The sequence below is a fragment of the Hevea brasiliensis genome, chromosome 8 (genome assembly GCF_030052815.1).
Source record: "Hevea brasiliensis isolate MT/VB/25A 57/8 chromosome 8, ASM3005281v1, whole genome shotgun sequence".
In the NCBI taxonomy this organism is placed as follows: Eukaryota; Viridiplantae; Streptophyta; class Magnoliopsida; order Malpighiales; family Euphorbiaceae; genus Hevea; species Hevea brasiliensis.
Genome location: NC_079500.1, coordinates 26,046,751 through 26,118,839, shown reverse-complemented (window position 1 = coordinate 26,118,839; position 72,089 = coordinate 26,046,751). Strand labels below are relative to the sequence as shown.

The following is a 72,089-nucleotide window of genomic DNA, read 5'->3' as shown; positions in this document are numbered from 1 at the left end:
TTTTATATGTTTTCATTATTATTTTAGAAAGCATGTTAATCTGACTCAATTCATTGATTTTATATTTTATCAGGTGTTTGTATATGGTTCTAGAATTAAAGACGAGTTTGGAAGAGATTTGGAGGTCAAAACATGAAGAATACAGAAAAATGCCTCAAAACCTTAGCAAACAATCGAATTTGGCCTCAAAAGGGTGGGGCCAATAAATCTTACAGATTAATTGGTCTTGATCAGAGCATCGTTTCCTTCAGAATAGGTGTTTGGGTAAAGCCCCACAGTATAGGAGTGCAAAAGGGAGCTTGAAGAGGTCAAGGGACTGAGTATTGTTGTTGATACAAAGTACACGGGTTGTGTAAATCAAGCCCCAGACCTGTGTAACTTTTTGCCAGAAGAAAGCCGGATAGCCAATGGAGAAACATAAGTACATGGGCCATGTAACTTGCCCCGAGTAACTTCCTGGACCCCGTGTAACTCTCTAGACTAAAGAAAACGTGAAAAATGAAGTGGCAGAAAGTTGCATAGGGCAGGGCCGTGTAACACTACACGGGCCGTGTAAAGTCCCCTGACAGCAATTCTGATGCGACTTTTCTTCGCTCTAACCCGACCTGGATGGACTCCGAATGCTTCTAGGACTCTGAAATTAGGGTTTTTACACCAGATATAAATAGAACAAGTCAGGAATTAAGAAAAGGAGAGAATTTACATCGAAGAATAGAATTTACATTCAAGAGGAGCCGATTTACATTTAAGGATGCACACCAACTTCAAGGGAGGCAAGGGAGAAAACAAGATCTGCAAGATTTTGCTAAGGGATTTTCAGCTGAAGTTTCAAAAGTCCAAGGCTGCAACTCTCTTTCTGGGTTCTTTCACTCTATTTTCTTCTCATGTCTTCTCTTTATCATTTTATAAACTTGATTGTAAAGCTCGCCATGGGTAAGTAGGTTCTTTATTCTAGGGTTAGGGTGTAGCACTCAATTTCATTATGGATCTGATTTGATTTTATTTAATACATTGGGTATTTTATTCTTTGATTCAATCTCTTGTGATCTTAATGCTTGCTATGTGTTGGCGCCCACTTAGTATTGATTATAGATACTAATTGAAGGACTGAAAGGTGAAGATTAATATTAGAAAATCAGGATTTTGAACCTAGGAAATCTGACCTAGAGATAGGCTGATGATGACCTTTATGGAGTTTCAAAATTAATCAAAGATCTTAAAGAGTTTTAATTAATTTAATCACCATGAAAGTAGGGTTTATGTTAATTAAAATACACATTGAGTGCCTTGAGAGAGGACTTTAGATAACTGAGGATTAATTTCCATCAAAGTAGTAATCTCCCATTTATTAAATGAGTCAGATTGATTCTATAATTGATTGAAGTGTGAACCCCTAGCTCTAGAATGTTCCTGTCCATTTGTATTTTGGTTTAGTTAATTATTTATATTTTATTTCTTTTAATTTAGATATAATTATTAATTCTCTACAATTCAATCGTCTAGATAATTAAAATCACTATAGTTTAGTACTCAACACGGTCCTCGTGGGAACGATACTCTACTCATCACTTTATTACTTATTAGCGATTCGTGCACTTGCGGTGGTTGCAAAACTAGCAAACAAGTTTTTGGCGCCGTTGCCTATCTTACTTCCTTTCCTTTCAAAATTAAGCTCATTCTTTTCTTTTGGCTCTCCTTTTGCCCCGAGCCCTCACTCTTTTTCTTTTCTGTTACTTCTTTTGCTTTCACACTCCTCTCATTTTTCCCCTTACCAAGCTCGGCCTCTCTTGATTTTTCTCTCATACTCTTTTTTTTTTTTTTCTTCCATCGATTTCATAATACTCATTTGGTCTTCATGAATTTAAGAAGGCACCAATGGAGTCAAATGATATCGGCATCCATCTTTCACCAAGGTGTTTTTATTCTTCCTCCCATTATGCATAACACTTCTATCATACAGCCAAGGGTATAAATTTTAATAACTGTCTCTAAACTTATCTAGTTGTAACATTACAGTCCTTAACTTAAAAATGTAATATAAAACCCCATCAACTTTCAAATTTTACACATAAAACCCCTCTAATCTCTAATTATCAGTTTTTTAGTTAGACGTTGACCTGGACAGTTCCAGCATGGAGTTTAGTCAATATTTCTTTTTTCTTTCTCAAACCATGTATAAATTGAATCATTTTTTTCTCTATAGATAGAATAATTTTTTATGCGTAAAGAGAATAATTTTACACTTTTCATAAGAGAGGAGAGAGAAATATTGACTAAGTCTCATGCGGGAGCCATTCACATCATTTTCTAACTGAAAAATCACTAATTGAAAGTCAGAAGGATTTTACTATACGAAATTATGCTCTGATACCAAGATGATAAGCACTCATAAATAGAACCCAAGTTCATCCATCCAATAAGGTAGACTTTGCATCCACTCAACACAATATCAACCAATATGATAAGGCACTAAGAAGAAATGCAAAAGAAAATGTATTAATCAAGTGTCAAGATACAATTAAAACTTATCTAAAGAGCTGAAGGCAGGGAAGCATGGATTTAGGGCCTTAGAAGGATGGTATTCAAAATTTTATCTAGGGATACATGCTTGCATACAAAATTAATTATGCACCTAACCAACCTCTAGTGCCCATGGGCATGCTAAAACACACTTTTAGCATACATTAGGAATTCATTTGCCATTATATATTGGTATTTAGCATTTAATCTCATCAAATCCTAACTAAAGAAAGGATTGAAGTCAACTAACCTCCAAGGCGCTAAATCAATCTTTCTTACTCCCTTTGGGTGCTCCAAGGGCTCCAAGTGTTGTCCCTCTAGCTTGTCCATCGCAAGCTTCACCAAGGATCACCAATGGTTGCACCAAATCCTCTCTTTGAAGCCTACCAACCACTAATACTTTAGGGTTTATGCTTTGGTGAAGGTATATGGATGTATTAAGCACTAGAAACAATTTCTAGTGTTTTGATTCAAAGAGAAATAAAGTTTTTTCTTACTTATCAATTGAAGAAAAATAGAAGAGAGAGAGAGAGCTAGTGTGCTGGCCAATAAGAAGAGGAAGAAGAAGATTGCTTCTTTCTTTTGTCTTGCATTTATATACAAGAGACAAAACTAATTAATTGGTGCCACATGTTAATTTCTCATTTAATCTTGCTTTCTTATTGTCTTAATCACATTAAGACTAGTGTCAAGCCAAGAATAAATCATCATAAGGTGGTCTTCCATCATGGGAAAATAAGCGGCTCAATCATATGGGTGCCATGTGTCATCATCTTATGGTGCCACGTGTCACTATGTGAAATTACCATTTTACTCTTGTATGTAATTTTGAGTTCTCAACTCAAAATTATATTTTATTTTTTTCAAATTAATTTATATCATATATAAATTAATTAATTAATTAATCTTCATTAATTAATCTCACAATTAAATTCATATTCAAACTATTTAAATATAAATTTAATTTACATTATACATCCAATAACCTAGATTTGGCTTCAAGTCATGCTAGGAACTTTGCAATCTTATTGCAAATCAAACCTAATTAATTAATTAATTGAACTCTTAAATTAATTAATTAAATCACAATTTACTTGGTGATTAACTTGTGTATATGTGTGACTTACTAGGCTCATTACTAATTAGCAATGAGAAATGATATCAACTCTTAATATCATTAGAATTCTTTCTTACGGTAAATGATTTCTCAAAATCATTTTAGGCATCTCATAGACCATGGTTAACACCTAGCATAGCGTGCCATGGCCACCCAATCAATAATAAGGAATACCTTAAATGAACCTTTAATCATATGTTACCATGCACTAAAATCTTTCTGTTACAAAATCCCAATTATAGCTGGAGTCATGGTTAATGTCAAACTCCATTTGCTATGAATCTTATGTTCTCTTTTAATTCTAATTCTTGATTAATTAGACTTTCCTATCAGAAACACCTTTCTAGCTAAGTCTATCTGTCCTGGCCAGGAACTTGAATTATCAAGAATAATTAAATGAATACAGGATTTTATCCCTATTTACTTAGGGTAATGGATCCCATCTTGATCAATACCTATCTCCATATATAACTAGTAGGAGCCAACACATGCTCGTATACCCATACACTGTATGAGTATAAAAGTAGTATCAAACTCAAACCACATATATACAAGATAACTGTGTTATCTTAGGTCTAAAGATTATATGCATTGATATGATATGTAACAATGCATTGACAAGAGTAAACTCCACATGCTTGTCATAAGCGTCACTGGTTCGGCCTACTTATCATCTATAAGTGCCTATCATGTTTGTTATGTGGCATGAGACTCACCACTCCAACTTATTTATATCTCATATTAATACTTTAGGAACAAACATGATTATAATCTTTCTGGATAAGTCATGTCCTTTGTGAAGTATCCTGGATTGTGAACCAATTTATAATACTTTGTACTAGAAATACTGTCACTCATATTTTTAACAACTTAAGAATAGAATTTTTAACAAAATATTAATGGACCTTTTCAATTACACATAAACAGGTTTTGTAAACAGAAAAGTGTAATTGCCTTTTTATTAATGAAATATATACAAGATACATACAAAATGATATGCTCTAGGGCGTACTACTAACAATCTCCCACTAGCACTAGAGCCATTCATTACAGTATCTTAGATCCATCTTCTCAAGATGTTGGTCTAACTGAGTTTGTGACATAGCCTTCATGAACAGATCGGCTGGATTTTCGACTGATGTTATTTTCTACATGGCTATATCTCCTCGCCCAACTATCTCTCTGATAATGTGATAGTGCCTTTCTATGTTTTTTGGATTTCTGGTGAGACCATGGTTCCTTCACCTGAATGACCGCTCCATTGTTGTCATAGTAGAGAGGAACTGTTGACTCAATGGAAGGAACTACTGCAAGTTCTGTCACGAATTTCTTTATCCAAAAAGCCTCTTTTGCAGCATCTGATGCAGCAACATACTCGGCCTCTGTAGTGGAGTCGGCAGTTGTACTATGTTTGGAACTCTTCCAACTAACTGCACCTTCATTACAAATAAACACAAAGCCAGAGATAGACTTTCTATCATCAATATCTGATTGAAAATCAGGATCAATATAACCATCCAATTGTAGGTCGCCTCCTCCATAGATCAAGAATAAATCCCATCCAACTATAGGTTGCCTCCTCCATAGATCAAGAATAAATCATCAGTTCTTCTCAAGTACTTAAGGATATTCTTGATAGCTATCCAATATTCCAAACCTCAGCTGGATTGAAACCTACTAGTCAAACTAACAGCATATGAGATATCCGGCTTAGTACACAACATTACATACATTAAACTTCCAATAGCCAAAGCATATGGAATCCTGACCATTTTTTCTCTTTCTTCAAGTGTCTTTAGAGACATCTCCTTAGAAAGATGGATACCATGTCTTACTAACAACAATCCTCTCTTGGAATCAAGCATGTTAAACTTTTTTAACACCTTTTCCAAATATAGACTTTGGGATAAACCAATTATTCTTTTTACTCTATCTCTATAGATGCGAATTCTAAGAATATAGGTTGTTTCTCCTAAGTCTTTCATGAAGAATGTATTTGACAACCATACCTTGACAGTTGTTAACATACCTATGTCATTGCCTATCAACAAAATGTCATCTACCTATAAGAAAAGGAAAGTGATAGCACCCGCACTAACTTTCTTATATACACATGGCTCATCCACATTTTTTATAAAACCAAATGATTTAATGGATTCCTCAAAATGGATGTTCCAACTCCTCAAAGCTTGTTTTAACCCATAAATAGATTATTTTAGCTTGCACACTTTGAAATGATCTTGGGATTCAAAACCCCTAGGTTTTTCCACGAAAATGTTTTCCTTAATGTTTCCATTGAGATAAGCTGTTTTGACATCCATCTGCCAAATTTCATAATCATAGTATGTAGCTATTACTAATAAAATCCTAATAGATTTAAGCATGGCAACAGGCGAGAAAGTCTCCTCATAGTCGATTCCTTGCCTTTGTCGAAACCCATTCCCAACTAACCTTGCTTTATAGGTCTCTACCTTTCCATCAGAACCAATTTTCTTCTTGAAAATCCATTTATTACCTATAGGTACAATACCTTCAGGTGGATCAATAAGATCCCAAACTTGATTCTTATACATGGAATCCATTTCAAATCTCATAGCTTCAATCCATTTAGAAGGATCTATATACGATATAGCTTCTTTATAGGTTAAAGAATCATCTTCATGATCTGTTTCTTCATGATCAAACAACTCTTGTTCATCTTCATGAAGAAGAACATATCTCTCTGGTGGGTGAGATATTGTGGTTGATATGCGAGGAATTATTGTAGATGTTTCATCAACAGGCACAAGTTGGCTAGATGGATCTATATCCATCTGATTTGTTGGTTGGTCAGAATTCTCTAATTCTAACTCTATTTGCCTTCCGTTGCCACTTTCTTGAATAAACTACTGTTCAATAAATATGGCATCTCTGCTTACCATAACCTTTTGTGATGAAGGCAAAAAAAAAATAATATCCAAACTTTCTTTTGGATATCCAACAAATCGACCTTTTTCTGATTTGGTTTTCAATTTGTCAATTTTTAGCTTTTTAATATAACCTGGACAATCCCAAATCTTAACATGCTTAAGAATTAGTTTTCTTCCAAGCCATATCTCATAAGGTGTGAAAGAGACTGACTTCGATGGAATCCTATTCAAAATATGCAAAGCCAATTCTAATGCAAATCCCCGAAAGGAGATTGGCATGTCAGTATAACTCATCATGCTACATACCATATCTAATAAGGTGTGGTTTCTCCTTTCAAATACACTATTTAATTGTGGCGTTCCTAGAGGAGTCAACTGGGAAATAATGCCATGCTCTTTCAAGTATTCATCAAATTCAGTACTTAAGTATTCACCTCCACGATCTGATCGAAGAATTTTAATACTTTTTCCCATTTGATTTTCTACTTCAGATTTAAATTCTTTGAACTTTTCAAAGGACTTATGTTTGTATTTCATCGAATACAAATACGCAAACCTTGATTTATCATCAGTAAAGGTAATAAAGTAATAAAAACTGTCTCTAGCCATTTCCTTAAATGGACCACATACATCACTATGTATCAATTCCAAAATATTTTCAGCTCTTAATCCTTGTCCAACAAAAGGTGATCTAGTCATTTTGCCTTAAAGGCAAGATTAACAAGTTGGAGTAGGTTCAGAACCCAATGAAGATAAAATTTCCATTTTCTCCAACTTTGCAATCCTATCTTCTACAATGTGACCTAATCTTAAGTGCCAAAGATGGTTTGGACTGGAGTTGATTTTCATTATGGCATTATATTCATTCAGATTGCTTGCATTCAATTTGTATTTATCATTATTATCCAAATAATAAAGTCCATCATGCATATAACCCAAGCCAACATATTCATTTCCAAAATAAATATTACAAACATTATTTGTGAACTGAAATTCATAACCATTTCTTGTCAAACTAGATACAGAAATGATATTTTTAAAAGCATCAGGTATATACAAAATGTTATTTAAATACAATACATGTCCATACATGTACAAAGATTTAGATTCTATAGCTAAAGCTTCAACAGTTGAGCCATTGCCAATTCGGAGTCTAACATCTCATGCTTGCAAGCTACTACTGCTTGCTAGTTCCTACATATCAAAAGAAATGTGAGAACTGGCACCAATATCTAAAACCCAAGCTATAGATGAATTATAAGAATCATCAGAATTTCAATAACAAGATATAAACATACCTTCTGAAGCTTTATCTTTCTTGTCCTTCAAAGATGCAAGATACTCTGGGTAGTTCCTCTTCTAGTGCCCATCCTTCTGGCAGTGGAAACACTTTCCTTTGCCATTGTTAGCTTTGGTCTTGCCTTTCTGTTTGGCTATTTTCTTAGAAGGTCCAAGAACTTGAGGTTTCTTTTTCTTATTGCTCTTCTTTTTCTTGGACTTTTTAACAGAAGAAGAAGATGCAACCAAAGCTACCTCTTTTCCTTTATTGCCCAGTATATTCTTTTGGGCAATAACCAGCATGTTAAGCAAGCCAGCTAGAGTGCATTCTTGCTTAGTCTTATGGAAATTTGTCACAAAATTCTCAAATGACTCTAGTAGGGACTGAAGGATCAAATTCGTTTGCAGTTGGAAATCCATGTGAAAATCAAGATGTTCCAGCTGCTCTATAAGCCGAATCATCTTGTTGACATGATCTCCTACATTCTGTCCCTCTAACATCCTCATTCAGAATAGCTATCTAGATATCTCATACCTAGCATTCCTACTATGTTCACCATATAACTCTTGCAGGTGAAGAAGGATCTCATTTGCACTTTGCATGTTTTCATGTTGCTTCTGTAACTCATTAGTCATAGAAGCAAGCATATAATATCTGGCTCTCATATCATGCTCCTTCCACTTGTTCAAAGTCTCTAATTCCTCTGGAGTGGCCCCTGAAGGTAAGGGACCAGGAATCTTTGAATGTAGAACATATCCAATATGCTCTAAATTCAAGATAAGTTTCAAATTTCTAAGCCAATTAGAAAGATTAGATCCTGTCAACCTATTATGATCAAGTATGCCCGTAAGGACATTGGATGGTGGTGGTTGTTGTGTGCTCATTATTATCAGAATATAAACTACAGAAAATAACAAGATCAATTAGTATATGTATCAAGTAATTAGCCAAAATGATTATGGGCTTTTAATCAATTTGGTCCTCCCACTAACTTGGCGAATCCTACACTTCCATAGTAGGAAACATAAATCCTAGTTGGATAAATTTCTAGTGGGTGATTGAATTCTTATAGTCTTATTGATCATCCTCAGGCACATCTATTATTGGAATATTTTGCATTAGTTAAGCTGATCCCATTGAGCCAACAAGCATGCAAATTAACTCAATGACCTCAGGCACATCCATTATTGGCCATTAAGCGTTCACGAACTTACAACATCTCATGTTTAACAATTACTCTTAAGAAAATCTCTTAAACAAATGCATCATTCCCATGTTTCCATAGCTAATAATGCAAGGGTTTAAAATTTCTTAAAATAATTATCTTAATGGAGGGCTATGATATAATTACCATAATTATACCATTATCATTAGTTTGGAAGATTTTGTGGTCGGCTTAATTACTATTATGGTCTCAATTTGCACATTATCCAGTTGGTATGCATATATCATATATTTGCATACATTCATACACATCTCATGCATAAATGGGTAAACAAATAACATGGTATCATCATGGACTTTCGAAGGGATTCAATTATGAGCCACCAAGAATTGAATTAGGGCATTCCTAGGTGTATTTCATTCATTCATTTTACAAGATTTGCTAAAGGAGTACATAATCAACATCTTGATCTTGATCTCCTCCCACTAGTCCCACCAATGCTCTTGACCTCCTTGTTCTTCTTGCTATTCAATTACATTATAACCCTTGGCATACCTTGTAAAATGCATATACAAGAATTTGGACTTTAAAGTCCTTAAATAAATGAAAATACATCCTAAGTTATCACAACATTTATGATACATGCCACTAAAATAAAATTAATTATTTTACATCCAAAAGAAAAATAAGAGAAATAAATCCAATCATATTGGTATTTTATTGTCCATAATCATCCATCATGCATATTGACATTTAACAATTAAATATAAATATACATGTTAAACCAATTTGAATATCACATACTTAATTGGTTTTCAATTTGAATCTCATTCAAATCATTTTTTAATTTAGGAACTTTTCCCAAATTTAATTTCATGAAAACAATTTTCAAAAATTATTTGTATGATTGGAAATCCTAATTAAACTATTTAATTAGGTCTAGGCTTAATTTTGGGTCCTTAATTATACAAAAATTACACAAAAAGCCCAAAATTTAGCCAAAACAAGCCCCATTATGAAAAACACACCCCTGCATGAACACATGGCCCATGTAACACCTTACAGGCCTAAGGCACGAAGCAACACGGCCTGGACCGTGTTAACGTGAAACCACATGAGCTGGGGGGCGAAGTTCACACGAGCCGTGTTTTGCTTTTCTGCCAGGCAGAGAGAAACATAGGTCGAGGCACGAAAAAGTACAAGTCGTGTACCACTACACGCTCGTGCCTTGCCAGTAATCTTAGAAAAACATGGCCCATGGCCTAGGACACACCCAGGCTGTGTTTCTTGCAGCAATAATTTTTCAATCTAAACCAAATTCAAATTGCACCCAAACCTTATCCAACCATAAAATTGAGTCCCAAATCAATCTAAATGGCAAATATAGTGGTTCTGATACCAATTGAAGGCAGGGAAGCGTGGATTAAGGGCCTTAGAAGGTTGGTATTCAAAATTTTATCTAGGGTTACATACTTGCATACAAAATTAATTATGCACCTAGCCAACCTCTAGTGTCCATGGGCATGCTAAAACACACTTTTAGCATACATTAGAAATTCATTTGCCATTATAGATTGGTATTTAGCATTTAATCTCATCAAATCCTAACCAAAGAAAGGATTGAAGTCAACTAACCTCTAAGGCACTGAATCAATCTTTCTTACTCCCTTTTGGTGCTCCTAGGGCTCTAAGTGTTGCCCCTCTAGCTTGTCCACCACAAGCTTCACCAAGGATCACCAATGGTTACCCCAAATCCTCTCTTTGAAGCCTACCAACCACTAATACTTTAGGGTTTATGCTTTGGTGAAGGTATATGGATGTATTAAGAACTAGAAACAATTTCTAGAGTTTTGATTCAAAGAGAAACAAAGCTTTCTCTTACTTATCAATTGAAGAAAAATAGAAGAAAGAGAAAAAGCTAGTGTGCGTGCCAACAAAAAGAGGAAAAAGAAGATTGCTTCTTCCTTTTGTCTTGCATTTATATATAAGAGACAAAACTAATTAATTGGTGCCACATGTCAATTTCAAATTTAATCTTGCTTTCTTATTGTCTTAATCATATTAAGACAGGTGTCAAGCCAAGAATAAATCATCAAAAGGTGGTCTTCCATCATGGACAGACAAGTGGCTCAATCATATGGGTGCCACATGTCATCATTTTATGGTGCCACGTGTCACCATGTGAAATTACCATTTTGCCCTTTTATGTAATTTTAAGTTCTCAACTCAAAATTATATTTTCTCTTTTTCAAATTAATTTATGTCTTATATAAATTAATTAATTAATTAATCTCCTTTAATTAATCTCATAATTAAATTCATATTCAAACTCTTTAAATATAAATTTAATTTATATTATACATTTAATAACCTAGATTTGGTTTCAAGTTATGCTAGGAACTTTGCAATCTTATTGCAAACCAAACCTAATTAATTAATTAATTGAACTCTTTAATTAATCAATTAAATGACATTTTACTTGGTGATTAACTTGTGTATGTGTGTGACTTACTAGGCTCATTACTAATTGGCAATGAGAAATGATATCAACTCTTAATATCATTAGAATTCTTTCTTACCATAAATGATTTCTCAAAATCATTTTAGGCATCTCATAGACCACGATTAACACCTAGCATAGCGTGCCATGGCCACCCAATCAATAATAAGAAATACCTTAAATGAACTTTTAATTATATGTTACCATGCACTAAAATCTTTTCCTTACAAAATCTCAATTATAGCTGGAGTCATGGTTAATGCCAAACTCCATTTGCTATGAATCTTATGTTCTCTTTTAATTCTAATTCTTTATTAATTAGACTTTCCTATCAGAAACACCTTTCTGGCTAAGTTTATCTATCCTGGACAGGAACTTGAATTATCAAAAATAATTAAATGAACATAGGATTTTAACCCTATTTACTTAGGGTAACGGATCCTATCTTGATCAACACCTATCTCCATATATAACTAGTAGGAGCCAACACATGCCCGTATACCCATACACGGTACGAGTATGAAAGCAGTATCAAACTCAAACCATCTATATACAAGATAACTGTGTTATCTCAGATCTAAAGATTATATGCACCGATATGATATATGACAATGCATTGATAAGAGTAAACTCCATATGCTTATTATAAGCGTTACTGGTTCGGCCTACTTATCATCTATAAGTGCCTATCATGTTTGTTATGTGGCATGAGACTCACCACTCCAACTTATTTATATCTAATATTAATACTTTGGGAACAAACATGATTACAATGTTTTTGGATAAATCAAGTCCTTTTGTGAAGTATCCTCGATTGTGAACCAATTTATAATACTTTGTGCTAGAAATACTATCACTCATATTCTTAATAACTTAAGAATAGAATTTCTAACAAAATATTAATGGACCTTTTCAATTACATATAAATAAACTCTGTAAACAGAAAAGTGTAATTGCCTTTTATTAATGAAATATATACAAGATACATATAAAATGATATGCTCTAGGGCATACTACTAACAAGAGCACCTTGATCATCAAAATAAGATAAGTAATGTGATCAAATTGCTTGAATCCAAGTTCTTACAAGAAACAAAGAAGAAAATACAAGCTCACTCATTCAATAATGGTGGCTAAAATAGTCTGAAGTTTTCTCCACTCAAAATGACTCTTCAAGTTACCCTAAAAAATGAAGAAGATAAGTATAAATAAATGGGGCACAACAGAATACTGCCTACATGGAACTACAAGACAGAAAAAAATGCAAATATTTCTCCTTAAAAGGTGGCCGTTGGTATGGGGGGGGGGGGGGGGGGGTGACCATCCAGATTTGGGACCACAAGGAAAAGCCTCAATCTCCATGGGACAAATGGCGCATTTTGCTCCTTCAATTCAAGTGGCCAAATCACCTAAAGCCATGTGTACTGGTGAGACGGCAGCTAAGTAACTTCCAAATGCCAGGCTGGCTGAATGCTGTGAGTGCCATGTCACCCCTTGGGTGATGACGTGGCACACTTGGGTGATGATGTAGTGTTGTGTAGCATATCTGCATTGCTTATTTAGGTGAGAATGATCCACTTGGTCTTTAATAATAAGCATGGTAGTCCAATGTGATTGGCATAAGTCTCTTAGTGCCTCCAATGCTCAATGACCAAATTTTGAAGTTCTCTTACCCTTGTTCTAGTAACGGGGCCTCTAAATAATGGATGTGGTTCTAGTGGCTCCTCATCACTTTAGGGCTACTTAACAATTTATTTCTAAAATAAAATAAAGCATTACAAATAAAAATTTAATCACTTACAATATAGGCTTCTAATGGGCCAAAACTATACAATAGTCATAGGTCCATCAAACCTAAATCTAACACTTTATAATATCCTATTACATCATATAAAACATTAAATTAACATTCAAATACAATTTTCTATGAAGAACATCAAATTACAAATATACATGTTAATTCTAGATTTTGACATATTCTCAGTGTTTTTGTATTTGAAATTCTAAAATTAGTTAAACATATACAAAAATTCCAGAAGTATGGCAAGACATCATGTCAAATTAGAAAATTATTAGTTAGTCTAAAATTTCTACCAAATAATTTACAAAAATAGTGGTTCACCACTGTTGTGCATCAAAGACATATGCGCTACTTGTTTAAAATTAATGTATCTCACAAACCATAAAAGATAGTTACATGAAACTAACGGGACAAGTTAGACAAGATCTTGAAATTATTTTTGTAATAAAATGAAGAATTGAGGGAGATATTAACCCCAAAATTTGGCTATTTTGCAAATCACAGAAAGAAGACACCTTAACTTTAAATAGCTATAACTCTCTCAATTTAGAAGCTTTTTGCATGATCATTGAGGATAAAATCATTAGATTTTAATGAAGAATACAAATACAATTTTTATACAATTTTTAAAGAAACAAAAATACATAAAAAAAATAATAAATAACATGGAAACAGAAAATCAACATGTACTGAGTTGTAAATTTTTCTCAAATTTATCACATGAATATGAATGTTATGAACATATGAGATCATGTAAAGGCATATAAACATGAAAGAACAAATATATGACATGTTTCTTGAATATTCATAACTTACAACACATACCTTGAAGAATTCTTGAATGTTTCAAGAAGAAAAAGGAAAAAAGGAAGAAGAAGAAGAAGAAAGAATAAGGGAGATAGGGGAAGCTTGCTGAATTAGAGAGATGGAGTGAGAGCTTTTTTTCTTGGTTGTGTTGTTCTCTCTTATATCCCTTCTTCTTTTCTCTTTTTTCTTCTTTTCTATGAGGAATTTATAGAGTTTAGGTTAAAAAAATTATATGAGAAGTAAATGTAATTCCTAAATAAGAAGATATAAGGAGTCTTTAAAAGGAAAACTTTCTATTTAATTTTTATTTTTCTTTAAAAATAAAAAAGAATGGTGGGCTTTTATTTATTTAATCAAAATTCCTTACTAAGCCTTATTGGCCTTAGAGAGCCCAATTAGGTCCAATTAGTTTTTTTTTAATAAAAAAAATTCTCAAAATAAAATTTAAACAAAAATAAACTTCATTTAAATTTAATTAAACATTTTTTTGTTTTTCAAAATTATTTTCTCCAAAAAACATGCTGTACATATGATTATTTATTTTTAATGCCTCTAAATATACCTCACAATCATACAATTTTTTCATCATCGAGTTCCTCACGACTTCAATGCACATGCCTACAAAGTTACACAAATAAGGGTTACATCAAGTAAGGCTTTCCTATTAGGAAAGGAAAGTACAAGCTATGGCATGCATGCATTTATGAGCTAACTACATGTTATGATATAGGATGCCTAGGTAAAGCAGTTCTATGCCTTCGACTCAAGGGTGTTCAAGTAAAGAAATTTTATGTCTTCGGCCCCATTTATTTGATATGATATAATAAGAGAAAGTTCTGAGGATATCTTATAATGGGCTAGGTATCTTGGACATATGATTATAATTATGATGAGGCTAGGGGACCCACTAGTGACGTGGACTATCTTGATTGAATTATTTGTACTATGGAACATCATTTGAATGTTGCATATCCATATTCTTGACTTAATTGTTTTAATATATGTTTTATTCCCTAAAAGTAGGCTTTTACTCAATGAGCTATATCTCACCCCCTTTCTCTGTTTTCCCCATGTGGGACAAGTATAGAAGATACAGTTAAGAACTTTAGTTAGCTGAGTTCCAGAGGTTTTCACCTCAAATTTAATTAAAGGTAGATACATTTTGTGGAACTCTATTATGTAATGACATAAATTTTGTTATTTTGATATTGTGCTTTGCCATTTAATAATTTGTAATATAAAAGAATTGTAAATTACTATTTAAATTTAATAAAGTATTTATATTACTAGTTTTAGGCTTAAATGAGGATTTTGATTTAAGTTAGGCTTCCTACGGGTCCTAGTGGCCTTATGCCTTCAGTGCTTTAGTGCCGATAATGGTCTGGATTTGGGGCATTACATCTAATTAGCCTACCAATGCTGCCATTCTCTTCATCCAACCTTTGCTAGTCTAGTTGCAAGCTTTCTACCAGCAAATGACATTGGCAAGTTGTCAAATTAAGGAGAGAGAAAAACTTGGCATCCATTCCTTTCTAGTGATATTTCAACCAATTTCGGACTTTACGCTTTCAGAGTTCTGATTTGGCACCAACTAGACTGATTTTTGTTATTGAAAAAGTAAAACAACACATGAAGTTTGAGGTGAGTTCTTAGGCCTTTTTTTATCACTATTACTAATAAATTTTAGTGTATTGTATCTTGTGGCGTTGTGGCCTTCATGTTGATACCTTCATTGTGAGGAGATTCTACTGTTAGTCAATACTACATTTTCTATCTAGATGCGTGAGATTGTTAACCATCTTGGAAGCGGTCTATGTTATATTTGATCCCTTTGTTTTTAAAAGCTCTAGACATGTTCCAATGCAAAGGTAAATCCAAACTCAAAGTTATTGTTTTTACTTATATGCTAAGGTTTAAGGTTCCTAATTAAATATTCCTAACTTAGTATAATTAAGTGAAATAAATTAGAATAATAAGATAGCTATAATAAAGACCACCCAAGAATATTTTTTAATCTCTCTAAGCATAATAAATAATTTTTGGACTCGGGCCGATATATATTGACAAAGATAGAGACTTAGCAGGCCTCAAACGGGCTATGAGTGGAGTGTTGTGAGCTTGAGATGCAACATTAGGATGTACCTAACATAAAGAACTATATATAGGCCATTGACGGTAGCATTTCCTCTTTAGTCTAGTTTATAGACTAAGTAGTTAAGTTAGGGATTAACTCCCATATATGTATATTTGATGATTATGCAGGGTGCATCTATGGCTCTAAGTATCCTTTGGCACAAATATTGGGTGTTTTGTGTAAATCTTTACTTGGTGTGTGCATTCCATATTAGAACTGCATTAGTTCTATTTAGTTATAAAAATTATAATTATATTTAATATCTAACCGCTATGAGTACAATGTTCATTTTTTTTCAATTATTTTTCCTAGGTGGCAAGAAGAGTTCTTTTATTTTGAGTTACTCTTGCTTTTCTTCTTCAGGGATTTATTGTCTCATTTTGCATCTTTTATTTATTAATGTTGTCATCTCATTGAACTCCACATTGACTGTATCTATTTTTTATGGGGCTACAACATATTTTATGGATGATTATATGAGAGTTGGGCTAGGCTCCCTAAACATCACTAGTTTACTATTCTGTTATATATTATCGCAAGTTGGGTTTGTGTATAAATTACACTTACTATGAGCTTCATGAGCTTTTTACCAGCCCATGTCCTAATGTCATTCATGACCCACTAAATTAGTTCATGATACATGCTATCACATTACTAATATAGCATTGCATATATAAAAGCCTATTTCAGGTGAATTAAAAATAATAATTAACTAGCAAGGGCTTAATGTAATATTATCATGTTGAAAGTGGGAGGCTTAACAAAAAAATAAATGAAATATTTTCACTTTCTTTTTAAATGTCATTAATTACTTTAAATTTTTTTTATTAAATCTGCACTATTACATTACTATCAATCATCATTTTTGAATATTACTTGACAATTCGTTTTCAGAAAAAGGTGATTTATGGTATTTTTCAATTCCCTAAACACAACAGTGAAGTTCTTCTCTCGATTTTATGCATTTAAAGTATTTGTGCAATATTTTTAGATAAATTAATTTTGAGAAAAATTATTTACTAAAAATTAAGGAATATTATGTGATGTACGCAAGTATAGTAATTGAGCTAGTTAAATTATATTGTGCTCCATTTCTAGGACTTGGAGCTAAGAGGAATAATAAGAATTAAAAAATGGAAATAACTTGACATGCCAAATCGAAGTTTTAAGGCTTAATAAATAAAATTTGAAAACTACAAGATGAAGATGAATTTTACTTAATATGATATATTTTCATAACTATGAAATTACTATTGCTTTAAGTTTTGAGGCTTAATGTAAATGCCAATCACAAGCTTTCATTTGCAACAAACTAAACTATTTTGGTAGCTAGAGTGGGGAGATCTACAGTGAACCCACTATAAATTGAGGAGAGTGTTAGTAGTATGCCCTAGAGCATATCATTTTGTATGTATCTTGTACATATCTTATTAATAAAAGGCAATTTCACTTTTCCGTTTACATAATATATTTATGTGTAATAGAAAAGGTCCATTGATGTTTTATTAGAAATTCTATTCTTAAGTTATTATGAATATAAGTGACAGTATTTCTAGCACAAAGTATCATAAATTGGTTCACAATCGATGATACTTCACAAAGGACATGACTTATCTAGAAAGATTGTAATCATGTTTGTTCCGAAGGTATTTATATGAGATATAAATAAGATAGAGTGGTGAGTCTCATGCCACACAACAAACATGATATGCACTTATACATGATAAGTAGGCCGAACCAATGATGCTTATGACAAACACATGGAGTTTACTCTTGTCAATGCATTGTCATATATCATATTAGTGCATATAATCTTTAGACTTGGTATAACATAGTTATCTTGTATATAGGTGGTTTTTGTATGTATCTTGTACATATCTTATTAATAAAAGGCAATTTCACTTTTCCGTTTACATAATATATTTATGTGTAATAGAAAAGTTCCATTGATGTTTTATTAGAAATTCTATTCTTAAGTTATTATGAAAATAAGTGACAGTATTTCTAACACAAAGTATCATAAATTGGTTCACAATCGAGGATACTTCACAAAGGACATGACTTATCCAGAAAGATTGTAATCATGTTTGTTCCGAAGGTATTTATATGAGATATAAATAAGATAGAGTGGTGAGTCTCATGCCACATAACAAACATGATATGCACTTATACATGATAAGTAGGCCGAACCAATGATGCTTATGACAAACACATGAAGTTTACTCTTGTCAATGCATTGTCATATATCACATCAGTGCATATAATCTTTAGACTTGAGATAACACAGTTATCTTGTATACAGGTGGTTTGAGTTTGATACTGCTTTTATACTTATACTGTGTATGAGTATATGGGCATGTGTTGGCTCCTACTAGTTATATATGGAGATAGGTGTTGATCAAGATGAAATCCGTTACCCTAAGTAAATTGGTCTTTTCACATGGTGACATGTGGTACCATGAGATGGTAACACATGGCACCATATGATCTTGCCACTTGTCTTTCTATGATGGAAGACCACATGTCATGATTTAAATGGAGCTTGACACTTGGCTTTATAGGATTAAATCAAATAATAACAAGATGAGATCTTGTGATGATATGTGGCAAGGGAGTTAGGGTTTGACCTAAGTATATAAAGAAAAGTTAAAAAGAAAAATCGGCCACCTCTCTCTTTTCTCTTATGTTGGACGGCAACATGCTCTCTTCCTCTCCTCTTCAATTTCTCAATTGATTCAAGGGAAAAAATTTTGATTTTCTCAGTGTTTCTAACTCTCAATACATTCATACAACATTCACAAAGTATAAATCCCATCTCAAAATTGGTTAACAAGGCTTGAGAAGCCAATCTAGGGGCTGCCATTGTAACTTTGGTGTGTGCTTGCGGTGGACAAACTAGAGGGACAACATTTGGGGTCCTAAGAACATCTTGGATTTGCATCAATTGTGCATCAAGATGTTAGTACCTAATAATCCCTCTTTTAGTTAGGGTTTAATTGAATTAAATGCTAATTCACAATCTTTAATGGGAAATGAATTTTAATGCATGCTAAAATATGTTTTAGTATGCAATTGAGCATTGAAAATTGATTAGGATCATAAGACACTTGGTATGGTGCATGTAACCTTAGAAATAATTTTTGAAATTCAAGGTTCTAATGCCCTTTAATCCACGCTTCCACTCCTTCAGAGAGTACCACCCACTGTTGAACTCTCAACACCCAAATGAGTAAAGTAGTATCAATTTCACCTCCCAACTCTAGCATTTTGCGGCGGCAATCTTTAGTAATCACCTTAAGTTTGGTTATTAAACTCGTATCGAATTGATTTAATTGAAAATTAGAATTTGATTTGATTTAATTTAACTGTTAAACTCAAAAATTTACTAATCTGATATGAACCTATCTAGATTTAAATAAGCATTTAGATCACTTAATAAAAAAAAAAAATTGCAATGGGGCACGACAAGACTTGATCATGAGACCAAGGAGGCTTTTTTACGTGCCAACGACCATGTGAACCACGACAATACTTTTCAATTCCTCTACCATTACGCGCACACAAACAAAATTACATCAATTAGATTACTATATAAAATTATTTCTTTTATTAAATTAAATTATAGGAAAAATGTTCAAAAAAATCTCAATCTCTAACAATTTTTATAACTACCTTATATTTTTTTTAAACAATTATGCACTAATCTTTTGGGAACGAATTTTACACTCTACCATTAACTGCCCATTAACAATAGGGTGCAATTAATTAGTTTCCAATAGTTTAGGGTGTAACCATTTAAAAAAATATATAAGGTGCAATTTTAAAAAACCAAAAAAAAAAAAGTTATGGTTACAATTGTAAAAAAAATAAAATTTGATATTAAAAATTTCTCCTTATACAATTTCACACAGACTAAGGATAAAATTAATTGAAATTTAAAAGATTTCTCTTTTGAAATCTTTATTTAATACAAAATATAATGATAATTAAATATTATAAATAATATGAAATATCTAAATGAAATACTTGCTAACTAATATAAAAAATAAAAATTGATGTCTTTATCATAATGGTGAATGTGACACTTATTAATGATAAATAAGTAATATGAAAATAATTTTTTTAATTGAAAATTATAAAATAAAATTTATAAAAAAATTATATTAAAATCAATAAAATTATTATATTCACTAATAATAAGTATCTTGAAAACGTTAATAATATAAAAACATGCAGCTTCTTAAATAATATAATAATATGAAAACGTTAATAATATGAAAACGTTAATAATATGAAAACGTTAATAATATAATAATAAGCAGCTTCTTAAATACTCTGTCCATTCTTTCAAGCCATTGCTCTGCCTCTAAAGGGTCCACTGTACCCTTAAATTCTGCAGCCCCATACTTTAGTAATTTATCATACTATCTGGCTGGAGGCAGTGGTTGTACCACAGGTGTCTGAGGTGGAGCTTGAATAGGCATACCCCCAGCCATTTGTTGAAACATCGCAGCCATCTGCTGTGCGAACTATGCAGGAAACTGCGGCATTTGCGGGGCTGGTGCTACTGACCCACTGACATTCGGTAAAGCTGGGGCTTCCTCTTGTGCCTCAGCTTCAATAGACTGCTCAACTGAGCGATCCCCTTCTTCCATTTCAGGCTGAAGTTAGGGTATCTCCTGAACAAGTAACACATGGACATTCCCTCCGTTAGTTTATATTTATGATGTAATGCACTGTATGTAACAAATATGGACATTGAGCAGTTGTACTTAACAAGGAAAAGACACAAATGCTCATGTTAAAACATACTTCAAAAATTTTGCTATGATACCACTAAAACATGTCACACCTTACCGCTCTGTAAGGCATAAAATGATCCCGTAGAATACCTAATGAACTACCAAACTTCACCTACCGATAACTCATTAAGTACCCTACAAGGGATTTTAAACAATTTTCTTACTTTTGATAAGTGGTGAGCATTTTCTAATAGGTATTTAAAACACTTAGTTAAAATTAAAACTAGTTAATATTTTTGGTCCACTTTAGTTTTCCGCAAATTTTATAAAAATTTTGACAGAGTTCTATCTGTATTTTGAGAAACCAGTTCTTCAATTACCTGTAAAAAACACTTCTAAAAATTTTTCTCAACAACTACTTCAATTTTACAATCAATCTCAATCAATTTCAACTCATTTATCAATTTCCAAAAAAAAAAAAAAAAAAATCAAATCCACCATTTTCAATATCCAACAATCATCAAATGCTAATAATAAATTTCATTCAATTCAAAATAAATAAAATAGTTCCATTCATAATTCATTAGAGACAAAACAATTTATATACATCCTTACAAAATTTACATCAAAAGAATTACAAACTAAACTTTATTACAGACTTCATACGAATTTTGTACAAGCTGCTCAAGACCCATTTTCATGTCCATACATTTATATGCAATACATACATCAAAAGAAATATTAACAATCAGGGTATAAATTATACCCGATAACTCCAAGCTGATAGATCCTCAATCCTCAGCAGCTCAGTCTACTGCTCCACTAGTCTCTAAATCTGCGATAGCAATAAAAGCTATCGCTGAGTACTAGGACTCAGTAGTGCACAACATACAAAAATAATCTTTATGCAAGACTTAAATCACATTTATTCGAAAATTTAACTGAACATGAGAATTAAATACAAATCATGCATTATGAGATTTTAATCCCAAACAATTTCATTTTGAAATATCAAATCACATTTCATAAAATCCACAGTTAGATCATGCCATTCGAAACAAATAGAATCTCAGTAGCCAGAGGCTAAAGAGAAATCACATCACAAGGCTGGCTAGCTCAAATATATGGATATCCATTCACATCCTCTTCTACTGGCACACCTCAACACTTCTCCAGAGAAGAAATCAAAATTCGAAACTAATTACCCCCACTAGTCGTGCTAGTGAGGTGTTCAAATATATGGTCATGACACTGTGGTTTCAAAACTTATCTTAACAATTTGCTAAACATTATCATTTCAAATATACACAATAACTTTCATAATTTAAATCAAAACATCATAAATAAGGTCACAATAAACTTTCAACGATTCAAAGCAAAAGAAAAATGCATATTTCATTCACTTTATCAATGAATTTTAAAACATAGTGATGTTGTGCACAAACCTCAAGCAAGTCGCCTCTTGGCCTTGACTCGGTTCCTCGGGTTCCTTTCCGGTATTCTTTTCAACTGAAACACACAATTTTATAATGTTTCAGTACTATAATTTAATATAAATCCAAAAATAAATTTAGCCTTATTTTTACCTAGCTCTAACGTGCTAAACTTGACGTCCTCGAAATTTTGTGTTTTAGGTTACTATTCACTATACTATTCAAGTCAAATTGTTGACTTTCTAAGGCTTAATAGGAATGGGAACTCTAACTTCACCCACATACCACATTTTGGTCACTAAACTTGTTAGTTTTGGTCATTTTCTCAAAACTTAGGTCTTTTAGGCAAAATTGCCAAATTTTCAGTTTTGGTGTCCCTAATTGTACTGTTTCATTGGTCAGTTTACTGTTGGAATTTGGCAAAACTTTCTTCATAGAAAATGTTCCCTATTGTCTTAAGTTTATTCTCCTTTTTGAATCACCCCAATTGGAGTTTTGTAGCTCAAGTTATAAGCAAATTACGTTTACTGTTCATGCTGCAGAATTTTGTTCTGGCAGATTATTAATTCCAACTTCGTTCAGCAATTTGATCAAGTTAGGTCCATAATTTGGTCTAACTTTCTTCATATGAAATGTTCTACTATGCCTTAGGTTTCCATCGGTTCAAGAATCACCTAAATCGGAGTTTTCTAGAGAGAGTTATAGCCATTGAAACTTTACTGTTCAAATGGCAAATCTGCAGTCTGCAGATTCAGTGATCCAACTTGGCTCAGTAATTTGATTGGGTTAATGGCATAATTTGAGTTTGTGTTCTTCATGAAAGTTTTATATCTATATCTCATCTAACTACTGGTAAAATTTCAGGTCATGTTGACCTGCCTAGCTCGAGTTATGACCAAATGAACAAATACTGTTCATTTGGTCAGTTTGTGCAGGGCAGCCTGCAATTTTTCAACTTTGGTCACTTTGTTCACTAGGTTTTAGTCACTTTTTGGGCATGCTTCCTAAATGAAAATTGTGTCATTTAGTGCCTATTTTCATCCCCAATCGGTCCCATATCCATTGGACTTGTAAAATTTCATTTTTGATCCCTCAAAGGAGATTTTGGTCATGCTACCAGCACATGACCTTATCCAATCCGAATTGGCTTTTAATTCCAATACTTCTAACACACCTCATTTGGTCACAAATGACCATTTTTCACTTCACATTAGGTCAAAGACACAATTAACAAGTTTTTCACATTTTTTGTCTCTAAACCCTAATGTCCAAACCCTAATTCACTAACCTCATGCATTTACTTGATTCCATGCCTCTAACCATAGTCATTCAACTAACTAAGGTTTATATACCCAATTAAATCCATCAAACCATGCAAATATACTCCCATATACATGCTGGCTGAAAATCATTCATGGTCCCTCAACAAATTTTTATTTCATTTTAAGCATTTTTCTAAGTTAACTAAGTTATAAACACAAGTAATAAACTTATTTGCAACTTAAATCACTAACCTTTGTGTAGCAACTTCTAACTCCCATTTTTTCCAATTTTCTTTCTTCTTTCCTTCTTTCTTTGATGACCAATCTTCTTCTCAAGTGATTAAATCAAGTTTTTATGGGAGAATTTGGGGTAAGTTAGGGTCAAATGGGTGTTTAAAAGCTTGTATTCAAGCTTTCATGGAAGAGTCAATGGTGGAATTTGGGAGAGCCATGGCTGCCTTTTTTTGAGGTAGGAGAAGACCATTTTCTTTTTTAATTTTTATGTCTTTTAAGTCTTACTTTATGCATTTGAATGGGTCAAAAATTGTGGGAATTAAAATAATTAATTTTGACATTATTTTGATGTCATAAAGTGATGTAATTAGCTTTTTCTTTTCTTTTCCTTTTTTTTTTCTATTAGTTCTTTAATTTAATTCCCAACTCTGAAATTTTCTTTTCTCCTATTTTATTTGACAGTTAGGTCAGGAGTCAGCTCTCGGGGTCAATTGACCAAATTGCCCCTCGCCTGTTCATCCCGGTTTGCAAATAATCCAATATTTCTTCCGGCTCCCTGACCTAATTATTTGACTGGCTTAACAGTTCTTTTTTGTGATTTTCTCTTTTCCACTGTGTTCATAAGGGTCCTAAGGACCGTGGCGTCACATTTTACGGTTCGAAATTTGAGTTTAAAATGACTTCACAGTCCTACCCGAGAAGGTCACCCATCGCTATGACTCTCGGCTCGTTTAACTTCTTCTGTTCTGTTTTTTTCATTTATAGTTAACTAATTGACAATTATTAATTATTTATGTTTATGGCTTATCTAGTTGTCTTAGGTACGGTTCTAATCCCCTTAATTGTCTAGACCGACATCGGTCATCGGAACAGTGAAATATACCAGGCTATACAAATAGGGATGTTACATAACATGGAAAGGGTTACCTCCCAGCAATAGGCAATGTCAAGCAGTGTGGCTTAACCAACTATAAGACAAACTTCCATGGTTTCCTTTTAGGGTAGAGGATAAGAAAGAGGAAAGGGGGTGTCATCCTCTATAGCAGGTTCTTAAGGAAGGGATTCTATAACACCAGTTTGGATCTTCACCATGACATATTAGAAAGCAAATACCTCCAGCACGATAGTATCACGTAAAATTCAGGTAGGAAGCTTCAGTGTGGATGTTTTGATTGATCCAGGTGATTCACATTCTTTTGTTATCACTGATACAATCCAAAGGTTAAGATTGATGGTTTCAAGGCTAGAGTGTCCTTTGTTAATTAGTGGATCTAAATGTGACCTTTCGACGACAAAGATAATATGTTACTCTTGTCCAATCATGGTGGAGGGCAAATACCTTCCAACTGACCTAGTAGTTCTAGAGTTGACTGAGTACATGAGATGGTGACACATGGCACCTTATGATCTTGCCACTTATCTTCCTATGATGGAAGACCACATGTCATGATTTAAATAGAGTTTGACACTTGGCTCCATAGGATTAAATCAAATAACAACAAGATGAGATCTTGTGATGACATATGGCAAGGGAGTTAGTGAGGGTTTAACCTAAGTATATAAAGAAAAGTTATAAAGAAAAAATCACCCCTCTCTCTTTTCTCTCAAGTTGGACGGCAACATTTTCTCTCAAGTTGGACGGCAACATGGTGTCCCTCTCCTCTTCAATTTCTCAATTGATTCAAGGGAAAAACTTTGATTTCCTCTTGAATTAAAATTATTAGAAAGTGTTTCTAACTCCCAATACATTCATACAACTTTTACAAAGCATAAACCCCATCTCAAAATTGGTTGACAAGGCTTGAGAAGCCAATCTAGGGGCTGCCATTGCAACTTTGGTGTGTGCTAGTGGTGGACAAACTAAAAGGACAACATTTGGGGTCTTAAGAACATCCTAAGAATCGGAATTGCATCAATTGTGCATTAAGAGGTTAGTACCTAAAAATCCCTCTTTTAGTTAGGGTTTAATTGAATTAAATGTTAATTCACAATCTTTAATGGCAAATAAAATTTTAATGCATGCTAAAATGTGCTTTGGTATGCAATTGGGCATTGGAAATTGATTAGGATCATAAGACACTTGGTATGGTGCATGTAACCCTAGAAATAATTTTTGAAATTCAAGGTTCTAATGCCCTTTAATCCATGTTTCCACTCCTTCAATTGGTATCAAAGCCACTATATTTGCCATTAAGATTGTTTATGAGACTTAATTGTGTGAGTGGGTCAAATTTGGATTGATTTGAAGCTGGTTTGGGTGCTCAAGAGGGCATTGTTAGTAGTATACCCTAGAGCATATCATTTTATATGTATCTTGTACATATTTTATTAATAAAAAGGCGATTTCACTTTTCCATTTATATAATGTATTTATGTGTAATAAAAAAGGTCCATTGATATTTTATTAGAAATTCTATTCTTAAGTTCTTAAGAATATGAGTGATAGTATTTCCAGTACAAAGTATCATAAATTGGTTCACAATCGATGATACTTCACACAGGACATGACTTATCTAGAAAGATTGTAATCATGTTTGTTCCCAAGGTATTTATATGAGATATAAATAAGATGGAGTTGTGAGTCTCATGCCACATAACAAACATGATACGCACTTATACATGATAAGTAGGCCGAACCAGTGACGCTTATGACAAACACATGGAGTTTACTCTTGTCAATGTATTTTCATATATCATATCAGTATATGTAATCTTTAAACCTGAGATAACACAGTTATCTTGTATATAGGTGGTTTGAGTTTAATACTACTTTCATACTTGTACTATGTATGGGTATATGGGCATGTGTTGGCTCCTACTAGTTATATATGGAAATAGGTGTTGATCAAGATGAAATATGTTACACTAAGTAAATAGGGATAAAATCCTATGTTCATTTAATTATTATTGATGTTTCAAGTTCCTGGCCAGGATAGACAGATTTAGTCAGAAAAGAGTTTCTGACAAGAAAATCTAATTAATCAAGAACTGGAATTAAAAGATAACATAATGTTCATAGCAAATGGGGTTTAACATTAACCATGACTCCAGCTTGAATTGGAATTTTGTAACAGAGAGATTCTAGTGCACGGTAACGTATGATTATAAGTTCATTTAAGGTATTCGTTATTACTGATTGGATGGCCATGGCACGCTATGCTAGGTGTCAACCATGGTCTATGAGATGCCTAAAATGATTTAGAGAAATCTTTCATGATAAGAAAAAGTTTTTATGATATTAAGAGTTAATATCATATCTCATTGCCAATTAGTGATGAGCCTAGTGAGTGATACACATACACAAGTTAATCACCAAGTAAAATGTGATTTAATTGATTAATTAAAGAGTTTAATTGATTAATTAAATAGGTTTGGTTTGCAATGAGATTGCAAAGTCCCTAGCATGGCTTGAAACCAAATCTAGGTTATTGGATGTATAATATAAGTTAAATTTATATTTAAAGTGTTTAAATATGAATTTAATTGTGAGAAATTAATTAATATAGATTAATTAATTAATTTATATTTCATATAAATTGATTGAAAGAGGAGAAATAATTATTTTAGGTTGAGAACTCAAAATTAAAACATAAGGGTAATTTGGTAATTTCACATGGTGACATGTGGCACCATGAGATGGTGACACATGGCACCATATAAGCTTGCCATTTGTCTTCCTATCATGCAAGATTATCAAAGTCAAGATTAAGTCTAGCTTTGACACTTGGCTTAATGAGATTGTGTCAATTAAAAATAAGATGCAATCTAATGGTGACATGTGGCAGAAGGATTAAGTGATTATTTAAGTTAATTATAAAAGGGAAAGAAAGAAGAAATAAATATATTCTTCTTCCTTCTCTAAAAGTGGCGATAGCCCATTCTCTCCCTCTCCTCTTCTTGCTTTCTCATCAATTCAAAGAGAATCACTCTATTCCCTTTGAATTAAAATTGTCAGAAATTATTTCTAGTATCCTATATACACATATAACCTCTCTAAAAGCAAAATCCCAAATTATAATTGGTTGGCAAGGCTTGAGAAGCAAAATTGGGGGCTGCCCATTGGTGATCTTGGTGTGGACAATCTAGAGGGACAACACTTGGGGTCCTAGGAGCTTCCTAAAGGAGTCAATTGCATCCATAGTGCATCAAAGAGGTTAGTGCCCAAATTCCTCTTTCAAATTAGGGTTTAATTGAATTAATTTATTGATTCACAATCTTGAATGGCAAATGAAGATCCTAATACATATTAAAAGTGTTTTAATATGCAATTGAGCATTGAAATTAATTAGACACATAAGAGATGTGGCATGATGCATGAAACCCTAGAAAAAAAATTTTAAAATTCAATGCTCCAATGCACCAATACCATGCTTCCGCTCCTTCAATTAGTATCAGAGCCACAATATTTGTCATTAGGATTGAATATGAGGTTAATTGTGTGATTGGATCATATTTGGATTGATCTAAAGCTGTTTGGGTGCTCATGCATGGCGGCATGATTGATGATGGTGCTCATGGGTGGCGGCATGTTTGAGATGCACACCCCAATGGTACGATTTGTTTTGGCCTTGGGCTTTAGGCTTCTTTATATAATTGTTGTATATCTTAAGGCACATAATTAGGCCCATACCTAATTAAATTTTTTAATTAGGAATTTTAATCACACAATTAATGTTTGAAAAATGTTTTTAAGGTATTAAATTTGAAAAGAGTTTCTAAATTTAAATTTGTTTGAATGAGATTAAAATCTGAATTTTTTGGTTGAATTATATTTTATTTAATTGTTAAATTTTAATATACATGATGGATGATCATGGACAATAAAAGACCAATGTGATTGGATTTATTTCTTTTATTTTTCTTTGGATTGTAAAATAATTAATTTTATTTTAGTAGCATGTATTATAAATGTTGTAATAATTTGGGTTGTAATTTCATTTATTTGAGGACTTTAAAGTCCATATTCTTGTAAATTTGCCTTGGTATGCAAAGGATTATAATGTAATTGGATTGCAAGAAGATCAGGGAGGTCAAGAGCATTGGTGGGACCAGTGGAAGGAAATCAAGATCAAGTGTTGATTATGTACTCCTTCAGCAACTCTTGTAAAATGAATGAATGAAATACACCTAGGAATGCCCTGATTCAATTCTTGGTGGCTCAGAATTGAATCCCTTAGAAAGTCCATGATCATACCATATTATTTGTTTATCCATATATGCATGAAATGTATGGGAATATATGCAAGTATATGATATATGCAGGCCAATTGGATAATGTGCAAAGTGAGACCATGATATTAATTAAGCCGACCACTAAATCTTTCAAACAAATGATTAAGTTGGAAATGGTATAATTAAAGTAATTATATCATGGGCCCTCCATTGAGGCAATTATTTTAAGAAATTTTAAATACTTGCATGTGATACATTTAATTTAAGACATTTTTCTAAGAATAATTGTTAAGTATGAGATGTTGTAAATATGTAAATAGTTGATGGCCAATAATGGATGTGCCTGAGGACATTAAAATTATTTGCATGTTTACTGGCTCAATGGGATCAACTTAACTAATGCAAGATAAATCAATAATGGATGTGCCTGAGATTTTGAGCATTAGGGGCTAGATAAATGATTGAACCTCACATGAGATGTGATGGGCAAGGAGTTGCTCACTTATAGTTTATTATAATTCCAATAATGGATGTACCTGAGGATGATCAATAAAACTATAAGAATTCAATCACCCACTAGAAATCCATCCAATTAGGATTTCTGTTTCCTACTTTGGAAGTGTAGGATCTGCCAAGTTAGTGGGAGGACCAATTTGATTAAAAGACCATAATCATTTTGGTTAAGTACTTGATACATTTACTAATTAATCTAGTTATTTTCTGCAGTTAATTTTCTAATAATAAGGAGCACACAACAACCACCACCATCCAATATCCTTGCGAGCATACTTGATCACAATAGGTTGACAGGACCTAATCTTTCCGATTGGCTCAGAAATTTAAAACTTATCCTAAACCTAGAACGTATTGGATATGTTCTAGACTCAAAGGTTCCTGGTCCCTTGCCTCTAGAGGCCACTCAAGAGGAACATGACACTTTGGATAAGTGGAAGGAGCATGATATGAGAGCCAAATGTTACATGCTAGCTTCTATGAGTAATGAGTTACAGAAGCAGCATGAAAATATGCAGAATGCAGGTGAGATCCTCCTTCACCTGCAAGAGTTGTATGGCAAGCATAGCAGAAATGCTAGGTATGAGATATCTAGACAGCTATTCCGCATGAGGATGTCTAAGGGACAAAATATAGGAGATCATGTCCACAAGATAATTCGGCTTATTGAGCAGCTGGAACATCTTGACTTTCACATGGATTTCCAACTACAAACGGATTTGATCCTTCAGTCCCTACCTAAGTCATTTGGGAATTTTGTGACAAATTTCCATATGACAAAGCAAGAGTGTACTTTGGCTGGGTTGCTTAACATGCTGATTATTGCCCAAAAGAATATGCCGAGCAATAAAGGAAAATAGGTGGCTTTGATTGCATCTTCTTCTTTTGCTGGAAAGTCCAAAAAGAAAAAGGGCAATAAGAATAAGAAACCTCAAATTCTTGGACCTTCCAAGAAGATAGCCAAATAGAAGGGCAAGACCGAAGCTGACAAAGGCAAGGAAAAGTATTTCCACTGCCAGAAGGATGGGCACTAAAAAGGAACTGTCCAGAGTATCTTGCTTCTCTGAAGGACAAGAAGGATAGACCTTCAGAAGATATGTCTGTGTCTTGTTATTTAGATTCTGATGATACTCATAGTTCATCTATAGCTTGGGTTTTAGATACTGGTGCTAGTTCTCACATTACTTATGATATGCAGGAACTAGCAAGTAGTAGCAGCTTGCAGTCACGAGATATTAGACTCCGGGCTGGCAATGGCTTAACTGTTGAAGCTTTAGCCATAGGATCTAAATCTTTATACATGTATGGATATGTTTTGGATTTAAATAATGTTTTGCATGTACCTGATGCTTTTAAAAACATCATTTCCATATCTAGTTTAACTAGAAATAGTTATGAATTTCATTTCACAAATGATGTTTGCAATATTTATTTTAGAAATAAATATATTGGCTCGGGTTATATGCATGATGGACTTTATCATTTAGATAATAATGTTAAATACAAATCTAATGCAATCAATCTAAATGAATGTAATGCCATGATGAAAATCAACTTAAGTTTAAAATATATTTGGCACTTAAGATTAGGTCATGTTGCAAAAGATAGGATTGCAAAGCTGGAGAAAATGAGAATTTTATCCTCATTGGGTTCTGCACCTACTCCAACTTGTGAATTCTGCCTTCAAGGCAAAATGACTAGATCACCTTTTGTTGGACAAGGGTTAAGAGCTGAAAATATTTTGGAATTGATACATAGTGATGAAATATCTACAGTAATATAGATCCATCTAGTCAACCTACACCTATTGATGAAATATCAAATGGATATAGATCCATCTAGTCAACCTACACCTATTGATGAAATATCTACAGTAATTCCTCACAGATCAATCAGGATATCTCACTCACTAGTGAGATATGATTTTCTTCATGAAGATGAACAAGAGTTGTTTACTCATGAAGAAGTAGATTATGGAGATGATCCTCTTACCTATGAAGAAGCTACATCAGATATTGATTCTTCAAAATGGATTGAAGCTATGAAATTCGAAATTGATTCCATGCATAAGAACCAAATTTGGCACCTTGTTGAGCCACCTGAAGGTATTGTACCTATAGGGAATAAATGGGTTTTCAAGAAGAAAATTGGTTCTGATGGAAAGGTAGAGACCTATAAAGCAAGGCTAGTAGCGAAAGGGTTTCGTAAAAGGCAAGGAATCGACTATGAGGAGACTTTCTCGCCTGTTGCCATGCTTAAATCAATTAGGATTTTATTAGCAATAGCTGCATACTATGATTATGAGATTTGGCAAATGGATGTCAAAATAGCTTTTCTCAATAGAAACATTGATGAAAACATTTTCATAAAACAACCTAGGGGTTTTGAATCCGAAGATGGTTCCAAGCTATGCAAGCTAAAACGATCTATTTATGGGTTGAAACAAGCTTCGAGGAGTTGGAACATCCGTTTTGATGAAGTTATTAAATCATTTGGTTTTATCAAAAATATGAATGAGTCATATTTATATAAGAAGGTTAGTGAGAGTGCTGTCACTTTCCTTGTTTTATATATAGATGACATTTTATTGATAGGTAATGACATAGGTATATTGACAACTATCAAGATATGGTTGTCAAATACATTTTCCATGAAAGACTTAGGGGAGGCAACCTATATTCTTGGAATTTGCATCTATAGAAATAGAGCGAAAAGAATAATTGATTTATCCCAAAGTCTATACTTGGAAAAGGTGTTAAAGAGGTTTAACATACTTGATTCCAAGAGATGATTGTTACCAGTAAGACATGGTATCCACCTTTCTAAAGAGATGTCTCCAAAGACACCAGAAGAAAGAGATAAAATGGCCAGGATTCCATATGCTTCAACTATTGGAAGTTTAATGTATGCAAAGTTGTGCACTAGGCCAGATATCGCATATGTTGTTAGTTTGACTAGCAGGTTCCAATCCAATCCAGGTTTGGAACACTGGATAACTGTCAACAATATCCTTAAGTACTTAAGAAGAACTAAGGATTTTTTTCTTGATTTATGGAGGCGGTGACTTACAATTAGATGGTTATACTGATTTTGATTTTCAATCATATATCGATGATAGAAAGTCTACCTCTGGATTTGTGTTCATTTGTAATGGAGGTGCAGTCAGTTGGAAGAGTTCCAAACAGAGTACGGCTACTGATTTTGCTATAAAGGCTAAGTACATTGCTGCATCAGATGCTACAGAAGAGGCTATTTGGATAAAAAAGTTCGTGACAGAACTTACAGTAGTTCCTTCCATTGAGCCAGTAGTTCCACTCTACTGTGACAACAATGGAGTGGTCATACAGGCTAAGGAACCCGGTCTCACAAGAAATCCAAACACATAGAAAGAAGCTACCACATTATCAGAGAGATAGTTGGGCAAGGCAATGTAGCCATGCAGAAAATAGCATCAGCCGAAAATCCAGCTGATCCATTCAAAAAGCCTATGTCACAAACTCAGTTAGACCGACATCTTGAGAAGATAGGTCTAAGATATTGTAATGAATGGCTCTAGTGCTAGTGGGAGATTGTTAGTAGTATGCCCTAGAGCATATTATTTTGTATGTATCTTGTACATATTTTATTAATAAAAAAGGCTATTTCACTTTTCCGTTTACATAATATATTTATGTGTAATTAAAAATGTCCATTGATATTTTGTTAGAAATTCTATTCTTAAGTTGTTAAGAATATGAGTGATAGTATTTCTAGAACAAAGTATCATAAATTGGTTCACAATCGAGGATACTTCACAAAGGATATGACTAATCCAGAAAGATTGTAATCATGTTTGTTCCCAAGGTATTTAAATGAGATATAAATAAGATGGAGTGGTGACTCTTATGCCACATAACAAACATGCTAGGCACTTATACATGATAAGTATGTAAAACCAATGACGCTTATGACAACCACATAGAGTTTACTCTTGTTAATACATTGTCATAAATCATATCAGTGCATATAATCTTTAGACTTGAGATAACACAGTTATCTTGTATATAGGTGGTTTGAGTTTGATACTGCTTTCATACTTGTACTGTGTATGGGTATATGAGCATGTGTTGGCTCCTACTAGTTATATATGGAGATAGGTGTTGATCAAGATGGAATCCGTTACCCTAAGTAAATGGGGATAAAATCCTATGTTCATTTAATTGTTCTTGATGTTTCAAGTTCCTTACCAGGACAGACAGATTTAGTCAGAAAAGAGTTTCTGATAAGAAAATCTAATTAATCAAGAACTTGAATTAAAAGAGAATATAATGTTCATAGCAAATGGGGCTTGACATTAACCATGACTCCAGCTCGAATTGGGATTTTGTAACGTAGAGATTCTAGTATATGGTAACATATGATTAAAGGTTCATTTAAGGTATTCCTTATTACTGATTGGGTGGCCATGGCATATTATGCTAGGTGTCAACCATGGTCTATGAGATGCCTGAAATGATTTAGAGAAATTATTTACGGTAAGAAAGAGTTCTAATTATATTAAGAGTTAATATCATTTCTCATTGCCAATAAGTAATGAGCCTAGTAAGTCACACATCTACAAAAGCTAATCACCATTTAAAGTGTGATTTAATTGATTAATTAACGAGGTTTGGTTTACAATAAGATTGTAAAGTCCCTAGCATGACTTGAAACCAAATTTAGGTTATTGGATGTATAGTATAAATTAAATTTATATTTAATTTGATTAAATATGAATTTAATTATGAGAAATTAATTAATGGAGATTAATTAATTAATTAATTTATATTTGATATAAATTGATTTAAAGAGGAGAAATTATAACTTTGGGTTGAGAACTCAAATTAAAAAGTAAGGGCAAATTGGTCTTTTCACATGATGACATGTGGAACCATGAGATGGTGGCACATGGCACCATATGATCTTGCCACTTGTCTTCCTATGATGGAAGACCACATGTAATGATTTAAATGGAGCTTGACACTTGGCTTCATAGAATTAAATCAAACAATAACAAGATGGGATCTTGTGATGACATATGGCAAGGGAGTTAGTGAGGGTTTGACCTAAGTATGTAAAGAAAAGTTATAAAGAAAAAATCACCCCTCTCTCTTTTCTCTCAAGTTGGACGGCAACATGGTGTCTCCCTCTCCTCTTCAATTTCTCAATTGATTCAAGGGAAAAACTTTGATTTCCACTTTTAGTGTTTCTAACTCCCAATACATTCATACAACCTTCACAAAGCATAAAGCCTATCTCAAAATTGGTTGACAAGGCTTAATAAGCCAATCTAGGGGCTGCCATTGCAACTTTGGTGTGTGCTTGTGATGGACAAACTAGAGGGACAACATTTGGGATCCAAAGAACATCCTAAGAGTCAAAATTGCATCAATTGTGCATCAAGAGTTTAGTGCCTAAAAATTCCTCTTTTAGTTAGGGTTTATTTGAATTAAATGTTAATTCACAATCTTTAATGGCAAATGAAATTTTAATGCATGCTAAAATGTGTTTTGGTATGCAATTGGGCATTGGAAATTGATTAGGATCATAAGACACTTGGTATGGTGCATGTAACCCTAAAAATAATTTTTGAAATTCAAGGTTCTAATGCCCTTTAATCCATGCTTCCACTCCTTCAGTTCTTTGATTCAATTTTTTGTGTTCTTAATGCATGCTATGTGTTGTTACGCACTTAGTATTGATTTTAGATATTAATTGAAGGACTGAAAGGTGAAGATTAATATTGGAATAATAGGATTTTGAGCTTAGGATTCTTGATCTAGAGATAGGATGAAATCCTATATGGATCTAACAATTAATCAAGGAACAAAATGGGTTTTAATTAATTTAATCGCCATGAAAGTAGGGTTCAAGTTAATTGAAATACAACTTGAGTGCCTTGAGAAAAACTTAAGATAACTTATGATTAATTTCCTTCAAAGTAACAAATTCCCATTTATTGAATGAATTGGATTAGATCTACAATTGATTAAAGTGTGAACCCCTAGTTTTGGAATGTTTTTATTAATTGATATTTAAGTTTAGTTAATTGCTTTAGATTTTGTTTCATTTAATTTAGATTTAATTATTATTTCTCCACAATTCGATCGTCTAAATAATTAAAATTATTATAGTTTGGTATTTAATACGATCCTTGTGGGAATAATATTCTACTCACTACTTTATTACTTATTAACAATCCGCACACTTATGGGATTTTGCACAATAACTACTGTACCCTTTTTGAATTTATACACATGGCCGTCTTATCATATCATATTTATACAGTCAAGGTTTATAATTTAAAATCATCACCTAAGACATCTCTTTTTTCATAATACACCTTATGAAAATGTCATACCAACACTAAGCTCTGTATGAATCATTACCTAAAAGAAATAATCTTAAGTAATTTATAACATAAAAAAAAACTTTACTTTGAACCAGGAATAATATATTTATAATTACTACGTGATGGCCTTACCATTCAATTAACAATATCAAGGAATATTATTTTCAAAAGTGAATTTCATCTTATCTACATTATCGATATACATGTAAACACATCACAATTTAATTAACTTATATATTTAGAATTTACCTTAAAACAACATACAACAATTAAGACAAAATTTCAGAATTAGTCTTAGGATTCTTTAACTATTTTTATCATATTTATCCATTTTGTTAGGTCTTTAGATGAACATAAGATACAACTAAATTTAAATTACTTAAGAACAGGTACATCTAAGGCTTGACATTTTTAGTTTCCATCTAGTTTACCAATCCCTTATCTATCGTATATTTTTTTCATATTAACATCCTTTTAGATTTGTTCGAACTCCTGCAAGCACTCGAATCTAGATGTAGAAATTCTTAGGTCTTAATCGTGTTCAAGTAAATACTAAGCGTTGTAGTCCTTAGCCAACATTCAACCCTTACTCATTTTTATATAGAATTTTACTTTTTCTTTTCTTATCCTTCAACACCTTAGATCATTGTTCACACATTTACACTAACAAACTTATTTATTTCATAGGATTATTACTCACATTTAACTTCACATTAATATCATAGCACTTAATTTTTTATAACTAAATTTAGATTTTACTTCATTTCTTTATAAGGCAAAACTTATCCTACATTAGTAGAGTTCAAGAAAACATAACATATTTTACCTCCTTAATAGTTTCTTCATATTAGGAGTTCATTTTTAAATATTTGATGTGTTATAATCAAAATAAAATAATCATTTTTATGTATAGGTTAGGGTGTAATCAAGCCAAGCCAAGTGAAGTTTTGGCTTATTCAAGCTTGATTTATAAATATATGTTTGTAGCTCAAGCTTGACTCATTTGAAATGAGTTAAATTTGAGTTTGATTTGAGTCAGTTCATTTCAAATTCACTCATTACATTAATGAACCAAGCTCCAGCTTATTTGTATCATGCTTAATAAGCTCATTAAACAAACTCGAGCTCAATAAGTTCAAGTTTGAGCTTGAATTCTATAAGCTAGAGTTTTAATTCTATAAGGTAGATCTCAAATTTTATAACAACTATTTTAAATCACAATTATTTTAAAATACATTACTACATGAGTCTATAGTCATTGATAATACAAAATAACAAGAAAAAAAAACAGTTTATAACACATTACAACTAATTTTAAAATAACAAAAATTACAACAATACCATAATTCAAATAAAAATAAATAGTTCAATAAAATAACAAATTATAGGATTAAATCACTAAAATTATTAGATAGTTCTTACTTATTGCTTGAAATTTGAAGCAATGAGAACAATATAGACTTTTGCGTCTATGCAACTTTCAAGATTTACCACAGAAAAGCATCAATATTAGCAACATCAAAATAAAATATTATAGTAAATTAGCAAAATACAAAATTTAAACAAAAAAGAAAAGTATATCAAATAATACCTGAAATTTGAAGAAATGTTTCAAACCACTAAGGTAGTATGACCTCTTGAGTTCCTCCATATCCTTTCATAATAACAAACAAATTATAAAAGTTAATTGCATGCTACCAAGTCCTATTGAAGACTTAAATATAATATATTATCATATTTGCTTTTCTTTTTCTTTTTGTCTCATAAAAAACTTGTAACCAATCAAATCCATAAGTTAAAACTTTAACAGTATCTAACTTCCATAATATAATATAATAATATATGCTCACCACGATTAAAGATATATAGAATAGAATAATATTAAGTTAAAACAATAATACTCTCATCATGTTAATGATAGTCATATATAGAGGCAGAAAATTAAATAGATCTAACTTTCTAGGTAATTTAAATAGTTTTAACATCTTATTTGCTGCCTTCTCATCCTAAACTCCTAAGAACTACACTTAACAATTTATTGAGATACTTATAGCCTAAGCGAAGGTTATTGTTACTCATAGATACATTTTAATCATTTCAAGGCAACTCTCTCTCTTATAATTAGGGGAAATTCATGAATGAAAGACTAGAAAAATTTAATTTCAAATAGAATAATGACAAATGCAAGCCATCTTCAAAAATTAATAGGAATTCAAACTTTTACATTACTAAAAGGACAAAACAAAAGCAGCAAATATACATTTATTTTTCAGCTAGTCCAAAAATATTGAAAAAGATATGCCTTTCCATGGGTGCAAATTCAAAAGCAAATACACATTTTCAATTAATAGCAATAGGATAGTACTAGAAGTTTTGACAATACACTCATTAGATTTAAACCATTAAGCCAAGAAATAGAGCAGAGAATTCAGAAAAGAAAAGATAATAGACAAAGGCACAAATCACAACATATTCTACCTTTGCTAAAACTTTTTCTTCAAGTTGTTGTTGTTATATTTTAAATAGTAAAGGATGTTGCATTAAATAAGTAGAGCATTATATTTATTATGAAAAATGAATTCTCCCTTTTAAGGTTCTTCTATTGTTGAAGTACTTATGGGTGATAGTGGTAATATTATCTAAAATTTATAAAGGATTCTACTACAGTTTAGATGCAATTTTGAAAATGATAATATTCAAAACCTACATTTTCAAATCATTTTAAAAATAAATATGATAAGATGGTAGGCAACTAAATTATCAAATTTTGGCTATATTTTAAATTAGAAGACCATATCTAATTGTGTGCCCTCAACACACCCAGCTTGAATATGCTCTTATTCCTTAGACAATGCATATAATGACAAACCTAACAAATAGCAGAAGAAATTTGTGGTCTTGTGCGGTGAGACATTTTGATATCCCACATTTAAAAAAAAAAAAAAATTCTCTACTTCATATATGTTTGAATCAAATTAATAAGTAGAGATTATTTTAAAGAGAAATTGTGGATTCAATATTTTGAATAGATTTGAAAAATAAATATTGGTATTGTAATAAACCACCATTTAAACCCACAAAATTGAGCACCACCAAAAATGCACTAACCAAACCAAAGATATAATCAACACATACATTTACCTAAATGAAGTGCTAGATAAGCACAAAAGAGAGAGAGAGAGAGAGAGAGAGAGAGAGAGAGAGAGAGAGAGAGAGAGAGAGAGAGAGACTAATAATAGTTAAAAGTTTAGGATATCAGAAGAGGAAGAGAAACTAATAATAACAGACAGCTCAATATTGAACTTAAATTATTTATAGGTCTTTAAACTACGTTGTTTTGAATGAAACTAAGTAGTTTTGTAATTGTGATATGGATTTTATTTAATTAACAATTACTATTATAACTTTTTATTTTATTTTGATTGATTTTATTATAATAACATGTAAAGTAATTTTTATATTATTAAATAATTTATATAGTTAATATATTAATTTATTAATTACAACTCGATTATATTATATTATACATACATACATACACCAATTAATAAAAAAAAACTACAAAAAAACATAGCAAATGGCTTCCTTCTATCCTCCTCCCCCCACACCAAACCCACCCTGTACTGCCCATCATAACTGTGTATCTGTTACCATTCCTTAACTAGATCTCACAAACACTAAACCGTCTATTCCATAAAGCCATCACTCTCATCCTTTTACCACATCACCCAATCTTCACCAATCCAACACCAATACTCGAAATCTATCCTCTATTTATTTTGAAAATTTTCCAAACAATTGAAATGCTAAATCCCTTTGGACAGTGTTTTATAAGTTTGGTAATATTGTGGAGATATACATATTGAGCAAGTTGAATCGTAGGGGAAGGCGTTATGGTTTTATATGTGTTCCTTCCATGATACAACTTGAAGATGTTCTAAAATCCATTAATAACATATGGACCAAAAGTTTCAAGCTACGTGTTTTCCTCTCTACGTTCACCAAGAGTCATTTCGGGAATTGCGAAAGCCATAATTATCATCTCCTCAACCTTCGGGTATTGGAATAAGCACTAGTAAAAAACAAGTGACCAGAGCCAAAAGAAGTGGATTTGACATATGCCCTAAGCAACCTCTACTCATAAAATATGCAAATTCCTATTTGTTTTTAGGTTGTTTCTTAGCTTCTAAGGATGTTCTTGGTGAAAATTTGGAATGGCTGCAAAGGTCGGCCATTGCAACTGTAAGAGATGTACATTCCCTCTCTAATATTCAAACTAACATGATAGCAGAAGGCATTCTATCAATAAAAGTTTCTCCCTTGGGTGGGGACATGGCATTGGTTATATTTGATTCAACTGAACATATGCATGGTTTCTTAGGAAATAGTTCAGACTGGCTCAATCAATGGTTCTCTAATACCCATCCATGGTCAGATTACTTCATTCTAAGGAAATGTTTTGTATGGCTCAGGCTCTATGGAATGCCATTGAGTGTTTGGACAATCGACTTCCACTTTTCGATTTGTAACAAATGCGAAGCTTTCATTTCTCTAGATAACACCACACAATCTAAAGCTTGTTTTAATTCAGTTGCAATGCTTATATGCACTGATTTTCCTTGTAGTGTTAATAAAATTATTAAGGTGGATATTAATGATACTCAATACAACATCTTAACCTTAGAAGAGTAGTTTAATGGGCTATTATGTGCAACAGGTTTCCTTCGCTACCATGCTCGATCAAAGTAGAAAGAGCAAAATGAGGAAGATATTGATGACATGGATAGTGTTTCTTCAAGTGATAGTGTGTACAACGGGTTGGCCAAAACATTTGAGACACCTCTGCCGCTATGTGGCTCTTTTTGTTCCAGCGAAAATAACCATGCATTTGACAACACTCTTAACATGCATGGCTTTTTTATTGAGCCTTTCGATCTACTTAATAGTGGTACACTTGCTGCACTCTGTGAAAGTATTGCTACTGAGAGTGCATTAATTGATGTAATCATGACTGCCCTAGGAGCAGCTGCATGCATGGGTATCAAAAATGATATCACCCTTTATGCTAAGGAACCTGCGAACTCTAACTCTATTCCTTCTCCAATTAATTTGGAGGCTTTTGAATTTAATTATGCCTCACCTAGCCCTCTCATTGAACCCTTCGGCACTAAGCCTTATCAATCCAATGAATCAAACCTCAATCCCATCTTCTCATCTAGCCTAAACCCATGGGCTATTGTCCCTTTAAATGCCTTTAATCTGGCCCAGTCTTTTATTTCTTATCTCCCAAAATGCCTTAAACTTTCAAGACTTTTAAAGTAGAGATGTAGGAGAAGCAGGAAGAGTAAACTTATTTCTGTTATTCTTGAGATGAATCCAAAAATAGGCAGAAGAGGGAAACATAAGAAACCTAATGGGATGCAAATTAAGTGGGAAAAAACCCATTATTGAGGAGTCAAATAGGGACAAGTTGGTGGAACCGATAGATATTGGGATCAGTAGAATGAACTCTTTGCATATAAAATCTCCACTGAGGGATGGGAATTCATTCTCAAAGCTTGACTCTAAAGAAGAAGCCATACAAACTGTTATCCTAGGGAAAAAAACTAGGCCTTGTATTCTCTGAACCAAATGAAGCTATAATGGATTTTATAGTAAATCAAATCAAATTAGACCTAGATCTGTTCAATAAGGGAAAGTGTTAAATTTTCCTTTTTTTTTTCCTGTGGATTATTGTGGTTTTGCTCTACCAATTACTGCGACTCCATTTTTCTCCAAATATTAGCACTAATTCTCACTATTTGGGTAAGATGGAGGTCAGGGTTCATCAGTTTTACTAGGATATCCATCAATTCTTCTTTGCTGTAACCATGTAATTATGGTTTTTGTTATTTTTTGTGGCTTGATATTTTAGATATGTTTTCATGGGCCCAAATTGTGACCCAACCCGAAAGTTTCAAGCTGTGACCCGAAAGTTTCACGCTGTGATCCGATTGGGATAAAAAGTGAGATCTGTGGTGGTAGCGAAGGGCACGGGCCAATAAGTCTGGGCCCGAAGCCCACCACTGATCTTCTTGGGGGTGTGGGGGTAATGCCCCTACGGTATGGACCAGTATAAATATTGTAATATTCTACCCTTTGCGGTAGAGTTGTGAGATATTTGAGAAACACACTTGGGTTAGGGTTTGAGAGTTCTGATTGATCAAAGTATAACTTTTTTCTCTTCTCTTGCCCATAGACGTAGACCTTACGGTTGAACCACGTTAAATCATGTGTTATTCTTCTTCTCTTTTTAATACTGTGTGATTGTGCAATTTGTGTGTGTGTCTTAGATTTGTGTGCTTGTTATAACAATTTTTATAGTATCCGAAATGCACAAGGGAAGTATTTTGTTCTCTAAAATTGATCTTTGAAAATTAGTTATTATAGTGCTTTTGTGGGTTTCTTTTAATTTTTGAATACACAGCTCCATAATGCGCAGGGGATGAGAATTCAGTTTATTATTTGGCCCGTGAGTTTTGGCTTTCGAAAATGCTTCCTTGACTGATAATTGGAAGCAGGTATATTCAGCTGATAATCTTTACTTTGCTTATGTGTGGGAAAGCCCTTTGCTTTGATTTGTTCCCATATGGAATTTTTGAGTGCTTTGGCATTGGTTTTCAATTATGCTTGCAATGGCTCCATAGTTATTCATCTTTAGTTTGATTTGGGCCAATTTGTTGTGTTGTTGCTTTGTTAAATTTATTGGCTATTAAGAGAGTGTTAGTTTTATTTTTGTTGGGTCTGCCATGGTTGGTTTGTTATGGATGCAAGTGACAAAGTTCCTTATCTTTTGTTGTCAGTTTCGAGAGGTGGAATTTTCTCTAGATATCCAGGACATGTTTTGGTTGTAATTTATTCTCAACGTTGCAGCTTGGGTGGTTATTGGCATTTTCTATTCTTAAGGTTGCATCATCCACCTTCTATTTGTTGCTTAGTTTGAATGAAGCTGGGCAGTCACTTAACTTGAGATGCTGGGAAGTCATTCAACTCGATAGAGTGCGGTATCTCCTTTTGGCTTTTTATTTCTATGCAGGATTAGCAAATTCTCTTCTTGGTCATTTTTTGGTTTTGGTTTTTTTTCGTGTCTTTTAGAGGTTACTGCGTCATCATTTTTTCTACTTTTTGTTTTGTAAACTTTATGGATCCTGATGTCCCTATTCACCTTTGTTTTCATTTTCTTCTTTTAATAAAATTTATTAGTTTATAAAAAAAACATATATATATATATATATATATATATATATATATATATATATATATATATATATATATATATATATATATATATATATATATATAAACGCATTTAATATCTAATTCCATAACTCTTTACTACAGAATACATGTTAATATAAATATAATCAACTCAATTACACACACACATAATCTGATTTCATTAACTCAATAGTATTATGGTTCATATTTAAACTCATGAACAATATAATTTTAAAAAATAAGTGAACAATATTAAGTAAGAAAGCCTAATTGTAAACTTTAACTTTAACCTCTTAAAGATACATGGTTCAAATAAGGAGAGAAAGATAAGAAGAGCTTTAAAAGTTCATCAGAGAGAGATATTTTAAAAGGTTTAAGAGAGAGTGTGCACTTAAAGAAACAGAGACTGGAAGAGGGATAAAAAGTAATAATAATAGATGAACAAAATACTTAGTGTTAAAATAAAAATATAATATTTAATAATATATTATTTTATATTGAGAGCATATATTTAGTTTATATATGATAAACTAATTTTATTTCTCATATAGAAATTAATTTAATTTTTATAAAAAAAATTTTATTTAAATTACAAATAACTAAAATTTATAAATTATATATTAATTATATCATTTTTTAAAATAATATATTACTTTTCAAATAATATAAATAAAAATAAATATATTTACAACATTACAAATTAGAATAATAAATATAAATATTCTTATATATAAGCTTGAAATCGAACCTACTCACGAGCTTATTTATGAGTCAGTTTAATGAGTCAGACCAAATGATTATTCAATGAGCTAACTCATGAGTCTATTTAACCAGAGAGCTCATAAGCTTGTTCAATGAGCTAACTCACGAGTTTATAAGCAAGTCGAGCTTGAATAGAATATTATTAGTCTCAAGCTTGTCTAATAAATGAGTCTCGAGTAGCTTGCGAGCTACTTGGTTTATTTACATCACTAGATAAAGGTATTTTATCTTTAAAATTGATGATAATACATTTTCATTATAAAATTTATTAAAATATTTTTAGATATTTTAATTTTTTGTGATTATTATTTAATATAATATTCACATTTATTAAAAATTTCTTCAACTTTTTTAGCACTAAATTTTTTTTTTCATGGATTTGTTTAAAAATTATCGTTTGGTTGTGAAAAAAATATGCAACAATATGTATTTCACAAAATTAATTATATGCAACAATTTATGAATTTCACAAAAAATCACATTTAATTAAAATTCATATTTTTTTACAATAAAATATTATTATGATGAGTAAAACCATATAACAATATAAACGATTAAAATAATTTAATCACCTTTTACGCATGGCGCCGTAAGGGCATTCATAAAAGAACATAAATTTAATATTTAAATAAAAATCTTTGAGCCATAAGCAACTAAAAATTTTATCAAGAGAGAGAGAGAGAGAGGAAAAAGAGAGCTAAAGCCGTTTATAACATTATTTTTGCATCAACATTTACTTCATTATCTTTTAATATAAGCTTTTTCTTAAATTTGTTTTTCTCATGTCTTCTAAATTTATAAAAGAAGAAACACTACAAATAGCAAAGCTCAAATTTAAATTTGAGTTTGTGATATAAATGATATACTTTTAATTATTAAATTAAATTATGATTTATTGTGCATTCAATGTGAATTATGATGGTGAAACTAGAATATTCTGAAAATTTAATTTTTTTAAATTTAAATGGATAACTCAAGTAAATAAAGATTTTAATATGTAAGATTTTTTTTTTCATATTATATTTAATTATTTTGATTTCATACATAAATGCTAAGCACCATGATTGTGAAACTTGAACCGCCTGGTTGATTTAATCACAAAATTCAAGAATTGAACTTGTGTCTGTTCAAATTACTTACAAAAATAGAAAATTGTACAATCTTGTTAAAACTCAGAAAACTCATTCAAAGTGGGTTGGTCCGATTGCGGGTTACACGAGTGAAGAGGCTCTCAAACCTTTTTTTTAATAAAATGATATTGTTTTGTACTCATGAAAGTCATTAGCTAGTGATACATAATAACCTCTGCATGATAAATAAATAAATAAATATATATATATATATATATATATATATATATATATATATATATATATATATATAAAAGATAATATATTAAAATTAATTTATAAAAAAAAATTAATTATAGACCATAAATTTAATATTTATTAGATAATTTATAATATAAAATTAATATTTTATTAAACAGTATACCTGATGACAACGTCTATTTTAGTCTGCCGTTCGAGTTTAAAAACCATTGGCTTCCTTCTCGATTCTCATTCTCTCTTCCCTTTCTCCCAATTTTAGTAACGAAACTTTACAGGCCTTGTGCAACAAAACAAAATAAATTCCACTCTCTCCAATGACTTCTCTGGTAAAAGTCTCCGACGTGCCACTGACTCCCTCCGGCCAGCTGTTTCTCCAGCCGGAGATGAACACCATTATCAACTGCGCAGTCGGGGGCAAAAACGACATGGACACGGAAGCTATAAAATCCGCCTTAAAGAACTCCATCATGACGAAGCACCCGAGATTTAGCAGTCTCCTTGTACACGACAAGAACGGAATGGAGCATTGGAGAAGAACAGAGGTCGACGTCAACAAACACATCATATATGCTGAGATCCCTAAGGTCAACGGCACAGCAGACAACAACGCCGGCATTGATGCCGAGAAAATGGTGAACGATTATATAGCAGATTTATCAGTAAGTAGCCCGCTTAGCTTGGACAAGCCTTTGTGGGAAATTCATATATTACCGGAGCCGCGGTGCGCTGTTTTCAGGTGTCATCACGCACTTGGGGATGGGATCGAACTGATGTCGATGTTCCTCGGAAGTTGCAGGAAGTTGGAGGATCCAGAGGCTGTGCCCACCTTGGATAGTGGTCGTATCCGCAGGAATTGGAGGGGAAGCGGAGGGAAATTGAAGGGTCGTAGAGGTCTTTTGATGTGGTTCTTGAAGATGGTTTTGTATGCCTTGAATTTTTTGATGGGGTTCTTGAAGGTGGTTTTTTATACTTTGCTTTTCTACGTGGAGTTTGTGTTGAGGTGCTTCTGGGTTGGTGACTCGAAGACAGTTATCTCCGGCGGTGATGGGGTGGAGCTATGGCCGAGGAAAGTGGCTACTGCCCATTTCTTGATTGAGGACATGAAAATGGTGAAAAAGGCTGTTGCTAATGCGGTAAAGTTTGTGCCACTGTCTTTATCCCTTCTCCTTTTTCTTCTTTCTTTTTCTAAACACTACAAGTTCATTTTTAATATTCAATTATTTAGAAAGATATATTTAAGATTTTCAAAGTAAATATTTTAACCTTTATTTAAATTAAATATTTATTTATAAGTTCCCCAATCTAAAATGTCTTTAATATAGAGTATGAACTAGCTGAAACTTAATTTGGCTCAATTTATTTGCAATTATATTCTTTAATTTTTTGCTAATTTTTAACAAATGTGCCTCTATTTTTTATTTATAATTTTTTTTACAGACTTCAGTTCAATATGATTCTAAGAATTAGAATTGAAACCAAATATTTGATTTTTATTTTTATTTTTATTAAGAACCAAACTTTGGTACAATTCTAGTTCTATTTTTTATTTTATTTTGATTTTTTTTATTCAAATTTCAACTTATAACATTTAAAATTACAACATTCCTATATTCATTTTAAAATAGTAAAAACAATATTAAATTTTTAATATCACAACAACATATAAATATATGTAATTTTATTAAAAATATAAAATACATGTAATTTAACAACCAAATATGATAATTAATTTGATATTTATCTAAAAAAATAAAAGTAAAACTTCTTCAGGCTAAGCTCATTTCTTGCCAAATAAATGAGTAGTTTATTTTTCTTATTATTTTTTTTAAGATAGGAGATTCATTAATAATAAGAGTTAAGTATGAAGTCCAACATTTCACAAAAGGTCCAAATACAAAGTTTAGATCACAAGCTAAACAAAAATAACAAGAAACTCAAAACCATAAAGCCCAACCTATCACAACCTTAGGGCTAACACAAAGAAGTTGGGGAGGAATAGTAGCGTCGCCTAGCTTCTTTCACCGTCTGGAAGAGTGAAAAACTTTCCGATCAAAAAGAAAAACCAGCAAATTTCCAAAGGCTATCACCACCCATAAGTACTATCTTCCAGAAAGAATAGTACTAAGGCCTCAAAACAACAAATATAGATACAAGCTTAATGATTTGTAAGAAAAGCCGATAGATAGAGCTTAACAGTGACTTTGCCTTCAGTGGTCGGGCAGCCTTCGGAAGCATGTCGGCTATATGACCCTATGATATCTATCGTCACACATCTTAAGGCACTCTCCTTGTAGAGCTAACTCAGAGAAACAACCAAGCTAAACACACTTAGGCTCTGGCCGACGCAGAGCAACAATCACAGGGAGCAGACCATAACAACTTGTAGCCCCAGAAAACCTAAGGAAGCCACTTGCATGCAACTTACTGTTGGAACTACAATTAGAAAAATTATTTTTTTTTAAATATATTAATTAAAGAGTATTAAAAAATAATTTAAAATTAAATTTAATAAATTTTAATTATAAAAATATTAAAATAATAAAATAATTTTTTTAAATTATTTTTTATAATATTTAAAATAATATTTTTATTAAAAAATAATTTAAATCCCCCAAACTTAATGCCAAATAAAATGTAAAAATTGAAACACAAGAAAAATAGAATCCATAGCAGCCACAAGAGGCCCTCTTCCATTAATCGCTAGACAATCCAGCCTAGCGGTTGGAGAGGAAAACCACATATTGGGTTAGGGGAAAGATAAGTCTTCCTATAATCTTGGCTACCGCCCATCCATATATATAAAACCAAACACCATAAAATCGACGGTTGAGAATTTAAAAGGCAAAATGACTCTAATTAGTTCTTTAATTAGATTAGTTATTTTAATAAAAAAGGGTCCATACTAAGATTTAAATGGAATTTAACCTAGCATATTAATTAACAATACCAAAATTAAAGCTTATCAAATTTCTCTAATTATGTTTTGCTTGAAATTAATTAGATGAGTAGTAGAACAAAATTAAAATTATGGGATATACACACAATTTGAAGTCATGTTATCAAAATTTAGTTAAGTGATAAATTCAATCGTTAACCCTGGTTAATTTTATGTGTTGATGCAGACCATTAATGATGTTCTTTTGGGAATGATATCAGCTGGATTTTCAAGGTACTTGGATCATCGATCGCCAAATTGTAAGTCATATATTTTTAACACCCTTTGATTAATTTATATTATACTTTTGAATTATAATAAAATATTCCCTAACTTAACTTGGGTTCAATATCTTTGTTAGCTTTGAAGAAGAATCAGCGACTCACAGGAGTAGCCATGGTTAATTTAAAAGAGCCGATAACATTGCAGGTAATTAGTTAAAATATAAAATTTTGAAATAACAAAAAATAGTTAAATGCTTAATTTTGAGGATCAAAAGTTGTAAAAAAATGTGAAAACATTTTAATGACCTTCTTTAATCAATGTGAAAACACTGTGAGTTAGGGAGAGTAACATATACCACAATGATATTCACCCCATTAGTTTTCATTTGCAGCCAACCACCACCATCTTCCCTCCTCATTACAATGAACTACTTTTAGTTAGGGAGAGTGCCACTCACTGTTGAACTCTCCACGTCCAAACGACTAAATAGTATCAACTTTACCTCTTAACTCTATCAATTTGTTGGTGTGAATTGAAACTTATTTCAATTACATTATATTTATTTTTCTTTTCAATTACATCTAGAATTGGATAAAAATGCCTGACTTGATTATTCAGGATATGGATCTGAACAAAATGATAGAAAGCACTCCAAGGTCTCGTAAGGGCAACAAATTTGGGATTATTCTCATACCCATTTTTTATAATAAAGGTATCGCACCTCTGCAGTATGTGAAGATAGCTAAGAGAACAGTTGACAGGAAGAAACAGTCCTTGGAGGCTTTTATCTCATATGGAATTTCAAATTTATCAAACTACTTGTTCGGATCTAAGGTGAAACAACATATACAGAAATTTAACTTTCAAGTTTATTAATCATGATTTGCATACATTCTGATGGATAATATTTCTGCTGGTGGATTTGTAGTTTGTTTCCTATTTCATGTACAGGATTCTTTGTCATAGTAGCTTTACCATCTCCAATATGGCTGGACCAAAAGATCAGGTTACTTTAGCAGGCAATCCTATAACATATATAAAGGCTAACATCACTGGCGTGCCCCAAGTATGCCCTCTAAACTCTAAAATTTCTTATATATATATATATATATATTTTAATCCAATGGCTAATATATAGTAATAGTCTCTTCAGTTTTCACATTTTTTTTAATTAAATTACACACCTTTTTTCATTTAATTATTTTGGTTTATAAATTAATAGTTTTGTTTTGTTTGATCTTAATGACTGATTGTGTGGTTAGAAATTAAATCAACATCTAACTTTTAAGTTTTTAGTGGCTAATTTTGAGTATTTAGTAATCATAACTTTTAAATTAATTTTTAAAAATAAAAAATTTAAAATTATAATTGTATCACTAAATATTGAGAGCCTGTTTACTTGTGAAAATTAATTTTTTTCACTTTTTATTTTTGAAAAAAAAATTATTTTTTATGAAAAATAAAATGAATTTTTAATTTAAAAAATGAAAATTTATTATAATTAAAAAATAAATCATTTAAAATATATTTGAAAACTTACTCTAATTTTAAAATTTTTTAATATGTATTATTCATTTATTTTATAATAATATGATTTTTTAATCATTATAAATAAATAATTATTTAATTTTAATTATCAAAAAGTTATGTATAATTTTGATTATGAAAAAGTTATTGTTTTTTATTTGGAAAACAATAAAAAAACAATTTAAAATTATTTTCCAAATTTTAATTAAATTTTAAAAAATTAATTTTCTAATTCTCTATATAAAAAACTGACATGCTTAATACAAAACTTTGTTTTCCAACCTTCTTATAACATTTTTTAAAATATTATCTCATTTTTTCACAATTTATAACAGACCCTAAAATTTTCAGTTGTCAGCTTTTTAACTCCCCAATTGCTAATACTAATAGTCGAAATTTAATTATTGACTGTTGACTATCAATAACTAATTGTAACTGATAAATTAAATAGAAGACCCGCAATCATATTCATCAATATTGACATACATCCATAAAATTGGTAACTTTTTATTCACACTAATAAATTAAAAACATAAAATAATTAGTAAAAAAAGTATTACATCTTTTGAAAATAAAATATGGTAACTGTTGATGATATTTCCAATTTTACTAAGAGTTGTTGGTTGGTGATACATATAGGCAGTGGCAATGCACATGGTGAGCTATGCAGGGAAAGCTGACATGCAACTTGTAGTGGCCAAAGACATCATCCCTGACCCTCAATTTCTTGCTAAATGCTTAGAAGATTCCTTGCTTGAAATGAAGGAAGCTGCTATTGCTACCATGAAAAAAAAAGGGAAAAAAATGTTATCATAAAGATACAAGAAAGAAAAAATTGGTTGGCCATTGTCTGGCAAGTTAATTACCTTTATATGCATCGACTTTTTGGCGAAAGTAATAAAATAAAAGATAATTGCATTAAGAGGTATAACATTTGGTAAATTATCATATATTTCCAGTGTAAATGTACCCTCACTCACAAAAATATAAGTCTTATATTCTTAAATTTAATGAATAAATATTTTTTTGTAAGTGATGAGTGCACTGTATAATTTGCCATCACCTTTAAGCCAAAAGGTGACTCGCTTGAAAATATATAAATAAGGCCGAATTTCTCTTATATGTTTAGAGGAAAAAAAATGTAATAAAATTGATGGAGGGATGTTGCGTATTGAACCTAAAAAGGAGGTTTCTTTTGAGTGTTCATTGCGTGTACAAGTGTGTGCAAGTTGGTGCAATTTCTTGCTTAGCCCTTAGTCTTTAGAACTCTCATTCAATAAATTGGTAGAGAATTTATTGTTTCTACAAACAAGACACACATCTAAACTGTGAAATCTTTAATATAGTTAATGATTTCATGTGATTATATTAGAGACTAGTAATACAAATTGGTGATTCTAGAGTTTATGCATGGTTATGGTTTAAAAACCATGAGTTTTAATTTTTCTTCAACCTTATTGTTGTTGTGAAAACAATTTGCCTAGTTAACAGTTTGGAAATTGTTGGCAAGCTAATGCTCTCTCTAATTTCTAAATTAGATGAAATGAGAACTGTTTGCATTAAATGCAGATTTGCCATGAATGCTCTATTTAACTCAAAATCAATGTTAACTGAAATTAATGAAATTATATGCAGAATGAAACTGAAATTTAATTATTGAAAAGAAAATATAAGGCTAGAAATTATAATAGAGTGTTAAAAAATACTAATAAGGTTTTGGAATTTAAAATAACATAATAATTGAAAGGATAAATTGATTGGCTTGAGTTGTATTATTGATGTTGATTGGTTGTGAAGGCTCTGAATCTTCCACTTTCCCACTTTTCACGTTCTATATGTGGCAAAGATTATGTTTTCTTGTCTCTGCTCCATAACTTTCCACTTCATTTTAACCACATCTATCTTATCTCTTGAATAACTACCCATTCATTATTTTATTACCAAAGCCTCTTAATTTAATCAATAAAATAGACTTTAATCGAAAAATAAATTATTGGACTAAATTAATTTAGTGGCCCTAAAAATTAAATTTTTTTTTATTATGAACACTAATAGATTTCATACAAGAAAACTTTATGTTCAGTTGGTATGCCAATGAGAAAATCATTACATTTCACAGGAAATGAAAATATTAAACTTGACATATATTAACGTTGCTTTAACGACCCAAATTTGAATTGTTACCAATACTAGAGTACAATGAGGCATAAGGATATTAGAATCAGTAGCAAGTCTAACACTGACCTTTCCTTCATCTTGTTATCACATATCTTTATAAATATTTGGGAAGGACCCATTGATATACTGATCATAAGGTATTATTTCATTTATATTCTTCTAATTTACTAATAGATTGCACTTCTATTTCATGGAGCTCATTTCATAGGGCCTAGGTAAAGCCATTCATCATAATCAATCATATTCTTTCATTTGAAGACGAATCTGCGTAAATGAGGACTTTTATTTCCTAATATCTTCATAATTATTTTGAAAAATATATACTATCTCATAAAGAGACAAAAGCTCTATAAAGTATTTTCATTACAAAATGTATATTAGCAAGCATATATAGTGCCAAAATAATATATATATATATATATATATATATATATATATATATATATATATATATATATATATATATATACATGTCTCAAAATAGCTCCACAAAATGGTATAAGATATACAAACTTGATTATATCATACCTTAGAGCTTATCTATCCAAAATTTGTTGATTGCTTCCCTTACTCACGTCCCTGAAAGAAATAGACAGAAGAACAGAAGTGAGCACATAAACCCAGTTAATAGAGAATTACATAGGGAAATAAAATGTTTTATTTGAATACAATTTAAGCATATGCTTGCATCATTCAAATGAATGTTTCAATAATACAAACAATTCACAACAAGGCAGTTATATCACCAAAGGTTCCCCCTTCCCTTTTACTTGATAATTCCAATATGCCTAGCCCATTATAGGAGTTCCTTATTACTTCCTCTTAATATTCATTTCATACAAGCATATGCCGAAGATACATAATTGTCTTATCCAGACACCCTTCATAACATGTGAGCTTATAATGCATGCATGCCTTTTATTTGCTTTCCTTTTTCTTTCCCATTAGGAATCATTGGGTCATCCATTGCCGCCTCACAACACAAATACATATACATAATGCAACACCTTGGTGAGTTAAATGCATACATAATTATACATCTAAATCCTACATGCAATATGTATAATTAAAAAGAATAAATGGTGTATGAATGCACATGTGAAGTAAAATAAGGTTTAAGAAAGTATTTTGTAATTTTTACTTACCTTGACAGTAGTCCCTTTGACTTGACACTTACTTCTAATTAGTGTATTCCCTTCGACTCCAGTCATCACAATTCTATTCCTAATCTACAAGAAAAGGATATATAAAAGTATGTTCAATTAACAGTTTCATTACGATTGGGTTACACTTCATCTTTGCTGGCAGACAACTTTTAACAGCCAAACTTGGAACCTTAGGCTCCCAAAGCTACATGCATGGTGTTCCTTACCATTTATGATACCATTTACATTGCCAAAGCTTGATGTTTTGGCTATCGAACAAGTATTTTCAAAATAACTATTTTATTTTATCCCTTGATTTTGCTTATTTAATTACTCTAATGTATATTCATGAGCTTATTCACACCATTCCTTCAACTTAGGGTTTTACATTAGCACTATTCATTTTTCATTGTTTTATATTATTTAGCCATTTTTCCTTCATTAGTTATTCGTTCAACCCTAACATCTCACACTATTTTTAGATAATCCTATCTACTTTTACTACCATTTCAATCTCTATTTAAAAGAACATAAACATAAAGAGCACTTACATGTTATATTTCTAGGGTTTCCCTTCCAACATTCTTTCCTTTAGCTTTAGATTTTCCTCTCCTGCTCTTTCCAATGTTATTAAGGCTGAGATATATTTAGGTTTCTTTTATATGTAAGGTTTTAGAGAAAGGAAGAGAATATAGAAGAAGGAAATTTATAGAAAGTATCTAAGACTTTTCTCTTTATGTATTCCTGTCCTCCTATATTCAGTAATTGATGTTAAATTTTTTGTTAGTCAAAGGTATTTTTCCATCGAATACTCTTGATCTTCCTAATTAATTAATTAATTATCATTTTAGTTAGTATTTCATTTACTCTTTTACTTTGCTATAAGTCAACTTAGTGATGAGCCGAAAGAACACAAAGAAATAAGATGATTGTTTTGGTAGCTAAACACTAAGGGAAAAAATGAATATGAATGAAAGTAGAACTTTAAGGTAGGAATGGTTAAACAAAACAAGACTAAACCTAAAAAATCAAGACTTAAACAAAAGAACAGACACATGCCCAAGGTATATCTTTTGGTCTTTTAGTGTTTTAAAGTTAAACAAGAAACATAAACTTCTTTTTATGGTTTTTGTGATTTATGAACACTAACACAAAAATAAAGAAACGTAGAAAAGAGAAAAGATAAACTTTTAAGGTCTCCTTTGATAAGTAAAGAACACAGCACAAAAGAAACAAAGCATTACTTTGAATTGGTAGTCCTTGATAAGTTGAAAACACCACAAAAATGTCCCAAATCCAAGGTTGATGCCACTTCCAAGGGAGATAATTCAAGGTATTTCGCCACAATCACAGTAAATTAATAAGAAATAATTTTTTGTAGCAATTGACTGCTCTAAAAACTTATAAATAAGCATTATAACTTAAGCCTATTTATAGGCATTGTCCATCTACCAATAAGGAATAAATAAACATATATTATAAGGGAAAATATAAGTTATACGAAGTAGGAAAATAGCTACCATGCAAGACTAGGAAAACCCTCCTTGATTGATGCCACAATGGGACTCCTTGAAGGACTTAGAGTTAACTTGCTTAGTTTAAGTTTTTCAGGTCTTCCACAGGCCACCTCTTAACTTGCTCATTCTAAGTTGCTTAGGCCTTCTACATGCCACCTCTCTTCCTTTAGCTCTTGGATTTGAACTCTTGACCTTCCTTCTACTCCATACACACCCAAGGAGTATTAACTTCATGGACTTGGACTTGTCTCTTTTAGGCCCACATATGAAGCCCATTGCATGCCTTATGTGTTGACTCCATTTAGGCCTAGTCTTCTTAACCTCAAATAAGCTTAGTTCTTCTGCATTACAGTGGCCCCCTCTCTTACACACCATCTATACGCCATGCACCCTTATGTTGTCATGCTCATGATTATGGTGTTTAGAAGTTTAGACATGCTTAAGGGTGCTAACACAATCTTCTTACCATCTTTGACAAATGAAGAATTATTTTTGAACCCAACATGCTCTACTCTTCTATCACATTGCCAAGGTCTCCCTAATAACAAATGACTTGAATCCATGGGAACTACATCATATACAACCTCATCTTTATAATTCCTACTAATTGAGAAAGGAATTAAAACTTGCATGGTTACCTTAATTGCCTCTTTATCACTAAACCATTAGAGTTTGTAAGGCTTAAGATGCCTCAAAGTAACCAAGTTTAATTTCTCCACCAAGGTTGTAGAAGCAATATTAGTGCAACTTCCCCCCATCAATCATCACCCAATAAACCTTCCCTTAAATGGTGCATCTCGAATAAAAAAAGTTTTCGTGTTGCTCATCACCTTCCTTAGCTTATGCACTTAAAGAACAGTGAATAACAAGCAACTCTCGTTTATTAGCATGCTCCATGCATTCTTCCTTAATTTCTTGCACCTTCTCTTTCTCTTCCTGCTCATCTTCATTTTTCCACTTTAGATTGAGCTTCCCTCAAAACCTTGGGGTTTGACATATAACTCTTGCTTGCAATATTCAAATACAAAGCTCCTTTCCATTACTCTTTTCATCTATCTCCATGTAGTAATGTTGCACCACCATCCCTTCTTCATTAAGTTGGAAAGTCCTCCCACCAAAGTTGGCATAATCAATAAACTCAATGGCAACTAAATTGCACTTCTTGGCCTTACTATATTCTTAACACTCAAAGATCTTATCAACACACTGCACCCACTCTAAGTATTCCTCTGATGAGCTTATACCTCTTAAAGTGGGAATTTTCATCTTAATGTTAGACCTACTATTATGGTTGCCTTCTTTTCCTAGGTAGTTCATCTATGTCATCATCAACTCTAGGATTTTCATCATCATCCTATTCATGCAAAACAACTCTTTTTGGTTGCCTCTCTTATTACTGTAGAGCATTGAGCCTTGTTAAAGCTTGAGTGATTTGGGTTAATTATTGTTGGATCTCCCCGATTTGTCAATTAAGCCTCAAAAGATAATCCCTTTCCAAATTCATAAATGGATGCTCTTCATCATCACTAGCCACGCCTTCTTGCGACAGACACTCCCTCACATGTTTCACTTGGTTTGACAAAGGTAGGATCACTCACTCATGTTTAACACTATTGATTATGGTCCTACCAAAATCCCAAAGCTTTGATCCAAACTAATGTGCCAAAGAACATAAAGAACTAAGATCATTTTTGTGGCTAAGTACTAGGGGAAGAATTGAATATGAATGAAACTAGAACTTTAAGGTAAGAATGGATAAAGAAAAACATGATTAAACATTAACAAACACTTAAACAAAAGAATAGACACATGCTTAAGGTATATATTTTGGTGTTTTAATGCTTTAAAATGAATAAAAGAAAAGAAGACTAAAACAAGAAACACAACTGCTTTTTATGGTTTTTATGACACCAACATGAAAATAAAGAAATGTAGAAATAAGAAAAGATAAACTTGCAATGTCTTATTTGATATGTGAAGAACATGCCACAAAAAGAAACAAAGCAAAAAGTTGAAAACATAATAAAAATGTCCTAAATACAAGGCAGATGCCACTTCCAAGGGAGATAAGTTAAGGTATTTTGCCACAATCATGATAGATTGATAAGAAATAATTTTGGTAGCAATTTCCTCATAACTCTCAAAACTTGTAAATAAGCATTACAACCTATTCATATTATAGGCATTTTTTATTTACTAATAAGAAAAAAAAACATAAATCAAAAAAGAAAATATAAGCAATACTAAGTAGGTAAATAGCTAAAACTAAATAGGAATTAAAGTTATTAAAGTATCTTTGAAAGTTAAAACTTCATAATTAAAAGTAGTCTTCCAAATCCCTTCAATTTAGATTACTTTTAGAGATTCTTCTTTGACTTATCAAACCTTGCAAGTCTAGGAAAACCTCCCTTGATTGACATCACTTTGGGACTCCTTGAAGGACTTAGATTTAACATAGTTAATCCAAGTTGCTTAGGTCTTCCACATGCCACCTCTCTCCATTTAGCTCTTGGATTTGACTTTTCAACATTCCTTCTTCTCCATACATGCCCAAAAAGTCTTACCTTCAAGGAATTAAAAATTCTCTTTAGGCCTATACCACAAGCCCATTACACACCATATGTGTTAACCGTATTTAGACATAGTCTTCTTAACCTTAAATAGGTTTAATTCTTCTTCATTAAATTGGCCCACACTCTTACATGCCATGCATACACCATGCACCCTTATGTTGTCAAGATCATGATCATGATGTTTAGAAGTCCCATGTGAGACATTTAGACATGCCCCATGATATGGCACATCATACCCCTACCACTTTTGGGAAAAGGATTTATCCTTAAGCCCAATGCCTTACAATAGAAAACAACAGCATATGAATCTAAAAGATCCCCCTTCTTAACTCCTTGTTCATCAAAAAATTATGCATTTTTATCTTCTCAAAAGCTAATTGATCCCTTTGCACTTTTTGGGGACTTAAGGGTGCTAACACAATCTTCTTACCATCCTTAACAAATGAAGACAAGTTTCCATCACGCTCCACTCTTCTATCATATTGCCAAGGTCTCCCTAACAATAAATGACTTGCATCTGTGAGAACTAAATCACATACAACCTCATCTTTATAATTCCCACCAATTGAGAATGTCACACCTTACCCCTCCGTAAGGCATAACATGATCCCGTAGAATACTTAATGAACTACCGAACTTCACCTACCGATAACCCATTAAGTACCCTACAAGGGATTTTAAAATGATTTTCTTACATTTTGGAAGTGGTGAGCATTTTAGTGAGAATTAAAAACCATTTATTCAAAGCTTAAATACTAGTAAAAATTTTGTCCATTTTAAATCTTGCCGCAAATTTTATAAAAATTTTGACAGAGTTCCGTTTGAAACTGGAGAAAACAGTTCTTCAAATACCTAAAAAAAAAACACTTCCAAACACATTTCACAACTCCCAACCTTCAATAACTCAATCAACTCAGTTCAACACACTTCAAAATAATTTCACAATACAATTCAAGACTTATTATCTGAAAATATTTAATATCTCCAATCACAAAGCATAAAGTAAGAAATTCATAAGTACAAATATTAATTTTACAGAAGAAAATCCAAAATAATATTATTACAATTTATTTACAACTGCTCAACTACATTGATACATACAACATTTTTTTATATTTACATCAAGATTATCTACAAGGGTATAAAATAATACCCGTACAAAATGGTCAGAGTAGTCCTCGATTTAACAATGACTCACTCTGCGCTTTCTCCTGCTCTCTTATCTGCGACAGCAAAATAAGCTATCGCTGAGTATAAAAATACTCAGTGGTGCACAATAAAAATTTAAAATGCAATAAATAAATCATTCATTGCCAAACACAATTTAAATGTTTCTCAATCACCTTTCACAAATATCAAAGTTCATAATAACACCATTTTGTCAAATAATCTATTAAACACAGTTTAGTCAAACAATTTCATAAACACAGTGTTGCCAAAGTCATACACAACTTAAGCCATGACACAAAATTTCCGATCAATGCCGCATTGTACACCACGACAAAGCAATCTCAACCCCATTAATTGAAATCAATGAGGGAGGTGGCTAGCTAGCTAATGAGTACTCATCCGATCTACAACCTCAACTGGCAAGCTAGAGAGGGAGGAAAATAAACGATCTCAACCCCATAAATGGAGGAGGAATAATGTGGTACTGTCATGCTAAGTGTGAACATAAAATCCATTCAAAACAATTTATGCAAACAATTTATGAGAAATCTGATCACTTTCCAAAGTCACATTTACGATTATAAAATGGCAACACAATACATAATTAATCAAAGAAGTCAAATTTTTGAGATTAAAATATTTAAACAATTATTATTGTGCACAAACCTGACTGGAGTCGCCTTGAAGCCTTGACTCAGTCTCTTTGAGTTTCCAAGTCTTTTTCAGCTGAAACACACAGTTTCATAGTGTTTTAATACCATAACTTAGCATAAATCCAAAAATAAACTTAACTTCATTTTTATCTAGCTTTATTGCGTTAAATTTGACATTCTCGAAGTTTTTGTGTTTCGGGTTACTATTCATTACACTATTGAAGTCAAATTGTTGACTTTTTAAGGCTTAATAGGTATGGGAACTCCAAATTCACCCACATACCACATTTTGGTCACCAAACTTGTTGGTTTTGGTCATTTTCTCAAAGTTTAAGTCATTTTGGCAAAATTGTCAAATTTTAGTTTTGGTGCTCTTAGTTGCACTATTCCATTGGTCAATCTACTGTTAGAATTTGGCAAATGTTCCTTCATAGAAAATGTTCCTTATTGTCTTAAGTGTATTCTCATTTTTGGATCACCTCAATCGGAGTTTTGTAGCTCAAGTTATAGCCAAAATACAATTACTGTTCACGTGCACTGCTCATACTAGTATTTTGGTTCTGGCAGATTTTTGATCCAACTTTGTTCAGTAATTTGATCAAGTTAAGTCCATAATTTGGTCTAACTTTCTTCATATGAAATGTTATACTATGTCTTAGGTTTCCATCGGTTCAAGAATCACCTAAATCTAAGTTTTCTAGAGAGAGTTATAGCTATTCAAACATTACTGCTCAAATGGAAATTCTGCAGTTTTGCAGGTACAGTAACTCAACTTTGCTCAATAATTTGAATGGGTTAATGGCATAATTTGGGTTTGTGTTCTTCATGAAAGTTTTAGGTCTATATCTCATCTAATCACTGGTAAAAGTTCAGGTCAATTTTACCTGTCTAGCTCGATTTATGACCAAATGAACAAACACTGTTCGTTTGGTCAATTTGTGCAGTGGCAGCCTACTCTCATTTCACTTTGGTCAATTGGTTCACTAAGTTTTAGTCAGTTTTTGGCCATGGTTCCTTAATGAAAATTGTGCTATTTTATGTCTATTTTCATCCCCAATTGGTGGCATATCAATTGGACTTGTAAAATTTCCATTTTGGTCCTTCAAAGTTGGCTTGGTCATGCTGCCAGCAGCATGACCATTTGCCCTACGAATTTAACTTTTATTCTCACAATTTCCACACATCTCTTTTGGTCATTATTGACCATTTTTCATCTCACAATAGACCAAAGTCATCATTTAAGCATTTCTCCAAAATTTGGTTCACAAACCCTAACATTCAAACCCTAACTTATCCATCTCATGCATTTAATCACAATTAGTGCACTTAACCTTAATCATTCAACTAATCAAAGCTTTTAAACTCATTCAAACTCATTAAATTCATGCAATTCATACTCCCTTCAACCAGGCTGAAATTTCAGCAATGGTCCTACCCCCATATTTGTTTCATTAAATCAAGTTCTAAGCTCACTTTCACAACTAATTATGCATTTAAAAGAGTAAAATGGTAAGTTAGCACACTAACCTTTCTTAAATCCTCAAAACCCTATCTTTAACTCTTCTTTCTTCTTGTAATTCTTCTTCTCAAGTTGAGATTAAAAGTTCTAGTGAGGTATTTAAGGGAGTTATTAAGACTAAGTGGAGAAATTTAAGCTTAGATGTAAGCTTAGATGAAGAGAATTCATGGAGGTTTTTGGGAAGAAAGTGGGGCGGCACAATGGAGGGAGAAGATGACAAATGAATTTTTTTTTTCTTTTATTTTCTTTTATCTATTTTGGGTTATGGAAGACTACAAAATCTAATTTAATAAATTTATTAATTATACCTTTTTTTTTTTTGGCATCATGCATGATGTCATGCATGATGTCATCACCCTTTTTACTTTTTCATTTTTTTCTCTTTTTTTTTCTATTTTTCTATTAGTTCTTTAATTTAATTCTCGATTTCGAAATTTTCTTTTCTCCGATTTTATTTGACAGTTAGGTCAGGAGTCAGCTCTTTGACCAAATTGCCCCTCGCCGGTTCATCCCGATTTGCAAATAATCCAATATTTCTTCTGGCTCCCTGACCTAATTATTTGACTGGCTTAACAGTTCTTTTTCGTGATTTTCTCTTTTCCACTGTGTTCATAAGGGTCCTAAGGACCGCAGCGTCACATTTTACAGTTCAAAATTTGAGTTTAAAACGACTTGCGATGCTCGTTCAGAGGTCACCCAACGCTGTGACTCTCAGCTCGTTTAACTTCTTATGTTTTGTTTTTCTTATTTATACTTAACTAATTGAACATTACTAATTATTTGTGTTTATGGTTTCTCTAATTGTCTTAAGTGTGATTCTAATCCCCTTAATTGTCCGGACCGACACCGGTCACCGAAACAGTGAAATATACCAGGCTATACAAATAGGGGTGTTACAATTCTCTCCCCCCCCCCCCTAAAATAAATTTCGTCTCGAAATTTTACCTGGTATCAATCTCTGAATAGCTATGGGTGTTGTCTTCTCATGTCCTACTCTCGTTCCCAAGTAGCTTCTTGGCCCGAATGATGGTTCCACAGCACTTTTACTAATGGTATCTGCTTGTTCCGTAGCTGCTTCACCTCATAAGCCAGAATCTCTATGGGTTCTTCTCCATATGTGAGGTCTGGATTTACTTCAATTTCTTCTACTGGTAGTATATGAGATGGGTCTGATCGATATCTCCTCAACATAGACACATGGAAGACATTATGTATCTTCTCCAACTCTGGAGGTAGTGCCAAACGATAAGCCAAAGGACCCACTCTTTCCAATACCTCATAGGGCCCAATAAAACGAGGACTTAGTTTCCCCTTTCTATCGAATCTCATAATCCTCTTCCAAGGAGAAACCTTGAGGAAAGGAGAGGGATGTGTTTTGGGACAACATGATGATACCGGCCGAAAGGAGAGGGCTATTTATTACCTGAGCAAAAAGTTCAATGATTGTGAGTCAAGGTACTCTTTCTTAGAAAAGACTTGCTGCGCGTTAGCTTGGACAGCAAATTGCCTCAAACACTACATATTGAATCACAAGACATGGCTCATCTCCAGGATGGATCCTATCAAATATGTATTCAAAAGCCCATTTGTGATAGCCAAGTGGCAGGTTATACTCTCCCAATATGACATAGTCTATATGACCTGGAAAGCGGTGAAAGGTAGCGTGATCGCTGACCTCCTAGCAGAAAATCCTATCCAGGATTATGAAGCTCTGGATTTTGAGTTCCCTGATGAGCATATTAATGAAGTAGACTGCGAAGAAGAGGGGCCAGCCGATGTATGGGAAATGTATTTCGACGGAGCTATCAATTTGTCCGGTAATGGGATTGGAGTTGTATTGATATCCCCGGATGGAAAACACTTTTCGATAGCTATTAAGTTGAGATTTGACTGCACCAACAACGTCGCGGAATACGAAGCTTGTGTAATGGGTTTACAGGCTGCCATCGAAATGAAAATCAGGAAGTTGGAGGTATACGGAGACTCAGCCCTGATCATTTATCAAGTCAAAGGGGAATGGCAAACTAAGGATCCAAAGCTGATCCCGTATCAGAAGTACTTGTTGGAGCTGATTAAGAAATTCGAAGAAATCTCTTTCACTCATCTTAGTAGAGACAAGAATCAATTTGCTGATGCCTTAGCTACTCTAGCTGTTATGGCTCAAATCGAAGAAGGGCAGATGACTCAGATATTGAAGATTAAGGCAAGGAATGAGCCAGCTTATTGCTTCATGATTGAAGAAGAGCCCGATGGTAAGCCTTGGTATCATGACATCCTGGTCTACTGCAGAACCAGAGAATTCCCTTCGGGGGCAAGCAAAAACGAAAAGAGGATGATTCGGAGATTAGCACTGGGATACTTCCCCAGTGGAGAAACCCTATACAAGAGGAGCTCCAATGGCGAATTGTTGAGATGTGTGGATGCAAAAGAGGCGAAGAGAATCCTTTTTGAGATTCATGAGGGAAATTGTGCAACCCATGCCAATGGGCACATGATAGCTAAGCAAATCATGCGACTTGGGTATTTTTGGACCATAATGGAAAAGGATTGCATCGAGTATTTCCGAAAGTGCCATAAGTGTCAGATTTATGCGGATCCGATAAATGTGCCACCTCACAAGTTGTTCAACCTTGTCTCACCGTGGCCTTTCGCAATGTGGGGCATCAATGCGATTGGTCCCATCAACCCTAAGGCATCCAATGGGCACAGGTTTATCCTGGTAGCAATCGACTATTTTTCTAAATGGGTCGAAGCCACGTCATACGCCCATATTACACAGAACACGTTTCTCAAATTCCTCAGAAGCAATATCATCTGCCGGCATGGTCTCCCCAATGAAATCGTCACTGACAACGCTAAGAATCTCAATGGTCCAAAGATTCAAAAATTGTGTGATCAATACAAAATCTGACATCTCAATTCCTCCCCATATCGTCCCCAAATGAATGGAGCGGTGGAAGCCGCAAACAAAAATCTAAAGAGGATAATCCGGAAAATGACGGTCACATATAGGGATTGGCATGATATGCTTCCCTACGCTCTTCACGCATACCGGACTTCTGTAAGAACCTCAACCGGGGCAACTCCATACTCACTGGTTTACGGGATGGAAGCAGTATTACCTATTGAAGTTGAAATTCCTTCCCTAAGGATTCTGAAGGAATCAGGGATTGATGAATCAGAATGGATTCAGTCAAGGTTGGATTAGTTAAACTTGCTGGATGAGAAAAGGTTAACAGCGGCATGTCATGGGCAATTATACCAAAGGAGAATGGCTAGGGCATTTGACAAAAGCGTTCGCCCACGCGAATTCCAACCCGGGGACCTAGTTCTGAAGAAAGTGCTGTCGAATCAAAACGATCCCCGGGGCAAATGGTCACCAACCTACGAGGGACCCTATGTGGTTAAAAAGGCATTTTCTGGAGGAGCCTTGATCTTGACCCACATGGATGGTGAAGAATTTCCAAGACCTGTGAATGCTGACACTGTCAAGAGATACTATGCCTAAAAAAAAAAAAAGGTAGGAGTGAAAACCTGAAAGGGCGCTCCTAGCAAAATGTGTGAAAGAAGGCGAAAACCCCGAAGGGGCGCTTTCTGTAAAATGAGTGAAGGATGAAAACCCGAAAGGGCGTCCTGAAAAGAGCGCGGAAAAAAGAAGAGGGGCTAGGGGTGAAAACCCGAAAGGGCGTCCCAAGAACCAAAATGGAGAAATAAAGAATGGGGCATGAAACCGAGGATGGAGAGGAAACCGTCACGGCATGAGGCTTCAGAAAACTTGAAATAATGGCAGTTAAGGGATTTCAAAACACCACAAGGAATATGTGAGATCTATCCTTGTACCCTTTTCCTTTGAAACTCTATCTTTATTTTTATTAAAGCTATAATAAAGTCATACTTCGTTCCCTATGTTTTTATCTTCCCTTTATACTCACTCTTTAACATTATCTTTTTGCAATCTCGTTATTTAATGCGTTATTGATCAGTTAAAAATTTTTGCCATAAGATTAAGATTTGACAATTGATAACCTCATGTACTTTACTATGAGATTTGCAGGGAATGACCTGGAAAAAAAAAAAAAAAAAAAAAAAAAAAAAAAGGAGTGAAAACCCGAAAGGGCGCTCCTAGCAAAATGTGTGAAAGAAGGCGAAAACCCCGAAGGGGCGCTTTCTGTAAAATGAGTGAAGGATGAAAACCCGAAAGGGCATCCTTAAAAGAGCGAGCAAAAAAAAAAAAAAAAAAAAAAAAAAAAAAACAGGAAGTGAAAACCCGCAAGGGCGCTTTTCGGGAGAAAGTCAAAAAACAGAAATGGGGCATTTGAAGAAATGAGGTCATAGGTCAAGTCTTGCAACTCATCCTCCATTCATCATTGGCCTTCGGGATTCTGTTAAGTACACTTCATTGGGGAAGAACTTCTTGTGTCTGGATTAGGATTGCTTTGTAAGTGCAATTTAAATTTCCTGTTATCAACCTCTGGTTCCTTGATCTAAGTTGATTTTAATTTCCTGCAATTTACATTTTCCGTTATCAACCTCTGGTTCCTTGATCTAAGTTGATTTTAATTTCCAGCAATTTACATTTCCCGTCATCAACCTCTAGTTCCTTGATCTAAGTTGATTTTAATTTCCAGCAATTTACATTTCCTGTCATCAACCTCTGGTTCCTTGATCTAAGTTGATTTTAATTTCCAGCAATTTACATTTCCCGTCATCAACCTCTGGTTCCTTGATCTAAGTTGATTTTAATTTCCAGCAATTTACATTTCCCGTTATCAACCTCTGTTATCAACCTCTGGTTCCTTGATCTAAGTTGATTTTAATTTCCAGCAATTTACATTTCCTGTTATCAACCTCTGGTTCCTTGATCTAAGTTGATTTTAATTTCCAGCAATTTACATTTCCTGTTATCAACCTTTGGTTCCTTGATCTAAGTTGATTTTAATTTCCTGCAATTTACATTTCCTGTTATCAACCTCTGGTTCCTTGATCTAAGTTGATTTTAATTTCCAGCAATTTACATTTCCCGTTATCAACCTCTGGTTCCTTGATCTAAGTTGATTTTAATTTCCAGCAATTTACATTTCCCGTCATCAACCTCTGGTTCCTTGATCTAAGTTGATTTTAATTTCCAGCAATTTACATTTCCCGTCATCAACCTCTGGTTCCTTGATCTAAGTTGATTTTAATTTACAGTAATTTACATTTCCTGTTATCAACCTCTGGTTCCTTGATCTAAGTTGATTTTAATTTCCAGCAATTTACATTTCCCTTTATCAACCTCTGGTTCCTTGATCTAAGTTGATTTTAATTTCCCGCAATTTAAATTTCCCGTTATCAACCTCTGGTTCCTTGATCTAAGTTGATTTTAATTTCCAGCAATTTACATTTCCCGTTATCAACCTCTGGTTTCTTGATCTAAGTTGATTTTAATTTCCAGCAATTTACATTTCCCGTTATCAACCTCTGGTTCCTTGATCTAAGTTGATTTTAATTTCCAGCAATTTACATTTCTCATTATCAACCTCTGGTTCCTTGATCTAAGTTGATTTTAATTTCCAGCAATTTACATTTCCCGTTATCAACCTCTGGTTCCTTGATCTAAGTTGATTTTAATTTCCAGCAATTTACATTTCCCGTCATCAACCTCTGGTTCCTTGATCTAAGTTGATTTTAATTTTCAACAATTTACATTTGCCGTCATCAACCTCTGGTTCCTTGATCTAAGTTGATTTTAATTTCCTGCAATTTAAATTTCCTGTCATCAACCTCTGGTTCCTTGATCTAAGTTGACTTTATTTTCCTGCAATTTAAATTTCCTGTTATCAACCTCTGATTCCTTGATCTAAGTTGATTTTAATTACCTGCAATTTAAATTTCCTGTTATCAACCTCTGGTTCCTTGATCTAAGTTGATTTTAATTACCTGCAATTTACATTTCCGGTTATCAACCTCTGGTTCCTTGATCTAAGTTGATTTTGATTTCCTACAATTTAAATTCCCTGATATCAACCCCTGGTTCCTTGATCCAAGTTGATTTTAATTTTCTAGTATTTTAACTCCTGTTGCCAATCTCTAGGTCACTAACTTAGGTATGCTTTAGTTCCCTAACTTCGAACACCTAATCGTCCAAAATATGGGTCTGAATCTTTACATAATTCCTACATGGAAAAATTTTTCCCTTTACTAGAAATTATCTAAAGAGGGGCAGCTGTCGACACCATATTTTGGCCAATCCCCAGAATCAATAAAATTTGAAACCGATCCCCAGAATCAATAAACTTTGAAACCGATCCCAGTACTAAGTCTCCCTTTGACAGCCAATTACATTCCCGATCTCTCTTTGCTAGATAACTACATTTCCGATCTCTCCTCACAAGGAATTGAATCAATGCTAAGTCCTCATATCAGTTAAAGCCTCACCGGTCTATTAAGTCACTTACCGATCTCTCAAACCCATTGTCGAATCTCCTGACCAGTCAAGTATATTCCTGATCTCTTTTCACAAAAGAAATTGAACTGACACTAGATCTTTGTTACCAGTTTTATTGCCGATCTCCCTTTCAAAAGTTTAAGAATAATCAAAGGTTCCGTTCCGGTTTAATGATGATTCCGATCTTAAATGTTCAAGCCAAATTTCCAATTTTAATCAAGTCCCGTTTAGCGTTGGTTCTCTACCGATCTCATGCTCATTGTGTTTTCCGATCTCTCACACTTAGGTTAATAATCACTTTCAGTTATTTCAACATACTCAGACAATCAAGTGTTCAAATAATTTAGAAATTTTCCGATCACAACTATTCGTCGAACAAAAGAGGCATTTCATTTCATTTCATTCCAAGAATTTGTACAAGTCATTCAGCTGGAGGATCGCCCCCAGCCTGATCTACATTTTGTCCGTCTCCCCTCTCACCCTCAACCTCCTCCTCACTCTCCTCACCTTCATCCTCGGGAGCCAGGTTGGCCATCCAGGAGAAGTCCTCCTCAGGGTAACGCTTCTTGAGCTCAGCCAGGAGATCTCTGTGGGCATTCACATAAGCGCCGGCCACTCCAGTCACCATCTCTTCTTCTTTCGCCTTGAGTTCCTCAGTAAGGTGAGCGATGTGAGCAGCTTCATCGGTCCGAAGTGCTTGAACTTCTTCCAGAACACGGGTTCGCTCGGCCAGAACACGAGACTGTTCGGCCAGCTTGTCTTCATAGAACTTCATCCGCCCCTCAATTTCACATATGTAATCCCGAGCGGATGAGAGTTGGGAGCGGAGAGAAGACATATCCTGACTCATCTTCTCGACTTCTTTGCCCAGGTGATGAGCTTTCTCCCGAACAATGTGCTGGTTCACTAAGCACTCCACGTTCAGGCTCATGGATCTGGTCAAAATGTTATCAAGAGTATCCGGAGACAGCCTATCCCGGTCTTCTCGAAGGCAGATGGATGACCCCAGGACCTTAGCGAAGCCTGGATTTTCTCGAACCGTCCAGTTCTTCTCCAGGGAAGCGACCAGCACTTGAGCGCCACGAGAAAGGGGCCTCACAGAAGGTTGAGAAGGACCCCCTTCTGTGCTTGGAGCAACTGGAGGAGGTGGAGGCGGCTCTTCTCAGCGAGGAGGAGATCGAACAGCTTCTACGATCAGCAGTCCCGAAGGTTGAGGCGGGCCTTCTTGTATTTCCCCGGGCTCATGCCTAGGTGTCTGCATTTCCTCGGCTCGCTTCATCTCCCGTACTTTCCGGGAGATCTCCCTCTTTCGCTTCTGGTTCTCCTTGGAGGCTTCGTCTCTTGCCATACCTGCACAAAGAAGAGGTCAATGAGATCGCTAAGATCCTGAGATCTGAGATGTAGAAAATACCGATGCCGAGGTCAGAGAGCTGAAGCTCACGATCTTGGCCGGTGATCAACTCCATTGTCTAGTGATGAAGTTCGGCAGTCATTGCATCCAGGCAAGAGAACTTCTCCCTGCTCGCCTATTCTTTCAGCTCCATCACCATCAGGCCTTCCTCCCTATTCAATACTAGACGCTTCGGAATTAAGGGGCCTTGGTGTAGCCAGCTACGAGGGAAACCCTCAAAGCCGTTCGGAATTTTGCTTCTTAGAATGAAGAAGCGGTTCTTCCAATTTTTCAGGGAGGAAGGCAGATTGGTGAAAAGCCCACAATGTGGCTTCGCCTGGAAGAACCAGTACTCGTCGTCTTTTCGACGGGTTAATCTATGCAGCTCGGAAAATACTTTAGGCATAGGACGGAATCCTTTAGCTTGGCAGAGGCCTCGGAAGGCTACTAAGATCCGCCACTAGTTCGGATGAACTTGGGCGATGCACACTTGGAAAAATTTTAGAACTTCTTTGAAGAAGTCATCGAGAGGGAACCGCAGTTCGGCTTTTAGTTGTTCCTCGTATATCATGATCATATCGTTCTCTTCGAAGAAGTGATCGGCTCGGTGATCGCCGTGACACCGGATAAGTTCGTATGAATCGGGCCGGATGTTATACTCCTGGCTAAATGACTGCAGGTCGGTTTCTTGTAAGATTGACGGCAACTCATCCATAGGAAGGTTCTCTCTCCCTGAAGAAGGCGCGTGCCTTGATGATGATGCTTGCCCCTGAACTGGAACCGAGACCCTAGGAGGTTCGGGTCGCACGCTTGGCCCAACCACCTCTACTTCATCCGATGACCATGAAACGTGGACGGAAAGTGGGCTTGCTGCTCTCTGACCTTCGGCGCCGCTCATTTTCAAAAGAAATAAAGAACTTAAAGTAAAAGAAGGATCAAAACCCTTACCGGAGCTTGATCGGTGTCGGAAGAGCTTGAAAAATCGAGAGAATTTTGGAATTGTTTGCGAGAGACCGAAAATGGCATAAGAGAGCAACTGGCTAACCCCCACCCCTATTTATACTCGTCCGAGCATTTAATGCTCACGATGTTCCAGGCAATGCATCGGTTATCGGGACTCGCCAGCTGTTCTGACACGTCTCTCGAATATTCCAAAATTACATAAAGAGATCGGTTAACTGGAGATCGGTATATTAAGAAAAATATTTTGAATAAAGGATCAGTTAAGGGTTGTTTAGTTAGGAACCAGATCGGACAAATACATCAGAGATCGGAAAATAATCAATAAGATGATAATTGGCAAAATAAGATTTTTATTTCCAAAAGATCGGATTACATCATTTGGGCGATCTCTAGGGATCGGATTACATTTCCAAAAAGTCAGATTACATCATTTGGGTGATCTCAAGATCGGATTACATTAAAGATCTGATCAAAAGGTCGATCTTTAAAGATCAGCGGAACATCCTATCTAAAGGGCCTATGTCAAAGCCTAGATTGTGACTGATCCAAAGGGTGTCATCGGCCAGAACCGAGTCGCTGTCGGAACACCCAATGTGGAGGAAAGCCGCTGTCAGAACACCCAATGTGGTGAGAAGCCGAATAAACTGGGAAGAGCAACCGCTAAGGGTCGGCGGAACATTAGCAGTTTTCTCGGCCGAAATCGGTTCGCCGATTATACCGGTCTAACGACTCAAGATCGGCACGATCAAGGTCCGCAATCCAGATCGGTTAATTGGTCCAGTTCTCTCACCATCATCAGATAAGGTTATCGCGATTATTCGATCACCGGGATCGTAAATTTTCAGTTGGGGAATAAAGAAGTCCATCGAAAAGGGATCAAAAGCCACAGTCGTAGCCGGAACTACTGCCGGAGCAGCTAGAATAGGAAAGTAAGAAGGGAGAGAGGAAAATCGAATGAGGGAAGTCTCTTCTGTCAGGGGTATATATAGGGAGAAATCAGGCATTTATTGCTAAGCAGAAAACTAAGCGGACGCTTCGGGAATCGAGGGGAAATTAATGCTTTGACCGGACCGGGCCTGACTAAGGAAAGGATCGGAATGATAGAGATCGGAAGAGGGGAGACCGGTATGAAAGATGGAAAAGGGCGCATGTCAAGAAGATCAGAAAGAGGGGAGATCGGAAGGCAAAGAGAATAAGACAAATCCCAATAACCGTCGTCAGAATCAGAACCAAGGTAGTTAAAGCGTTGCAGACGAAATCTCTACCGCACGCCTGAGAATCGCCCACAATGCTGACAAGTGCCAGAGTATGTCATGACAGTCCTGTACATCCCAATCTCCACCGTTGGTCTCACTTGCAAGGACGAGTCCAGAGCCTTTAGATCAAAGGAGAAGACGACAAGACCGGTGCCTTTTATTCCCAGCCCTTAGATCGCCCAGGTCAACGAAGTTTCGAACCATCAGATTAGAAGAAGAAAAGGACAAGTATCCTGAGAATGATCTCGATCGTTCATTTTGATTCGCTTTAATTCTCAAGCATCCAATCATGTCCTTTGAAATCCTGACCCTCCATCTCCCTCAAAATAGATCTTGACCCTTCATGGAGAGCACCCGGTTCCTATAAATACCTGCATCAAAACTGTTCAAAGGGGGAGGAGAGAAAAAGAAAAAAGAAGGTTGTTACTATAGCGGAAGAACTCTGAAATTTAATTCAGATCGTTACTCTGCTTTCATAAGAAGAACTTTTGGAACCAGTTTTCTGAAGTGTCTTCTTAAAAAGATTTTGAACACCGAAACTCTCCATTTTCGGCTCGTTCATTATCCCGTAACGCTCACATTTTCATTTCCTTGATTATCTTCATTTTTTTCTTCCATCGTCCATGCTCAATCTCATTTAAACTCGGGTACAATTCTGACTCAATCGCATTTAGAGAAGCACTCTTTGTTCCAAGGCGAACCTTAGCCTCCCGGCTATCAACTTGCATTCTTATTACGTTTTGTGATTCTGTAGTTAGTTCACTATATTCGACTCCTTACAGGTCAGTGTTCATATTGCCATTTTATTAAGTTTAGTTCTTGTTTTACGTATTTCCTTTTTTATGCATGTTAATTTCTTTAAGTTCATATCACGCTAGAAAAATACAAAGAAAGGTTGTGCTCTAGTTTGCTTCCGTGTCGGCCAATCCATATTTTTGTTAATCATCTAGTCCCGAGTAATGTATAAATGGTTGGAGGAAATGTAGGTAACGGCCACTTAAGAGTCCCTTTGAAATAATGAAAGGTCTAAATAATAAGACAGGAAGATGGTGAAGCCGAGTCACTAGAATAACTCAATAGGTCATTGGGCAAGACGTCATAAGACAGAGTAAAACCAAACCCTGGATAACTAAATGAAATAGATCGGCTATCGAAAAATGCGGGTGAGGTGATCATGTAAGGAGGTCGGAGGATTCGGTTTGGTATCCCCTGCCCAGTCCTAAGATACCAACAAGCCAAAGAAGTCTTGCTCAGACCCCCTGATACCTTTGAACGTCAGAACCCTTAGCCTTAGGTCCTCTCG

At 33.6% G+C, this 72,089-nt stretch overlaps 1 protein-coding gene across 1 annotated transcript; it reads left to right on the top strand.

Moving 5' to 3' along the window:
• Positions 1-45,491: 45,491 nt before the first annotated feature.
• On the top strand, positions 45,492-50,917 carry LOC110662224 (wax ester synthase/diacylglycerol acyltransferase 11). Its single transcript, XM_021821139.2, has 6 exons — positions 45,492-46,441; positions 48,431-48,503; positions 48,605-48,672; positions 49,087-49,302; positions 49,397-49,534; positions 50,635-50,917. Exons 1-6 carry the CDS (start codon positions 45,623-45,625, stop codon positions 50,809-50,811), a joined length of 1,491 nt encoding a protein of 496 aa, XP_021676831.2. The 5' UTR covers positions 45,492-45,622; the 3' UTR covers positions 50,812-50,917.
• The last annotated feature ends 21,172 nt before the right edge of the window (positions 50,918-72,089 follow it).

Bases quoted from the DNA above. Each gene is read 5' to 3' on its own strand.
- LOC110662224 (XM_021821139.2), top strand. From the start codon at position 45,623: ATGACTTCTCTGGTAAAAGTCTCCGACGTGCCACTGACTCCCTCCGGC. The intron at 48,504-48,604 runs GTAAGTCATATA...TATCTTTGTTAG, and splicing joins GGATCATCGATCGCCAAATT to CTTTGAAGAAGAATCAGCGA. The intron at 49,535-50,634 runs GTATGCCCTCTA...TGATACATATAG, and splicing joins ACATCACTGGCGTGCCCCAA to GCAGTGGCAATGCACATGGT.